The sequence below is a fragment of the Neopelma chrysocephalum genome, unplaced genomic scaffold, assembly GCF_003984885.1.
Source record: "Neopelma chrysocephalum unplaced genomic scaffold, ASM398488v2 Primary Assembly neopelma1_76, whole genome shotgun sequence".
Lineage (NCBI taxonomy): Eukaryota > Metazoa > Chordata > Aves > Passeriformes > Pipridae > Neopelma > Neopelma chrysocephalum.
Window position 1 is genome coordinate 12,545,839 of NW_020897737.1, and position 63,305 is coordinate 12,609,143.

Genomic DNA, 63,305 nt, shown 5'->3' on the forward strand with positions numbered 1-63,305 from the left:
CCATAACTGGATCAGATGGAGATGGGAAGAATCAGGACAGTGAAGCTTGGAGAAACTAGCACCAGGTTCAAGAGCATCTCTAATACATTGGTTGTGGTATGAAGTCAGTATAGCAGCAGAGCATCCTATGCACTCAGACCCCTTCCTTCCCCTTCCCCACCCATCCCTACTCCCAAATCGGCACTGTCCTTCTGCTTAGCAAGTGGATGCTCTCAAACAGTTCTGTCTTTTGGCTTGGGGCCTCCTTTGCATTTCAATTTAAAGCAAAAAGCCTCTTTGCCATTATAGCTTTGTGCTATATATGGCAGCCTCCTGCTTTGAACTGTGTCAGCACAACTGTCCTAACGTTTCACCCAGGTTTCATTGTTTCAGGCAAAGATGGCTTTTTTGTAACCACGATGAAAGCGATGCTGGATGTATTTATAAGCCTTGCCTTTCTGTCAGAGGAGACAAACATTGGACTAAGTGTTATGAGAATTTCATATTGAATTTATTACGACAGCCCAGTAAGGGGCTGTGCCTTTTGGTTCATTTCCAGGTGCTGCAGAAAATGTGTGTTTAGTTATTTCATGTATTGTTAGCATGCTAAGTTGTGATCTTTTGAGTTAAGGCCTCAAGGTTCAGCAGTAGAGGCTGGTGAGAGTGTGGGACCGTGTCCTCTGAATTTAATTCTCTTCATTAGTCCTACAGAGCCTGAGATGGTTGAACTGCTAGGAGGTCACTGTCATTATAGTTTGTGGAATACTGCAATTTCAAAGTGATGATCTGTTATAGAAAAGCATATAAATAAACACCTGTTCTCAGACACTTCATCCAGTTGAGTGGAAATGGGGAATAATGTTTGTGTGTGGGAGAAGAGAGGGGGAGGGAGGAGCATTTTGTTGTCTGTGTTTATAACACTATATAGGTAACAGCAATGATGATGTCCCTAGAACAAGGGTTCTCAACCTGTGAGTAGCTCCTTCCCCTACCAAAGCCTGAGGCTGCGGCCCTGGAGGACAGTAGTGATTGTTCTCATGTGAAATTGGTGGGCTCATTTTAAAGGGAATACAGTCTCAGTTGGGAAGAGTCATAGCCTAAAAGTGACATCTCTCAGATGCAGGAGGAGAGTTAAGGTTTGTTGAAAGAATAATCTCAGAGAGCAGAGGTACAATAGGCCAGAGAGACTCTTTGGGATAAAGTACACGGAGCAAACGTGGGATAAGCCAGTGTTAGTGTTTCATAAGTGGGTACTGTGATGTGATCTGGAGTGTCTTTAGAGACTATGAGCAGCTTCTTGAAGGGATTCCACTGAGGAGTAGGAAAAGGGGAAAAAACGCCATCAGACTCAGTATTTTGGTGGAAAGCCATGAAGTGTAGTACTGGGGAGCAGAAAGGTATCTTCTAGATCTCGTCTCCTGAAAGCAGGCAGGAAGACACGTGGCTTCACTCTTGAGGCACTTTGTCCCCATGTCAAAGAATCTGAGACCCTTTCCACCAATACCCTCACTTCAGGGGTGTATGTTATTGTTCAGGTGGAAGAGGGGAAAAAAATGAAGGCATTTGGAGAGCCACAAATGGACCATCCATCTCCCCACTGGTAAACAGGTTGAGAATCCCTGTTTTAGAATATATAAAGTTATATCTATACTGAGCCCATGTGGAACTCTTTGCTGCCACAATGGGACTTGTTTTGGCAGCTCACATCATATTAACACAGATATCCCCACGGGACACTCCAGTCCACAGCATAGACAAAATCCTGATGCAAAGTATTCATAAAATACATGTTGTATTTGAGTAAGTTGGAAAAAAATGTCATTATCTATCTACTTGAAAGAGTTTTGAAGTGTAAAAAGAGTAGTGTGTGTGACTTTAAACTCTCATGGTTGCAGTTTGTGCAGGTCTTGGTTAAACACGGAGTTTTGCACCCTTGTAGAAAAGGTAATTTAATGTTTTCTCTTTCAGGCTCCTCCATTGCCATCCTCCTCATCTTGACATTTTTTCATGGACATTAAATGAAAACTTTTCTGATATTCAGGAAGTGACCCAGTTCTGCACCACTGATTTTTGTAGCTATCCCGTAAGGCTGCTGGCTGAAAGCTGTGTCTATGCAACCTTCCAAGTGCGGAGTGTCAACCAACTGGACAGGAGAGAGCACTGCCTCCTACTCCAGAACTCAAAACAAATAAAGCTCATCCAGCTGTACTTCAAAAAAAAATAATTCCATGTTTTGTATATATCTGACAAAACTGGCAACATTATACAGACTACTGACTTGAAGACCACCTCTTTTGTATTTCTCTGTTTCTGGGCTGATGAGTTGGTTTCATCCATTTTTCCCCCTTCAGAATTTCCCTTGGAAAAAGTACTAGCTTAGCTGGTCATTTCTTTGTAAGGTAGTTAGAAATTTTAAGTCTTTCTTTGGGCAACTTTTTTTTTTTTTTTTAATGTGAAGAGTTAGGTGATATAAATTTTTTACTGCTTTTATGTTTTTCTGTCTTGTTTTGAAACCATGACGGTTACACTTTTGGTTCCTAAATAAAATTTAAAACAATTAACAGCCAAGTCACAAAGATAAATGGGTTGCACATAGACTAAGGAATAAACTTCAGATTTGTGATTTTTGTTTCTAATCTTGATGTAAATTTACACTATTTATAAATACATATTTATTGCTTGAAAATATTTGTGAATGGAATGCTGTTATTTTTTCCAGATTACCTGCCATTGAAATTTTAAGGAGTTCTGTAATTTCAAACACTACTCCTATTACATTTTCTATATGTAAATAAAACTGCTTAGCATTGTACAGAAACTTTTATTAAAATTGTTTAATGTTTAAAGTTTTTCTATTGTTTGAGTTTTAAAAAGATTTTATGTACAGTGCCCAGTTTTTGTTCTTTTTTGAATCTGATTATATATATTTTATATATACTCTTGTGCTTGTGTATATATATAATATATATAGAAACTCGAATATAAATATGTGTATAAAGATTTAGAGACTAAATTTTTCTCGTTTTAAGTTTTACATCTATGGTAGATTTGAGGTGTCTACTGTAAAGTATTGCTTACAAAAGTATGATTATTTTTAAAGAAATATATGGTATGTATCCTCAAGACATAGAATGACCTTCAGACTGGTTTATTGTTAAATTGCACTTTTTGCAATAACAGACCAATAAATAGTTGCTGCCAAAATGTAGTAGTAGAAAGTAAGTAACAGCTAAATTTTAAAGCTCTTCAAGAAAATACCGGCTTTGACAGGAAGTTTGGCACTAGTTTTAGAGGAGGAATGAAGAAGATGAATTGGTGGGGATGTTCTCTAGATTTCAACCAAATTGCAACTTATATATTACAATATGTTCTATTAACGATTTTAAAAGTGAAGACTGAATCATCTTGGCGTCATGGTTGACCCCAAAAAAAGGACGTTGTTTTGTGGTATTCTATTGTATTTTCACATATTTTGTAATACGAATTCACTGGTAAATTTTTGAAGCACTAGGTTTATTTAGGACAAGTTTATAATATATCATTGTAACAGTTTGCAGTTTTAATGATGGTATTTATTTTAAGTTGCTCCTTTCTCATTAGCTTCTTGGAAATGCATTAAATCTAAATTTCAAAATTGATAGCTTTCTTATCGATCAGAGTTGACTGATGCAGAGGGTTCTGCATCGAGCAGTATCTCATAATTTCTCATTAGTGGGGTATGTTAGTGATTGCATTGTTAAATTTTTTGTAATCAATGTGAAGTGTTAAAGGCACAGAGCATGTGAGTAGTTTCTTTTGAACAAAAAGAATCGCCTCTTACGTTGTAGCTTCAAACGAAGGGTGTTTTAATGAAGAATCAGTACAGCTTATCTAACGCTGTTACAGCAGTTGAACCATAGTTCTTACTGACTTTCTTGCTAGTTCTTACAACAGTTGGACAAAAGGGTGTAGAGATTAAAGAAAAGAGTTAACAAATGCTCTTGCCAGAGAAATTATCAACTAGCAGTTAGGAAGCCAGTATTTGCAGTTCTGTAAAGATGTAAGTCTCAGCTCTTGATAACAAACTCTACAAATCATAATTTTTTTTTACTTATGTATTTTATGCAGTCATAAATATTGTAATCTTGACAAACCATGCTGCAACTGAAAAGCTACTCCTTTTACAGTAGTCTTAAACCCAAATAAAAGCAAGATACACTTACCTCAACTAATGGTAAACAAAAAGTCCTCATTTCTCAGTGCTGTAAAAGAACATTGCTAATTAGGGAAAGAGCTACTGTGCACTAATCAAAAGGGCTTTGTACCTTTCCTCCCCTTTGGAAAAGAGGATATGGTGTTTCTACCAAGGAAGAAACTCCATATTTTGCCCATGAACAAAGTAGACCAAACCAGTAGAGCATCAGGCAGCATTGCTTGTTCTGCGGGAAGGTGGTGTCACGAATTTGAATTGCTGCAGGGCTTTAATATTTTGCAGTTTTCATACTTCTTAATCACACTATGCTCCCAAGCCATGGACAGTTTGGATCTATAAGCTGCTATGATTTAGATTGCTTTTGTTTCATTTTATTAAAAAAGCACAAGTTAATATTTTATCAGTTGTACTTATTGAGAAGCACTTCTGCTTCTTCAGTGACGAAGCTCAAGATGCAAGTGAAACATTTGTAATCTCTGGGTGTTTCCAAGCGTTAGGAGTTGGGCAGGGCGGGGGGAGGCTGGAGTCCGAGGCTGAATGGAGGGGACTGGCTTGTTTTCCAAGGAATCTGAGTCTTGGGGCCCTTGAGCTCCACAGTTGAGCTGCAGTCACTGCAAGTGGTTCTGATTTGCTTGTGGCTACAAATTATAGTAGCGGGCAAATGAAAGATCAAAATGTAAAAGGATGAAAATGGCCAAAGTTGTGACATTTGTTGCAAGAATTTTCAAGAGGTTACAGGTTAATTAAAAAATTATATTATTAGGGATGGATAAAACCAGAGACAAATGGGTGTTTAAAAAAAAAAAAAACAAAAAAAACCAACAAAATCCACATTAAAAAGTTGAATTGAAGATAAGAAGGAATTAGAAATAAATAGCAACATTTGCTACTGAACTGTGGATCTGAGAACTGTCCTGGAGGATCTTGACAACAAAGGGATTCCATAAAAATGGAGAAGGAATAATCATGTGCTGCTGAGCTTAATTAAGTTCTTCCATAAATGTATTCAACATACTGTTTGATTTTAAAGCTTTCCTTCAGGTACATAACTTGGGAGCAGTAGATCTGCTTTTTTGGGGGAAATCCTACCAGTGGTTACAGTTTAGAAGTAGTGATATTGGTATCTATGCAAGAAGTATTTAGATAAAAGTCACTAGAAAGTGAGAAGTATCTACTTACAGAAAATTCCCAAAGCTTCCTGAATTTGTATGTCAGATAACTTGTTGATCCTAAAGACAAAGTGTCCTGAATCCCCTCCTCTCTAGTTGGAAGGACTTTCCAAGTAGCATTACAATGATGATGCTTTGCTTAAATGAAACCAGCTTGGCAGAGTATTTTTGGATCAAAGATGGGCAGGGCCCAGGTGTACTCCACAGCTGGTGATATCCTGGCCACAAATACATTTATTGATTAGGAGAAGGGATTTGCAAGGACTCAGCCAAGGTGATAAGGAAGAGGGTGCTCATCCTTGGTTGCTGCACTGATCCTAGAAGGGGGCTCAAGTAAACATGTTACTTGGTGTAGGGGATTAGGAGGAGAGTGTTTAAGCCTGAGCTTCCCTAGGTCAGAGCCTGGGTCTGTAGCAGAGAGCCACAGTGGGGCCAGAAGACAGGGATAGTAGGGAAGCTTCATGTCCATAAGAAGGACATGGAACTGTTGGAGCAGGTCCAGAGGAAGCCCCAAAGTTGGTAAGAGAACTGGAGTACCTCCCCTATGAAGACAGGCTGAGAAAGTTGGTGGTGCTCAGCCTGGAGGAGGGCAGGTTGTGTGGAGACCTCACAGCACCTTCCAGTATCTGAAGGGGCCTGCAAGGAAGCTGGAGACGGACTCATTGTCAGGAACTGGAGTGACAGGATGAGGGAATGTGTACAAATTGAATGGGGGAAAATTTAGATTAGATTAGATTAGATTGGGATTTAGATTAGGAAGAAATTTTTTACTGTGAGGGTAATGAGACACGGGAACAAGTTGCCCAGGGAGGTTGTGGATGCCCCAGCCCTGACAGTGTTCAAAGCCAGGTTGGATGGGGCTTGGAGCAGCCTGGTCTAGTGGGAGATATCCCTGCCCACGGGACCCACCTGGTCCCAGGACAGCTTAATTCCAGGAAAGCAATGGCATTCCTCCAGAAAGAGGGAACAGCAGGACATTTGGGGGAGGTGGAACATGACTTTTCCTTGTTGGTGCCAGAAACTCCTTGCAAAGCTGAAGGTCATCCAGAGGAGGAGAGGGAGAGGAGCCTCTGGGCAGAGCCCCCGTGGTGACAGGTTGTGTGGGGTGGGGGTGCAGCACAGCTGCGTGTCTGGGCTGGGAACAGGGACAATCCCTGAGCCCCACAGGAGCTGTCACCCTGTCACCACAGGTGGGAAGAGCTGGAGAGTCTCCCACTGCTTCCAGCAGCAGTGCTGGGCATGAGGGAGCAGGGCTGGGTTGTGGAGGTGAGCACTCATTAAAAGATTCAAAAGATAGGTATGGGGTGAGGTGCATTTATCCTTATTTAGTGCAGGAAGCCATAGAAACACATGGAAGGGATGGAAGAAAAGAGGCTTCTCACAGTGGCAGGGAGGGCTCAGCTTCCAGCCTCGCCCCTGGGGCAGCAGTGTCAGGGTTTTACAGGTCACAGTCAGCCCCTGCTGCCACGGGCCTTGTTACAGCATTAAAAACCAAAAATACACTTGCTGCTGCCCCTGCCTGGGGAACAGTGGGGCAGTGGATATATGCAGCAGTTAGGACACACATGTGGAACTGAGATGGAAATGGATTTATCATTAGAGCCCACTGCCTCCCTCCCGTCCTGCCCCTGAGCTCCTGACAAGCAGTGGTTCGTCTCTTGCAGAGGGCAGCGTTCTCCAGTTTCTAGCAGGACGGAGCACCACTCAAATGACATATCCTTTCTGATAGAAGGTATTTTCAGGCCTTGTTTAAATATGTGCTGCTACGCAGGGTACAGGGAGTAACACATGGTTTGGGACTGAAGCTGGTAAAAAGGGAAACCAAGCCAGAACGGTTGTAGGAGAGAGCAATTTAAAAGTAGCAAAGCCCAGGAAACGATTAACGGTGGGCTAATGGTTAAACAAATGGGCTAAAGCACTGACTCTTTTAGTTCATGGAGCTGGGAGATTCTTGAAGGAGTCACACTTGAAGCCAGGGTGTAAAACTCAGCCATTGCCAGAGTCCGTAGGAGCATTGAAATGTGGTCTGAGAGAGCTGGCTGTGAAGTACCTGCAAAAGCTTAAAGTCTTTGGAAGGGTCAGGAAGGAACACCACAAGAGGAGTTTGAGAGAAGTAGTGTAAGATGTGTCCAGTGACATGTGGCTGGGCTATCATTTATATCAGCTTTCTGGGCACAGGGAAAGATGAACAGGAATAAAGAATGTTTTCATCCCTTTCCTCCTCTGTGCTTTTCAGCACCAAACCAGGGGGAAACTGAGTAGTCCTTTGAGGAAAACTGGGCTTTTCTTGTGGCAGTGGTCAGTCATCTGTGGCTGTCAATGCCATATGCTGAGTGCAGTTCATGTCATGGAGCTTTAATCTGTTCAGTTCTAAGATATGTAAAATGAAGGGGCTTGAGGTGTTTTTTTCCCCCCAGAACATCGTTGCCAGTGGGCTGTCCCATGCTGGCTGACCTTCACAGCAGGAACTTGAGGGAGTTTTCCAGCACCTGGAGAAGGATGAGAGTTGGGCAATGGGTGCAGACCGGGTTTGGTCACTCAAAAGTCAGGTGGGTGGAAAAATTACCTGTTTTAAGAACCAAAGAGGACCTCATATGGGAGCAGACATTGGCTGCTGGAGGATAAGTGAGCCACCAGGAATAGGTTCATTTGGGCTGGGAAGAAAAATCTGAGGAGAATAACTAGCAGATAGTCACAGTTGCCACGGGATTGTTTTTTTTTTGGGGGGGGGGGGGGGGAAGGAGGTGTGGAGGGGGTTTTGAGGGTAGTAGCACTGGGCAGGGTGTGCAATGCAATGTAATAAGAGCATCTGCTGTGCTTCGGGTTCAGTACTCAAAGGCCTCCTCAAAGGGCAAATGTCTTCATGAGGGAAGATCTGAAAACGTATTCCAGGGGCTCAGGAACTGCTGGCAAGCTCATGACAGACTTATGGCTCTGTATTTATGTGCAGGGCCTTGTCTTGCCTGAGGTGCCAGTGTTATCTCTGGTGTCCTGGATTAAATGCTAATGATTTAGGGACGTATTCATTGCAAACAGGGCGGCTCTGCCAGCTCCTGTGCTGGGCATCAGGAGGAAGGGAGAGCAGCGGGGAGCTGGCTCTGCTGGGCAGGAGACAGCAAATTACACCAGTCCTGCCACAGCACAGCAGCTCCTCCTGTTCCCTGGCGCTTAGGAGCCTTTTAGTAGCACAACAGCTACTCAAAGCTTTCCTGGAGTCCTGTTGGGGGAGAGCCCAGGGCAGGGCTGGGTGCTCACCCACATCCCCTGGGGATAGATCTGCCTGGGCAGACAGTGGGAGGTGGCTGGAAATGTGTTGGAGGGGATTTAGGACTGCTGCTCCTTAATATTCTGCCCAGCCTCTTGCCTGCTAATGTTTCCAAGGCTGTGCAACCCTGAGAGCCTTGTGAGAGCCCCCGGGAAGGTCTGATTTTAGGTGGCAAAAGTGGTGGTAGTTACACTTGAGGCAGAAGTGCTTGGGCAGCTTAGGGATGCTGATATGCAGCCATCAGATAAGGGTGAGGACACCGGATACCTGGCTGGGAGATTTAAAAATAAAAACTGGGTTTCAGTGACAGCTTGGCTGAGTATAAAGTTACTGAGAAATAGCAGTATGGGCTCAGCCCATTGGTGCCCCATGGGGAGCTGTCCCAAGGACTCATGTGGCATGATGCTGAGATGTTTTGCAGCAAAACTGGACTCAATGATCTCAGAGGTCTTTTCCAACCTGACTGATTCTGTGACAATACTGTCCTTTCACCAGGAACTAGCCTACAGCTGATTATGGGCAGGTGGACATCTTAGGAGAAAAAGGCCTCATCTCCATATGGGTTAGGTTTCCTTCATCATTAACCATCACTGCACCCAGAGACAACAAGAGATTTTGGTATTACTAACCATGGATGAGGGAAATTGCTGTGTCTGTGTGCACTGAACTGTGTGTTGTAACCGTGTGATTCTAAGTAAAGTTGCAGCCTCACATTAAAGTCTTACATCAGCATCTTCATTCTCAGGAAGAATTTCTTCACTGAAGGGGTTGTCAAGAATTGGAATGGGCTGCCCAGGGAGGTGGTGGGGTCACCATACCTGTAATTGTTCAAGAAATGACTGGACATAGCACTTAGTGCTATGGTTTAGTTGACGAGGTGGTGATCAGTCAAAGGTTGGAGTCAACTATCTTGGAGGTCTTTTCCAACCTAAATCATTCAATGATTCTATGATCCTTCAGCTTTCACCTGTGTGCTCCAATCAGAAGTTCCACAGGGTTATCTCTGAGATGGATACAGCAGAAAACATTCCCCTTGTAAAAGAAAAATTGAAAGATCAGTGGGAAAAAAAGTCACAGTTTTCATGAGAAGTGTTTTAGAGGTGCAAGCGTACGATTCTTTAAAGGGAGCAAATGAAGACAAAAAGGAGCAAAGACTGGCAAGGCAAAAGTCTGGGCAGGCAAAAAACGGTTTAACCAAGTGCTTAGTGATCCACCCTCAGTTCTGGTTAACAGAGGAAAAATACGTGTGTTGATGATACCTTTGAAAAGCCACTTCAGCAGCTACAAAGTAAAAAGCAAGGGTGGAATGAGTTTTCCAGCGCTGAACAAAATGAGTTGGCAATTACCATAAGTGCAACTTCAGTTCCTAATTTTCAAAATCAGTGCAAAATGGTGTTTACAGAGCTCGATGGAGCCTTTAGCAATTATGGCTGTGTTGTGAAGAATACCATGGCTAATGCTCTCTATGGCTTATTTACACAACTGCAAGATGGGAGAGCATAAGACAGGGTGTGAGTGAAGTGCTGCTGTGTTTGAATAGGTATTTGATTGCCCTGTGTGTGCCAGGAGTTGGCTTTTTCAGCTCTGTCTGATGTTTCTCCAGCCGCTGGCCCCGCTGGCACCTGCTGGGTAAGAGCTTGAGGACCTGCCAGCACAACCCGTGGCTTCCTTCCCTCCAGGTCATAGCCATGAGATGTTTGAGGTGTGATTCTGGACAGTACTGAGCTGTGCATTAATGTAGAAACTCCACTAGAAAAATCAGTTTGGCCTTCAGCTCGGAAACTTTCCCAGTCCCTGAGCTCTCAGGAAGGTTGGTCCCCTCCCCACCACCCACCTCCCCTCCCTCAGGAATTTATCCTGGGGGTGCTGGGGGTACCAGGGGCAGGCACAGCAGAGGTGCTGCCTGCTGAAGGAAGGTGCTGGGGCAGCTCAGCACCTTCTCCTCTTGCTGCTCACCACGTTGATGGGTGCTGCCAGGCAAATGAGGAACACAGCGTTTTCCTTCACAGGTCTCCAAGTTCTGCTGGGAAAGGGTCTTGGGAAAGAATGAGGAGGTTTGTGCTGGCAGGTTTTGGTACCTGGAGAGGGGATCGAGGGGTGGAGCATCTTGCTTCAGTGTTTCCTTTCCTCCCTGCCAGTGATTACCCACATTTGGCATTTCTGCCTTAGAGCAAAACGCCGGGGAGCTCCCGCACTGCAGGGGTGGTGGATGCAGGGCAGCCGTGGATATGCTGTAAAGAAAGTGGGTTTTTCTGCAGCCGAGGAGAAGGGACGTGCGTTTCTTCTCATCTTCCAGAAGCTGGGTGTTGTGTCTGCTTTCAAAAACTTGAAAACACAGAAAAAAATCTCACATAGGGAGGAAGAGCTGCTCGCTGCTCTGTGTCTTTTTTTTTTTTTTTGCACTTCCTTCCTCTTCAAATTACTTTGGCAAGCTATCTTGCTTGAGATCTGCCAGAGAAGAAACACTCTTTCTCTCTATTCTGGCAAATCTCTTCACTTCTCTAATGTCTTGTATGCTTTATGTGCTCATTTTGGTGCTTTTCAGTGGTTGCGCTCATCTCTCCCCCTCAAAATACCTTCACTTTCTCTTAACATTTATCTCCATGCTGTCACTGCCAAGCATCCTTAATGTAGCCTTCCTGTGCATTGACACACTCCTTGTGTCTCAGCCATGCTTATCACCTTCTCTTGATGTATTTAATGCTCAAAGGGGAGGAAGAATTTGGCTTTAAAGAGCAGGTTGGCATTAGGAGAAACTTCCAGACCAGAGGATATCACAAAGCAGTTAGCTCAATATTGTACATAGACCTGTGCCTGTCACTGATAATGGCAAATCCACCAGGATAAAAGAGAAAACAGTTGTTTTTAAAATAGGCTTTTATTTGTCTAGTTGCAAGGTGATTCATTTGTTTGGGCTGCTTGAGAAAACATTAAATGTCTTCAAAACTTTTAAAAACTATGAAGGCGTAATGCCCCTCCAACGCTTCTCCACCTTCGTCCCCATCACTGAAATGTTGTTTTAAACGTTGGTTGAATTTGAATTACTTTGTGGTTCTTGATTTGTTTGTTTGGGTTTTTTTCACATTTGCCTCTTGCCATGCTAAAATGCCCTGACTGGAGTCATTGCTTTCCTGCCACAGGGGTCATACTTTTGCCCAGTTAATAGGAAATGAACTACAAAGAGTTGTATTTACATTTTTTGCTCTGAAACCTCCCCCACTGTTTCTGCTTTCCTTAATGTATTTATGTACCTGTTTGGATGGCAGGTTCCTCCAAGCAGAATTCATCCCCTCCGACGTGGGGCAGAAGCACAGAACCTCGTGCCATGGGATCCTCTGCCATGCTCCCTTAATTAAGTTTAATTGGAGGACCCGGTGGGGGTTTGGGTGATAACGACCTTTCCTTAATTATTGTCTTTGCAATCAACTTTTGCCTTCCCTGGCATGCACCAAGAGGAAGTTTTTACCCTGGTGCCCCTCCAGCTGTGGTAACTTCTAGGAAATAGTTTCTCTTCCCTCTCCCAGGCAGCCAAAGCACCACTGGGTGCTCACCAAAGCCCTCCTTCATTTCAGTTCAGGAAACACAACACTCTCCACTTCTGAAATGAGTAATTGCCTCTCAGGAAGGAGTCTGGAGTCTCTTCAGTCCTCTGGGAGAAATGGCTAAACTTCAGCAAACATAAAGGAGTGAGGATGATTAGAAGGAAAAACAGCCTTGCAGGCACAGATGAAGCTATTTTGAGTAAGGTATCAAAAGAGCTTCAGCAGGGAGTTAATCTCTCAAAAAAAACCAAGAACATGAGGAGATGGGAGGAGGGACAGGTTCCTGAGCTACCAGTTTTCACTTGAGAGGAAAGCAAATTCTCTGAGCCCAAGGTTTCCAGACTCTAAAAAGCAAACGAAGAGCAGATCAACTCTTTTGGACCATTTTGACTCTATGAAAGGAGAGAAACTTGTATTAATCCATGTACAGCCACTGAAAGTTGTTTCAGATGTTGAAATAAAAAGTCTCTTGAGGGTACCTGCCCTCAAAAATTAAACCAGGTATATTTTTGCCTGATAACTCGTTTTGATTATGACAAAGGTTTGTTCTGAGTGAACATTTCCACATGTGCAAAGTGGCTAATCTGGCAAACCAGAGCTTTAATAGGTCTGGGATCTCAAAGCTCCCGTGTGCCGTTACACAGCTCTCTCTCCCTCCCACTCACAACTCTGATGTCAAGATGGTTTCTCTGGATCAGGATAAGCTTATTTCCTTCAAGTTGGGTTTGTTTTTTGGGGTTTTTTTTCTGAAAAAGGAGTTATTAGTGGAAAATTAGGGTGTTTCCTTGAGAAGACAGTGAGTCATTAGTGGCTATGTTGCAATAGCTTTATTCATAAATATTGTAAAATTATTCACATCTTTCATTTCATAGACATTGCAAAGCTAAGAACTCCTTTTCGACTAAGGCAGACGTTTCCTTGGTCATCAGAAGTGGGCACCGACCGAAGTGGGAGGTCACTCCGGGAGCCCCAGCCCTTGTTCCGGCCATTCCTGTGACATTTGCAAATCACTTGGGCTGGCACATTGGGCCAAATCTGTGATTTTTTCTTTGGGGAGGAATGTAAGAAACAAGACAAAAAAGGATCCCTGTCCTGTTGTGCCCTCCCGCTACCCTACAACCCCTGACGAGCGGATTTCCTCCGCAGTCACCTCTCTCCAGGCTCGTGACATCTCTCCAGGCTGACCTCCCCTGGGAAAACCCTCCCACGCCTGTGCCTGTCTGGTTATCCTGTTTTCCTCTGTGCTGCACTGAAACCCCAACTCTTTCCAGGCGCCCTTGGCAGGCTGAGCTCCCAGGAGTCCCTTCTCTGCTCCTGGTTTTCTCCCCATGATGAGCATCTTTAACAGAGTCACACACACCCTGAGCAGGATTCCTCACTTGCACCCACTGGCTCCTATTTCCACCAGACCCATTATTCCCCAACTGTCCTACAGAGCAGCATCAAAGTCTTAGTGGAGATGAGGTGCACAACCCCCACCCTCCCTCATGTGCTCCTTGCCCTGACAGACGGGGAGGTTGGGGTGGGTTTTACCTGATTTTGGTCTTGCCAGAGTCACTTAAGCTATTACTCCTATTTCTTCTTTGAGACACTGCCTGTGAGTATCACTGCAAAACACTGATTTCTTCATTCCTTGGGCTGCCTTGCACCGAGATTTCATGCTGGCCACAGCAGCTCTCCTGGCAGGCTTTCTGCCTCTGATGTGCCTGAGAAAGGGTTTATTGTTGGCCTCCACACTGTTAGCAAGTAGCTCCTTGGATTTCTCTTCTGGGGCTGCCTTATTGTAGTCTTGCATCTGATTTGCCTAATTCCTGCATCTGATTTCTCCTTTTTGAAGGGTGCCTGTTTGGTTTGAATCGCTCCCTTGTGCTGCTGTTTAGCCACCTGGGGTGTATGTGTGTGTGTATTTTGTATTTATTGTCAGTACACATTTACTCTGAACTCTAATGTGGTGCCTTTAAAGAGATCCCACTGTTGCAGGGCTCTTCAAGAAAAACTTGGGCAGACATCACAGCAGATCCCACTTTCCTGTTGGGCTCCATATATGGCTTAAGACAGTCACGAAGCAGCTCACAAGTGTCCCTGCAACCTGCAAATCCAGCCTTTAAAAGTTTCTCTCTGGATGAGTTCACTCCTCTGCCACGTAGCATCCCTCCATCCTTTTCCAGCAGCAGGAGGTGATTTAGGGAACTGCACTGAGGGCCTTTGCTCCCACCTGCTCCAGAAGTTGACCCATGTCTCAGAGCAGGAATGGGTATGCTCACAGATCTGGGTCTGCAGCAGGGAAAAGAGGGACTTTGTAGTCACAGCTTTTCCACTAATTCTTAATTTTTACCTCTGTAGTACTGAGAGTCCTCTGTCCTTCAGTTCAGTCTGTGTTTCTGTCAAATTTATGAACAACCCCTCTCATAAAATCCCACAGAGACAGACATCCCTGGGAATGACAGTCTTTTGAAGACTCTGGTCTGGTTAGAAAAGTCGTGGTTGTTTCCACAATTTGTAGCCTTTTATACTTCCTCTCTGATCTGCCAGTGCTGAGGGGTTAGACTTTTTTTTGATAAATGCATATAGCTTTTGATGGAACCTCAAGGTCATTATTTTACTCATGTCCTCCATTCAGAAGCTACTCTCTTCTGCCTTTCTTCCCTGGTAACTTTATATTGCTGTACATGCAGTCCTTCAGTCATGCAAAAGCTGTATTTTTAGAAAGCTCTGCTTGGCTCCTACCTAGGGACGTGCAACCATAAAGTTCACCACTGCTTGGCCAGCCCTTCCCTGCTCTCCCTGCAGCCAGATGGATGTTCCCTCTCATTAAGTGAAATACTCAGAGGGTTGGTAACCCCAGAACTACTGCTGGAATAAAAGTCAAACAGCTTAACTTTGGAGAGCCTGTCCCTGAGCACGTTGATAAAACAAGTCAATAGCTGTTTGTTTGATTTTTTTTTTCTGGCCATTTTGCTCACGGAATTCAACAAAACCACTTCCTATACAGCTTTTTTTCTTTCACACCCTTGTAGACACAAAGAGTCAATATTTGTCCCCAGGCAACACAGCCATTAGATGGAAACCCCCTTGGCAGTAGGTATAACCCCTGGCCTTGCTCATCAGGTGATTGCTGTGGTCCTTTGGCATCTGGGAGGTTTGATCCTGTCCAGCCTTCACGAAGCAAAGGGACCCTGTGGGGTCCTCTCTCTGGTGGAAGGGGACAGGCAGAGCAAGCAGTGCCATGAGTGGAAATGGGAAGGGATAAATAATTAATTTCCTGAAATCTGGACAACTGTTCCCATCCCTTGTCCACTTGCTGAAGGGATTTCCATTTTGAAACACCAGCACTGATACAGTGGCTCCCTTCAGGGACATCTGAAATGGTGACAAGTGCCCTGACTGGGAACAGAGGTGTTTAATCCCAGCACTTGTCCCCAGCAGCACCGTTGTTCCAGCACCTTTCTCCTCTTGTCCTTCAGCAGTATCTGAACTGTAACACAAATCCCTGCTTTGTTTTGCTTGTAGAAATAATGCAAACACATAAAGGCTCCTTCTTTTCTCCATCTTCATCTTGAGGTGATGGGGAAAAAAATGAGTAAATGTTTACAGCTGCTCCAGCCAGAGCACAGCAAAAACCCAGAGGCGATCTTCTCTCTTACTCTTCCTGTACCAAGAATATGAATAGAGGGAGGTTTCAATCCCTGTGAAAAGTCTCTGATTATTCCTAGTGCCTTGATTATTTTTTTTTGAAGCAAGAAAAACCACTATTTTAAGGCATCACTAGAGGAATGAATTTGACAAGCCTTTATCCAAATGAATGTTTAAATTCGGAAAGGGGAAAGAAATCCAGCATGACTGACAAGGTCCTTTTCAAGTACATAATATGCTGAACCTTACATGACATTTCTGTGGGTGTTAGTCTAAAGAGCTATCTTTACATGCAATATAGCAAATGAACTGTGTAAGGCGAGGGCTGGAGCTATATGCATCCTTGCTGAGTAGTACTATAGGATTGTAAAACCTGACAGACTTGTTCTTTTAAAGCTCCATGTCCCCAGGGAAAGGGCTGTGTGTTCTTGTTCTTCAAACACCTGAAAAGTTTGTTCTAGACTAACTATTGCCATTTATAGTCTAAGTTGCAAGGAATAGATCTTGGGGCTTTTTTAAAAAAAAAAAAAAGCTAAACCCAGGTAGTTGATCCCTAAAAAAGTGAGGGGCTCAGGGTGGAAGAGGTGCTGTGGGAGAAGTTGATAGATGTGAAGGAAATGCTGCTCAGGCTCTCACCAGATCTCATTGTCCTGAGGAAATGTTTTCCTGCTCTTTCCCCTCAAAGGTTAGGAAAGGGCTTGGGGTCCTGTAGCCAGTCCCATCCCAGCCTCCTGGTAGAGAGAGATGAGAAACTCGGTGGTGGGCTTTGCAGGGCCCTTTGGTCAGGAATGAGGAATGTCAACAGCAGCTGGAGATACTTTATAATGCAGGCAGCACCCTCCAGCTCCAACCGGAGACTTGTGGAAAAAGGGACATTTCCTGTTGCTCCAGAAGAGCAAAAAGGTTGAATGCTGCAAGAAAAGTTATGGCAGAAACACAGGATTGTTTGTTTTTTCAATGAGAAACTTACCTTATTGCTGCTGCCTCATTTCCTTCTGGTGGTCTCTGTACAGGTGGGTGATTTCACCTTATCCCCATCCTTTAATTGCCTTTTTTTTTTTTAATTGTTTGAAGATCTTTATCATGTGTCCCTCCCTAGTTTTCTATCTATCTTTTCTTCTCTTTTCACTGTTTTTATGGACTTTTGGGTCACCCTCACTCTTCCCTGGGGTTCTCTTGTCAGTTGTTCAGGTGATCCTTGAGGGGTAGTGCTGAAACCCCACCGATCCCCCTCTGGCTGAGACCATCCCCCCGAGGAGAAGAGAGATAAATCTGGCCAGATTTTCTAATTTGCAAGGTAAAAAATCCCCCAACCCCCCAGTGGCCTTACCACGAGTAGCTGTTTGCATTTAATTTTCCTTTCCCTGAATTTCATATTTGTTTCTTTTTACTTTCAGGATGGCTACCAAGCTCCTTTCCGCGCTGAATTAGGGAAACAGAGGATACAGTAGCAGCTAAGCTCACCTATTAATCAAATTAATATGTCTTGGTGAGCCAATTCAGAGCACCATGGTGCTGGCTACGGTGATTTCATAACGTCTCATGACATTCAATATTTTTGTTAAAGCTCTGCTTCTCAGATTCATGTGATGATGGGAGAAGCTGAGGAGGAATTAGCAATAAAGTATCCAGAGCACCTGGCTGTAGAGAGTAATTGGCAAATGGGACCCAAGTGCACCCTAAAGCCTCAGAAAACCAGAAGGCAAATAAAAAGCACCTGCAAACAACTGTTGTTGGCTGAGCTTGCTGAAAGATGCATGAAATGTGCTTGACTGGCTGCTCCTGCGGACAGGAGCTGTTGAGTGTTGATCCCAAGTTCTCCAAAATGCCACATTGTTTTTCTGGGTAGCCCCTTGTGGAAAGCTGGGAGCCGGCAAGGGGTGGAGGTGTGGGGGTGGGTGCAAAGTGGGGCGAGAAATTATCCCAGAATCACAGAACATGCTGAGTTGGAAGAGACCCACAAGGATCATTGAGTCCAGCCCTTAGCCCTGCACAGGACCATCCCCAAGAGTCACACCATGTGCCCAAGAGCATTGTCCAAGTGCTTCTTGAACTCTGTCAGGCACCCACAAAAGCTGTGGAGTGGGAAATCTGGATCTCTAACCCCCCAGGACGTGTTGTAACGAAACCTGATAGAATTATATACCCCTGATAGAGGATTTTGAGGTGCTCTACATGTTACCAGGCACTTTGACTTCAAATACCCTTGTGGGTTTTCCCAGCAATACAGAGCACACACTCCCCTTTCTCTTTGGACATGCAGGAGCTGGGAGGTGCCAAGAGGAGTCAGAACAGCTCAGACTCGGGGGGCACGAACATTCCTGTGAAGTTTGGGAGCACGAGGCCACTTCAGAGGCTCTGTCTTGGTGCCGTTTCCCCCGTGCATCAGCCACATGTGAGTAAGTGGGTGGCTGAACACACACAAGGGTGCAGTGAATAGGCACTGGGTGCATTGCTCATGGAAGGGAACCAGATTTTACCAATCTTCCACTTTCTGTGGTGAGGACCTGTTTCAGCCAAAGCTGCTTTGGTGGGAGGAGTGCATGAAAAATCTCAGAATCATAGGAAGGCATAGGTTGGAAGGGACCTTGAAGATACCTAGTTCCAGTCCCCTTCCATGGGCAGGGATGCCACCCACTAGATAAACCACTGGCTGCCATTCCTTCCCAAGGGGTTGTGCTGGGCAGAGGCAGCAGTGTGAGCACCACAGATATGTGAAGGTGCTGACAGAGGAGCAGTGAATTTGTGCTGGCTGAAACTGGGACTGTCATTTGCCATGGGCTGCCCACCCCCTGAGAAATTACAGTGTTAAAACATGCTGCTGGTCAAAATATGGCAGAAAATACAGTTTTACAAACCCCTTGACATGAAAACTTCAAAAATATGTGGGATATGGGGCAGTAAGACAGATGCCTGATAAACAGCTGGTCATAAAGGCAAACTACCCACAGACAAAGGAGGTGACTGAGACTGGTGGGAGACCTCTCCTGCCGTTCCTGTTCTGCTGTGGAAATGGTTTAAGCTGTTACCAGGAACAGTTTGCAAAGGCTCACACAAAGCCACTGTCAGAAATAACTTGAATGCGGAGAGGAAAAAATTGCTCGAGAGTTCTTTTGGGAAGGATTAGGTTTTAAATAATTGCCATTTATAAGTTAATTTCACATCCTTTTGGAGCTTGGCCTACTAGGATTTGAAGGCTTGACTGGAGCTGGCAGACAGGGTGGGCACTGATTCCAGGGCCTGACTGCCAAGAAAGAGGAAAATATTAAGAGTAAAAATTGGCGATGCAAAAAGAAAAAAAAAAAGGCCAGAGAAATATAGGGAAATGAGATTTAGTTTAGGAAAATTATTGTTCTCTGAACCATGGACTGATTTTATGGTTGGCATATTAGTCACAGCCTTACATGAGCTTGGCCCCTGTAATCAATGTCTGAAGGGAAACTGGTGGTGAACACAACTCCCAACCCTTTAATAATTTGCAAATCCATGATTTCGTTATTTTTAATCATGGATTTTTTTTTAATTTAAATTCGTATCAAGGTCTATTTAAAGCAGTGGGGAGACTCCTCTCAGCTTTAACAACTTTGAATCAAGCCCTGTAAAAATAGATGCTACGTGCCTCAAGGCTTCTGCTGCAGCCTTGCCAGCTGAGTCCAAGCAGCAAAGCAAAAACCACGACTCTTCTATTTCTTAATCCCAACTCTTTTGGATCATGAGTTACTTGGGCCCAGCAAAGCCCATGTGACACCTCTCAGTCTATTTTCCCAGTGCTGGACTAGGCCTGAGGGATCTGAGCTTGCTCCTGCCATTCTCCAAGATGCTGAGCACACACATCCCCTCTGTTTGCCTGGGCTGGTTTGGTAGCAGAGAGGTGTTCTCCTGCCCAGGAGACACTTTGCACAGAGCCATACAGCAGATGAAGAGCTCATTCCCAACAGGAAAATGTGTGTGGTGAAAAGAAAAATACCCAGGACACATGGGAGAGCAGTGAACCCAAAGTGGAGCCCTGTTGCAAGGGCTTCTCCTCCTTGCAGGGCAAGTCAAGCCATTGCTAAACCAGGGAGCACTGAACCAGAGGACAGCCTGAGCCATGGAGCAGCTGCAAAGACATCTCTGCAGCCCCATGACTTGCAAATCACCTCTGCTGGAACATGGGTGGACCAGGCCAGATCTTCACCTGGTCACCAGCTATCAGGTAAAACCACACACCAAGAGATTGGAGATCCAGACAGATTCAAGAAAAACTGATGAAAACAGATTGTTAGACAGCCTTATGGATCTCAGTGAAGGACATGTTTTTCTTTCTGGAAGAGAGCCATGATGTAGAAATAGACTGAAATCAAGAAAGAGGGCTGCAGCCGTAGCTGAGGCTGTATATTTAAACATTTTTGCTGTCTGACCATCTGGGCCTGCAGCTAAATTTACCTACAAATTATTTTCAATGTTTCTACATCTTGAGAGGTAAAAGGTGCACTTGATACTTTATGCCAGGAGGAAAAGCAAAATAAATGTCCTGGGCCAGATTTCCCCAGTATCAGGCCTATGCACGTGGTTTAGAATGTCCAACATGTCTTGTCAGCCTTCAGCCACCCCTGACTTGAACCCCAGGCTGGATGCTTTGGATCCACAGCCAACACATAATCTTGACTTGCATTCTTGCTCTGTATAACACAGCTCAGTACAACAACTGGCAGTGCAAATGACTCACATCTTTTCCTGCCTTTATGCTGTTGCTGATTTTTCTCTCAAACCACAGCTAGAGGAGGGCTCTTTCCATGATGAAAATACTTATGGGTGATCCAGAAAGCCCAGTTTCTTACCCAGCTCAGTCAAATTTCCTTGGCGACTCCTGCGCACCTGGATCCCAGGAGGAAGCCCCAAAACCAGATGAGGTCTGGCAGACCCCTTGACATCAGGGAAGGTTTTGTGTGGGCCTCAGACACCCCACAGGGAGCTCAGGTGAGGGGGAATGGCAGATTCTGGATGAGAATATTGTGTTTTGCCACTTTTGCAACCTTCTACCACAAAACGAGGCACCTGTATCTAGCCCTGGGTTGGCCACTGCTGTGAAAGAAGTCCACCACTCCAAATTTTAAGTGCCTGAGTCACTCCTTTGGGGACTGGCTTACTGGTTTCTCCTTTAAAAGGCAAATGAATGAGGATGGCTGTACTTACTGGTCAGAATTTAGACCCCCGAGCTCTTGAGGGGTCCCCAGTCATGTACACTGGAGTACTGAGTGTTCAGCAAGTCTTGTTGGACTCCATGTAAACCAATGTCTCATCCTCTGCCTGTGTTGTTCCTCCTCTTACGGCAATTTTCCCATCTGAATGGTTTTGTGCAAATGGTGCCTCCACTTCTCTTTAGGGAGAATAATGTGAAAGTATCTGCTGAACAATCATATTCCAGAGCTGATTTTTTTTCAGATCTTAAACCAAAACCCCTTGTTAGTCTCCAGTACCCATCAACTTGGGAAAGACTAGAAATAATTATGTTTGGGGATTAGAGAAATTAAATCTCAAGAGACATGGGAGGACCTTTCAGCTTTTTAATGCTGTTGATTGCATCTTTCTGTTCTGTGTGCCATAAAAGAAATAAAATTTAAATATTTTATGAAAGTAATCTGTGACGGGTAATGGTACAGAACTGATCCCGTGGTTCAGTTTATCTATGATTTTTAGCAAATTAAAAATAGCCATAGGGAAAGTCTTAAATGCTTCCATCCATCCCACATTACGTATAAAGCATTTCAATCAGAAAGGCTTCCTTGGTAATAGAGCTCCTCTATCTAGATAGTTGTGAGCATCCTGCCTTCAGAGGGATGGAAAACTCTTCCAAGGCCAAAATACGTGAATGAGATTTATTAATCCCATAGCCCCTGTCACTCATGATAATGCTAATAATCCATAAGCCATACATCATGCCTAATATCCCACGTTAACAAATGCATCTCTGGGAGATGAACAACAAATCCTGTGCACTCTGCTCCCTCCTCCTCCGTCTGGATGAGAAAGCCCCAGATTTGGTGCAGGTCTTTGCATCTCCCCTGGTTCCTTCTCGCTTCCCTCGCTGGCGGGGGGCTGACACTGCCCCAAGTCCTTCCCGGGGGCTCCCACTCCGTCAGTACTTGTCGCTGTACTTGCAGTCAGGGTAGCGGTAGGCGAAGCGGGAATCGCAGGACCGCAGAGGTTTCAGGATCTCTGCCAGCTTGGCAATGGCCTCGTTGACACCCTGGTCATCGGTGAGGCCGCTGGCACAGTGCTGGAGGAAGCTGTCTATCTTCTCCTGCACGGGCTGCAGGAATTTCCCCTTCAGGAGCTTGGGCAAAAGCTCTTGACACACCATGACGAGGCTGTGCTTCTCCCTGATGGAGTCACAGGACACAGACGCAGACTGGCAGTCCACAGTCAAACAGCTAAATATATCTTTGTGCTCCTGCTGGCCATCGATCAGCTGGCTCCCTGCTGGAGACAATTAAACCAGTTGTTAGAAACGTGGTAGTGAGCTCCTAGATAATCACAGATGTTCGCTCCTCTGTACTAACACAGGGTTTGTTATTATCTGAAGGATGTGGGCACCTTTCACCACAAATTACTCTGTGCTGTAGCTGTATATGGGCCAACTTTCTCACTCCTGAAATATGTATATTTTTCTGAATGACAGAGCTCTGCAGAACTGCCTGACAGAGGAGTTGGAGAGGAGTCTGTCAAGTCAAACTGATGCAGAAAAAATGAGAACTGGAGTACAAACCTGAAATGTGGAGTTCCTACAAAAACTGCCACAAATAAGCAGACCCATAATTTTTTCCATGTTATCCAAATCATTAGCTTGCAACAACACCTCATCCAGCTGGAATCGAGTTAACAGTAATAGCTGTTGGGACAAGAATAGGAAACCCAGTGGAAAATTTTCTGACAGCTGCTTCTGAATATTTGAGACCAGCTCAGCTGAATGTGTGAGCTGAGGAAAGGCCTTTTGAAAATTTGAACATTCAAAATTAAACTGTTAAATTATTGGAAGAATTGTCTTTGATTAGCTCTACTTTGTGGTTTAGACCAACATAACCTGTGAACAGTGAATAGTAATGCTTCGTAACCCTTGATTTTATGTAAAAATGACAAAAGGGGGATTTTACTGTTATAATAATAATAATAATAACCATTATTAATGTGATAAATGCACATAAAATGGGTCCAGTTGGACCTAATACTTAAAACAAATGAAATTATGAAATTTCTACTCGCAAATACTGACATTTGTGTGGCAAAAGTTTGAAAAAGGGTGATTTAGGAAAAATTCAAATGAAAGTGTTGAGCACTGCGTGCACTGAAAGCTGCTGCCAGCTATGGGGGGGGCCGGTCACCAAATCACTGACTGCACAAACGAAATACCTGTCGCCTTCCCGACTCAGAGCCAGGATGGCAGGATCTGCTGTTGGTAAACTTTTCATTATTTAAGTTATTAAAAAAAAACCCCAACCCAGCAGCAGAGTTGAACGTAGCAGGTGACAGATTTGCTCGCTAAGCCCTCCGGCGACAGACGCGCGGCCGTAGCGCCTGCTGAGTACCTTCCTCCTTGTCGATGATCCCCAGCGTGCTGGCATCCCGGATGAACAGATGCCCGTTGCTGAACACGCCGAAGGTGCCAGCATCCACGTGGGTGAAGTAGAAGAAGTAGTTGAGGTCGTTGGTGCCCATGGAGCGGAGCACGGCCAGGAGCTGCAGGGCCAGGTCGGCGGCCACCTCGGGGGCCGCGCTGTAGAAGTCGCGCAGGGGTTGGGTGCTGGCGCTGACCACCAGCCTCCCGCAGGAGCCCAGGTACCGTGGGAAGGGCCACCCCTCCACGTCGGGGAAGATCTGCCAGGGAGAGAAGGAATGCAGGGATTATCCCTGCCTTCCGGCCGCTGTTCTCTGCCCATGGACCCACCTCCCTGCAGCGCTGTGCTTTGGCCTCTAAACCAGCCTGAAACCCTTCGTCACCCCATCCTGCCCCAGCATCTGGGAAAGGTGCTGCTCCGTCCTGGAGTAGCTATGATGCCTTTATTTCCCTTTTTTTTTTTTGGTCCTTTTTCGTAATGAAGGAAGAATCTGACATTTCAAGACTTATTCTACAAGGGAAACTAACCGGAAAGTCCAAGATAATAATGGGTTTCAAAATCATTAAAATTTTAGCCACAGAACATCTAATTTTAGGTGTCTTTTATGGGTCCCTCATGAACACTGTGTAGCTGAAGTCATGGCTCGGAGGTGAGGTGGGGCTAAAGCGGTTTTTGCTAATTTGTAAGAACTGCCTGGCTCTTTTGCAGGAGACTTTGCAGTCTCAGGAACAGAAATGCTGGATGTTTGCTATGGTGGGGACACCTGGGCTGGGCTCCCTGCATCCCTGCAGCTCATGCAGTTATCCTTGGTGGAAACTAAACCATATGACTGCTGAGCTGTGCCAAGACAAAGCTTTCTGTCATTTACATTATGACTTATCCATCTACCCAGTGCCCTGGGCTCTGCCAAGGCATTATGAACTTGTCCAGTTCCATGTTTAAGGTTGCTTCTCCCTTCTGCTGTGAAGGCATTTTGGGCACCCATGTAAAATCAAGCCATTCTTTGGCGCATTTTTTTCCCCTCTTTAAGCTGCATTCCTGTATCTTTAGAGTGCTAAGAGCCACAGCCTCAGGTCCCAGTGAGCCATGGCTGGGGTGGCTGAATGATCCCCAGGAGCCTCCTGGAACATGAGAACCATTTCCCCTCCCTGGGACAGGGTAGAACCCCATGTGCTGCTGAGGGCAGTGGTGACCTGGGGCCAGAGACAGATGATGCTGCCACTGCCTCTGCTCTTCATGGAATTGTAAAGGGTTGCACGAAACAACAATGAGGACGAAAGGTTTTCTGGTGTGGGGAAAGGTGAGGATACTCCCTTGGAGATATAAGGAAAGAGAGGAGCCACTTGCCAGGCACGTCAGCCAGGGAACAGGGGAGGGGTGTGAGACATCCCAGACCACTGCCCTCACATCCAGAGTTCAGTTGTATTTGGGATTCCACCCAACACTTCTGCAAAGCTGCACTTTGCCATGGAGCTAGTCACCAGGGGCATGCAAATGGAAAACACAGCACTGGCACACGGAACATGGGAAGTCAGTGCTCCCCAAGTCCATGTTCAACATCCATGCTGCATCTTGATCCTCCCCCTCTAAAGCATGCTCTTTCCCTTTCATAAACAGACTGTAATTTTAAGTCATACATTAGCAATGCAAACTTAACACTGTGAAGTATCAGGGATGTGTAAAACCCTGGCTTTCACGGTCGCTACTGCAATACCTGCCTGGGTTCTGATTTATTTAAGGACTTGGGCATTCCCATCTCTCCACAGCTTCATGGGCTGATGCAAGGAACACTGCAGGAGTCTGCTTGGCTTCAGCCATCCAACCTCATAGAAGAAACACACTTTGTGGAGGCCAGAGAGTGGTTCAAAGGCTAGGGCTGGGACTCCTCTGCAGCTGGGGGCTGGCGCACATCTCATGGGAGGATTTACCTGTGAGGGCTTGTGGGGTGGTGTTCCAAGCTGGTGCAGGGTGGTACATACCTGTAACAATATGGGGTGTGAATTCACTGCCAGGGTGTACAACAGGCGTAGCTTGTCCCGGTCAGTGAGATGGTCCATGTAGATGCTGCCAGCGTCCGGCACCTCGGCGTAGCGCCGCACTATCCTGTCCAGGAGTCGCTGGGATGGGCAGCGCAGCATTGGGCTGGACAGGCCCTGGTGAGAGGGGAAAACATGGCAAAGATGTCTATTTTCCAGCCTGAGATGTTGCAATGTGCTTGGACCTTGCTGAGGGTACAGGCATCTCTGTGCTCTGCCCGCTGCGGCACAGCTCCGAAGGGTGTGGGCACACGGGGGGATCTCAACAGCAAACCCCTTCTGGGAAAAGACCCGTGCCATCCAAAAATGCCTGTTCACAACTCAGGTTTCCAGAATGGCTCCCAGTCTTCATGGCACAGCCACGGACACTGCAAACCTCGTATTCCTCCAGCTGAAAGCACCACGTGTGTCCACACCGCGGGCCTCCTCCCTCCTCCTGGGTTTCCAGCCCTGGCATCCCAGCTCCCTGGTGGAGGCCCTCCTGTTGTTAAAACAGTGAGTCACTTCCCTCATTAAATAATCTTCAGATCGCTTCACTATTTGCTTAACCTGTGAGCAGCTTTCTTGGAAATACTATTTGCTAAGGTCAGTAAACATGCTTTAAAAGTGTAAATAAACACTCTGTGAGTACAAGCACAGGATATATTCTCTCTCTGATAAACTCACACATTAACTAACAAAACCAAATTTGAATAGCCTGCGTGTATTTTTTGTAAATACCAGCAACTAATAGAGAACCATTGGGCTAATGGAGTCAATTATCACTGTATTTCACTGTTCAGATTTGGAGGTTTGGCTTGTAAAACTGCACAAGCAATCAATGGCTGGGATAAATGGCATGGAAATTCATACTTTCATAGTAAAAAATTATTATTTTTTTTTTGGCTGGTCTTCTGTAATGACCAAGTGGAATGGATGTATGGAGGGTTGCCCACAGTGGCACAGAAGCACTGCCCTGCCATGCCTCTGCTAGGGAAGGGAAAGGTTTTTTTAAGTCCTTTTATTAAAAATTATCCCAGTAGCCAAATATACTCTTTTGGATTTTCCTTATGATTTGATGACTGGGAGATGTTTTTCAGACGAAAGGGCACTGGAGCTCACGTTGCTCCCTGCCATCCTTCATGCTGAGAGCAAAGATTCGACTCAGCATCTCCCCGAGTCATTTGGTATCTCTGAGGTAGGTCCCTCTCAGCCCTTCCTGTGCGAGCTGTTCATTTGGCATAAAGCACTTTATTATCCAGCCATGACAAAAGAATAAAGAAACATGGAAAGAAGGACCGTGACGTTTTCCCAGTTGGAGGTGGAAAGGGGGACTGGATGCCCTGTGTCTTCTCCTCTGTATCCCTGCTGGCCTCAGTGAGGTCCCAGTCATGCCTTCCTTGGCCATCAATTGCACAGAACAAGCCCTGAATGCCAATAGCTGGTCAAAACTACCTGAGAAACTCAACCCCAACTGAAGTGTGGTTGTTTCACATCAACCAAAGAACCCTTTTTCCCCCAAAAAGAATAAAACATTCATCAAAAATAATTTTCCCCAGTTCTAGTTACACCCCTCTCCTCTGGTGTGGCCTTATCAAGGAAATACTTTCTCAATTAATTGTCTAAAACCACAGAAGGGGGAGTGGGTTGGTTATGGGTTTCTGTCTTGCAGCACTTGCAGGAAGATTGTGGCTGACTCTGTCTCTTTCCCTTTGGAGGAGAAGTGAGAAAAAATGAGCAGAACAGAACTGTGTTAAGTAAGAGATAAATGGTGGAGAAAGCCTCTTGCAGCTCGGCGTGTATGCAAATATTTGCAGCCAAAGTTAGAAAGCCTTGCTGCCTCCAAGAGTTTGTAACGCAAAAGCTGAGACCCTGAAGATTACACAGTAGGAACAGAAATCACAGTGACAGGGAAGGCATGAAAGGTGTAATTAGGATTTTTCCAGGGTCAGACCTCATCCTCTTAACAGAGATGTGGACGCACGCTGCACACAGTGCTCATGGCTGCTGGTTTCCTGAGGAATTATTTCGGGCACACCAGTGGCAGTGTGGGAGCAGAAGAGCAGGGCTGGGTGCTGCCACCTTTGTATCAACCCTTGGTGCATCTTTCTATAGTTTAACGAAGTCCTGACTCACAAAAACTGGACAATGGGGCCTTTTGATTTCAGCTGAGACAGTCAGCAGTGAAAGCTCAGCACCTCCTCAATTGCTTCAGTGGAGAGGGGTCTCCCTTTCCTGCAGACTGATGGAAACATCCCCACAGCAGAAAAGGAGCTGGAGTTGTAAAATTGTCAGACAAACATTGTAAGTGGAAGAAAAATATGAAGAACACGTACTGGAAGCACTGGAGATACGGATTTATCTGAGAATATCTTCAGTCCTTTGCAGTGTCTTATCACGCCAGAGAATAAGACCTGACAGACAGCCTGATGTATTGTTTGTGATTGATTTAGAAAGTGTCTTATTTACTTTGACTAAATACCTACATTTCTATATCTGATAATGAGCAGTTTCTGCAAAGCCTATCTGCAGTCAGCTGTGATTTTCTTCCCCCTACTGCACAGTACATGATGCAATTTAAACTCAATGTGTGCATACATATGCATATGTGGGGCAGACGCACCCAGAATTCACTCTGACATAAAGACAGCCTCTGGAAGACAACATCTCCTGGCTCTGTTTTCTCTTCAGCCAGCCCAAGGAGGGATGGCACAGACCAGGAGCACAGCTGCCTCCTGCCCCGTGTGCCACCGCTTGGGTGCAGCTTCACCAAATGACCATCTTTAGGGTGGGCTCCAGAAGGGAACACTTGGAGGTAGGAGTTAAAGCACTTGGAGATCCTGGCCCTGTGAATCCAAGGGTTTCCTTCACTCCCAAAAGAAAGAAAGTAAGGATGCCCTGAGAAGCTATGGGGCTCATCCCCACTGCCAGCAGGTTTAACAAAACATGTCTGATGATGAGGTACCAGGTCAAAGAGGGCGGCAGGTCTGGGAGGCAGCTCTGGGAGCCCCATAGAGCCCATCCTTCCCCAGGATGGACCAGCTGACAGAGGAGTGAGCTGCTGCCCATGTGCAGCAAGCAAAGCAACATGTACTGCACTCAGAGGCCAAATAACCAGAGTGTTGGCACATCTGCTGAGGACAGGCAGAGATGCTGGTCAGTAGTTTCAGTCTGGAGAGAGGGATTCCAAACGATGGCTTTTCACCCCAATACTGCTTTCCTCTGTCTGCCTTTAGCGTTTTCCAGGCTGTGCTTTGTAGACAGGGTTGTAAATTTGCCCGGTGGGCGATCTGTGCTGAAACTAACCTGCTTTGTTGCTGCTCTTCCCCTCCAACAGGAAAAGCATGCAGCACAGTTTGAGGTGATGAGCTCCTGGGCAAAGCAGTGGGTGGCTGGGGTTGCCGTGCAGGCTGAGCCCCAGATAAATCCTGCTCACCTCTGAAGCAGGCTGGATTTTAAGACTGAAGACTTTGCTGCATCCAACAAAGATTTTCCTTGTGGTGGGTGAAATAATCGCCGTGGCAGGCAGCTCAGCTGATGACTGGGTCAGGCAGGGCAGGCAGTGTAAAATGGGGAAACATTACTTCATGGTCTGTCATTTTGATTCAAGCACGTTATGGCCTGTCACAATTCTGTGTCTGTAAGACAAAATCACCTGAGCCCATTAGCTTTCCTCAGTGACTGTTATATAAGATAAACTGCAGGGAGGGGAGTGCAGACACCACTGGGTGACTGCAGCTTTGTGAAACAGAGTGGGCATCGTGTCAGGCACCGAGATCCACGCGCTGTTAACATCTCTGAAAAGAGGGAGGGGAGGAAATAAAGCCATAAGAGCGAGTCTGAAGGTAAGTACTTGCAGTGACACATGGCACATCCCAAGAAACACCCCTCTGATGGCTCATGCTGGGTTACCAGCACGGGTCTGCCCAGCAAACACTGCAGAGGGGCAGTGGCACTGGACTGGGGTGCAGGCAGAGGTGCTCCTGCAGTTTTTGGATGGGAGGAGGACAGGAGGGGTGGCCAGAGAGGAAGGGAATCCCCATCTCTATGGGGCCAGACAGACTGGGGAGGTCATACTGCAACGTGTGGTGGCTGGGGGGTGTCTTGGATACAAACTCACTCAGGCAGTGTGACTGCAATTTTGTTGCTGCTGGCTGCTTTTCAATTTAGACCACTGTGAGACCTGAAGCCATTTTGCAGAGTGCATGCCTGATCTTAAAAAGTGATTTGCTGCTGAAATTTGGAGGTGGGGGAGAAGGTCCCAGGTCCTCTGGATCACAGTGTTTCTCCATGTATTCTAACCTGCACTCTGTTAGAAGGGATTTATGTTCTAATTTAGGTTTCTCTGGCTGATTAACAGAAACAAAGGACCATGAAAACATGAGCAGAGCAATCCTGAGGCTGATGTGCAAAGGTCTAGTCTTCCCTGCAGCCTCCCATGCCCTCTCCAACTAAAAAGCTGCAGGGGTTGCCGAAATGTCCCAGGGGAGTTTGTCCCTGGGCACGTCCCCAGTGGCTGGCCCCGAGCTCACTTCAGAGGGACCCCGGAGCCAGCTCAGCTTCCCACTGCTGCTGCACAGGGAAATTCAAGCTCCTGGGAGAAACTGGATAAGTACAAGGCCAGGGCTCCCCAGCCAGAGCCTCCATGTGTGCATATATGTGTGTGTTCATGTGTGTATGGACACATTCATCCGTGTGTGTGTGTGTGTGTTTGTGTGCAGTCCAGCCAGCTCAGCTGGGAGTTCAGACTCGGAGAGGACGGGGTAGGGAAAACTGTATAGCACATGAAGAGCCTTTTAAGGAGAAGGATTTGGCCTCAGCTAATGATTTAACTTTGCAGCAGATCTGAGATACCACAGAGCCACATTTCTCCAGTTACCTTTTCACCCAGCTCAGCAAATGGAAGTTTTAATCTCTTCTTCCCTTTCATACAGCGCTGCTGGGGGAGGCAGAACAGTTTCGCACAAACACATTGGACACTCCAGCAAGGCTGGAGGACCTGGCAGCCCAACTTGCCCTCCTGCAGCCCCCTGTAGTGCTACCTGGGGGGACAGTGATGGCCAGCAGGTGCCTGGAAAGTTGTTGCCTGCCTCCCCAGGGAGTTGTCCCTTCCCATGACCCAGAAGCTCAAGTGAGGGATGTTCTGAGTGGGAGTGATAGGAATCTGTCCACTACTGATTACCTGAGTTTACCTCAGCATGTTCATTCTCTCCCCTAGAGATTAAAACAGATTTTACCCCCAATTTTCCCTACCTGTGCACTACTGATTGCCTCAGTTTACCTCATGATTTTCATTCCCTCTGCTACAGATCACCTCAGATTTTACCCCACAAATTTTCCCAGCATTTCCACTAAATTAACTAATTTTTACCTCAAAATGTTCATTCTCTGCCCTATAGATTACCTCAAGTTTACTCCCAAAATTTTCTTGCCTATCCACTACTTATTACCTCAAATTGTTCTTGTTTTCCCCTTTGCAGATTACCTCAGATTTTACCCCCCCAACCTTCCCTTCTTGTCCACTACTGATTACCTAATTTTTACCTCAAAATGTTCTTTTCTTTCCTGTACAGATTACCTCAGATTTTACCACAAAATCTTCCCTACCTGTCCACTACTGATTACCACAGTTTGCCCCAAAATGCTCATTCACTCTGCTAGAGATTATCACAGATTTTTACCAAGATTTTCTCCGTAGTGCCTCTCCTGAGGTTACTAGACAAAGTACAGTGTAGCTTTTACCCAAAGAGAGGTTTCCCTGTCAGGCATGTGCCACTCAGGATGGTACTGGCTTCAGGGGGACCTGCTGTGCCTGACTGTCAGTGATTTCGGTGAGTCCATCTCTGTGCAGCCCAGGCACCATCCCTGGCTGCTGAATGGGGTCTCTCACTCTCCCTTCTCAAGTGTGGTGCTCCACAGGGCAACAGAAGAGGAAAAACTAAAGCAGCAACTACAACTAAAATCAAGTCCCTTTTTCACAGCCACTTTTCTCTTGGAAGGGGAAGAAGTACTGGAATAATCCTTCTTTGCCTCTCAGGGTCTTGTTCAGTGTATATCAAACCTCCTCCCTGGCCCTCTCCAGTGGTTATTGAAATGTTTTGCTGTTGTTTTGATGGGGTGAGGGGGATGCCCTGTGCCACAGCTGCCCATCTACCTGGTGGCAGCAGCCCCCCAAACACAGTGTGCCTGTCCTGGCTTCACCTGTGACACCCCAGGACTGTGACAGAAAGGGCAGTGTGCTTCTTTGTGCCTGAGGTCATTTGCTATGGATGGCAGGAGGATGAGTAATCGAGGCTCTGGCTCTGACTGCCTGTGCTGCTCTGAGGGGCCCACGCTGGTTTGGTGTCCAGCCCAAAGCAAAATCACTTTCAAGGCATGGGCTGCCCTTTTGGGTGCAACTTTATGACCAAAAAAGAAAAAACCCAAACAAAAATGCTGAGACATCGTTGAAAACCAGAAAATAAAAAAAAAAGTGGCAGGAATTTCCCCACCAGAGCCATGTTTGTGTGCACGGCCTTATATTATCCCTGTGCCCGAAGCCAGTGGGTGCTATGGCTTTCCATGGGCCTTCAGCCTCAGCCTGCACAAGGAAGCTGATGCTCTCCTTGCTGGGTCCAAGCCCACCCAAGCCCTGGCCAGGCAGTGCCATGGCTTTACCTGTGCCTGGGTGTGGTTTCCCCAGGCTGTGACACTTTTCTTCCCATCAGGGCCTCATTTTGCTTCTTCCCTGTGGCGTGGGGAACACAGGGCTGCCCCATCCCCACCAACTCAGCAGGAAGGAGAGTGCCAGCCATAACCCAAACTTGCCCTCCACCCAACAAGTTTCAGCCAGGCCTCCTTCAGACCCTTTTTCACAGCATGGCAACCCCTGCTCCCCCCAGCTGGTGTGGGGGGAAGCAGGATCCGTGGGGCACAGACCTGGACCAGGTCGGGGGTGAGGCGCTTGGCCCGCAGCCACTTCTGGAAGCGCTGTGTGCGGCGCAGGGCGCGCTCCAGGCTGCAGGTCTTGGTCTTGAGCAGGGAGGTGCAGATGCGCTTGTCGGCCCGGTCGTGCTGGTACTTGGAGGTCAGCCGGGTGATGTCGACCAGCCGCCAGCTCTTGGCATCGTCGGTGTAGTTGCCCGAGTAGCTGAGCAGGTAGCTGGGGGGCAGCTTTAAATGAGAAGAAAGCCAGGTGTCAAACCTGCCAAACCAAAACGAGAGCCCCACGGAGAGCGGGTTAACAAGCCACACGGACACCCGCGCAGCACCCGCCCCGCTGAGTTTCTCCACCTTGTGCCGACCCCAGGGGCTTTCTGCCATCATAGAATCAGAGAATATTCCTAGTTGGAGGGACCCACAAGGATGATTGAGTCCAACTCCTAGAGAGAATAGCCCATACAGGGATTGAACCCATGAACTTGGTGTTTTTAGCACCAATTTCCAACTGAGCTAATCTCATGTGACCCAGGCTGAGTGACCCTGGGTGAGTGGTCCCAGACACCAGGGTGAGGCAAGCAGGATGAAACCATCAGCTCAGGAAACACATTTTGGAAAAGATATACTTCTTTGCTTCCCACATAAACCATGTAATGAACACCATCCCTTGTCAGGAGCGGTGCCAATGGGTCAAGGGGTGAAACACCCAAATGGGGTTTTTTAGGCCATGTAGAGAGAGAGAGGAAAGGGATAGGGTCATAGGGTTTTGGTTCGTGAAGAATCCTCAGTGTTTTTAAATTTTCTTAATCCTAGAGATAGACTCCCAAAAAAAGGAGTACTCAACAGTTAAAGTGACCTTCCTGACAATAAAATCTCCTGACAATAAATGTGTTTGGGAATATCGAAATGAACTTTTGATTTTAGGTGGTGGCTTTACTCAGTGCTGGGGTCAACATGTCTCCCCCAACACCGCTGATTGTATTTTAGCAGGAGGGATGAGTGACCTCCCCAGCAGCAGCAGAGTTTGGGGTGCGCTGGGGGGATGGAGTACGTGTGCCCTGGGTGTGCAGCACCACTGTAGCCATGGAGATCTTGCACTAATTTTCTCCCCCTACACAGGCACAGGAGGGGAGCATATGGGCTGGGTAATTAGGTAATTTTTTTTTGTTGTTTCAGCAGCCCCCTCAGCCCTGCCCACACACGCATCGCACATGCCAGAGCTGAGGAGTGTGGTGCCTTCTCTGTAAGTGTGTCTGTAACCTGCTCTTGGAAAGAGGCTGAACTCTGACCTTTGGTTTGGCCAACGTCCTGCATTCGCTGTCCCTGAAACCTCCTGTCCCAAGCTCCTTGCCCAAGTGCGTAAGAGAGCACGTCCTAATTTATTCTCACCGTAAATTACAGCTGGTAGCTCAGAAGGGACACAGGAGAGGCAAGAGGTTCCCTGCAGGATTAGCGAGCTGGAGTTAGATGAAAAGACGTTAACAAATCTGAAAGCTGAAGCTGGTCTGTTGTTTCAACTTCCAGATGGGAAATTGGCACTAAGAAATTTTTGGGGGGATTAATTTCCTCTGATTTCAGGCAAACGACTGACTCAGCGATGCAAACCAGCATCAGAGGCTGATCTACCTCCTCCCCAAGATCCCTCTTGAAGGCAGCACCTCACTCCCCTTCCCTACCACAGACCCTGTGCAGCTCAGCTCTGGGGCAAACATGGGTGCCCAGGAGGGGGAAAACCCTGGTGCTTGCCCTCCTTTAACATTCAACTCTATCCATGTGCCTCCTTCCAAAAATTTGCCATGGAGATGCAGGTTGACCAGAAGTGAGGAAGCTCGGCCCCTTCTGTGAACAGGTTGGTGGGTTCCAGTATTTCGGTCCTTTGGGTGTTTTGCCTGATATAAAATTGAAGCTTCCCTAAGATTATGGCACCTGACATGAAGAAAAAAGCTTTATTTGGGTTTGGGTGGGTTTTTCTGGTCTAGTTTTGAGCTAGGACTAAAGAGCAGAGAATAATTGCTGTGCGCCTCACTGTGATTTGCTGTGCATCAGGACCCCTCCCAGTGCCTAATCTGCAAAGCGGGCTCAGTGTGCCAGGCGCTCCAGGGAGGAGATGGCAACGGGCTGGGTTTCTCTTTCTTTCTTTCCTTTTTTTATTTTTAAGTTAAGCATAAATATGCCCTGTAATTTGGCTCAAACCTGTGTGTTCAGGGCAGCTCACGTCAGGCAGATAGCAGGAAAGTGCCGCCTCCCGTGTGCGAGCAGCGCATGGATGTGTGAAATCCAGGGCTGAGCATTAATTTGCGGGCGGATGGAGCGACTTCCTCTGCAGAGCTCTTGGGGGAGAGCCACACAGGCCTGGGAACCCGGCATGGGCTGCAGCAAGTCTGTATTTGGCATCATTTCTGGGCAGCACAGCGTTGGCCTGGCACACTTGTTAGATACTTTCAAGATTCATCATCAAGTTGTGCTGTAACAACTCACTTCTCGTATGAAGCCTTTTAGCTGAGGGCCTGAATGTGCTTTAATTAAGACTTTCAGTAAGATCTGTGTGAATATGTGAGTCACAGATTACAGGTTTTAGATCAACCCAGAATTAAATTCTGAAGAAATTCAAACTTGTTTTTCCTTTTTTTTTTTCTTGGATGGAGTAAAGTATTTTGTTTCAGCCAAAATAATTTGCTTGCATTTGGAACTTTATATTTTTTAAAAAGTAAGTTAAGTCTTAAAACAAAAAAATTAAGAAATGCCATATAAACCCCCATCAAATCCAAGCATTCCAGCTTTTTCAGACTTCTTTCCCATTATTTAACTCTTGAAGTAAAAAAATAAAGTAATGCTGTATAAAACCCCATCAAATCTAAGCATTCCAGCTTTTCCAGACTTCTTTCCCATTATTTTTGGCCAAAGCTCACCACCAGCATCGGCACAAGTCTGCAAATAGTTTTGGTCAGCTCAGTTTCGCAGTGTTTTGAAAGTCTAATATTTTACAAAAACTTTCACTGTTCTCTGCTCTTGGTACAGTTGGTAGGCAGGCTTGGTGTTCTCATTTACAGATGGATAAAGTTGGGCAAAGACAAGGGAAGTAAAGAACATTAGAGCACAAGATGAGTCACCAGCCGTTCTGGGAACAAAACCCACATCTTCTTACTGTGAAAGCATGTCACAGCTCCCAAAAATGATGGAGAATTAATGAAGCATGTTCTAATGTGAATTAACAGAGAGAAGCACCAAGTGCCCTTCACCTTTGTGAACATGTGAAAAGGCACATGAAGGTGGATCAAAGAGTGCAAGTGCCACTGAAATTTCCCATTTAACTTCCCACTTGCCAAAAAAAATCCTGTTTTTTTCAAGAAATCAAATGGGACAACAAGTTTTACCCCTGCAAAGGAAAGCCTGAAGCTGAGTGACTGCTCAGGAGAACATTGCTAAGTTTCCAAAGTGCTCAGAGCAGAACTGCACGTTATCACTTATTTGCGTTCTGCACGGCTGGTGGGGAGCCAACCGCGGGCTGGCTGGAGAGGAAAAGGAGTCTTTGGCTTAGGAAGCCCCTCTACCTTCCCTGAGGCAGAAGCATCGTGCTCCCACGTTTGTGGCTCTGCAATCCTGGCCCCAGTGGGACTCTCTGCACAACTGCACCCCTTTCCCGCCGTCCCCCCAGAGGAAAGCCAGCACAGCGGCCTCCTGCCTTCGCTCACGTAGCACCTTTTTCCCCACACCCCGGTGCACATGCAGCTGGCCAGCAGCCAGCCAGAGGCAGTTGCTCCCTGCAGAAGGCTCCTGCTATTTTTGGAGGGCTGAAGGAAGCTGCACGGCCCCAGCCTCCCCAGTGACTGGGCGGGAGTAACCGAACGGGTGCACCTGCGATGAGCTGCACGTGTGGAAGCTGCTTTGTGCCCGGCAGCAGGTCCCTGAAAACCCTGCACAGGTGAGTGGAAAAGGGATCCACAGCAGGTTGGGGGACGTGGCAGGAGCCAGCTCCTGTGCCATCCTGCTGCAGGGAATGAAATACAGAGCAGCCCATACCCCGAAATCACCCCCAGCCCCTGCAGACCCGTGCCAGCCCCTGTCAGCCAGCTGAGCATGCTGATTGCAAATCTCTCCTGCATTTTGGGACAGCAGTCCAGGCTGGGCTGGGAGAAATCCAGCACTGCTGGCCCAGGCCTTCTTGGTGCCTCTGTGCCTCACTTAGTACTCACTCTGTCACGGAAAGCCAAAGGGTTTTCCCAGCCATCCAGGGCTGAGTCCTCTGATGTGCCATGGCAAAGGGGTGCTCTGGCTTAGCAAGACCACAAGCTGCCTTTTCCCAGCGGCAGTAATGAAAGGATGGATGTTCAGTATTACAAGTCCATCCCAGACAAACCATTATAGTTTTACTATGCTACATTTTATAGAATAGTTTAAGATAAAAATGGTGATTTGTCTAATACTATACTACTTACATTATAGCATTAAAAATACAATTTTACTATAATAATTTCTTCTCCCTCGGGCTTTTATATCTATAAAAGAAAGTGCATATGGCTCTATAAATCATATCAGACCCAATAAACCCTTCCTCTGCCAAGCACTGCCTTTAACTTTCTCCTCAAATACAACTGGCAACATTTTCTTCGCTGTGATCAGACACACTCTGTTTTTGAGCCTAAAACTGATTGGATTGGTCTGATGACCACTTGGACAGTGTTATGTCTCACCATCATCGAGGCAGATGCAATTTCTGTCTCTGCCTTCAAGTTCTCACAGAAACCTTCCCAAAGTTCACCAATAATTTAGCCACATCTATTTTTGAGCATGTGGGTAGCTTGATGTGCAGAAGTCCTCAAGCCTCAGGCAGGTTTAGATTGCTTTTGATCTTAGTTAATACGCACGTGAAATTCTGCACATTCATGTTGTTGCACCTGGTCCAAAACTATATAGCATGTTTATATGTTTGTAGTTAACATACTCAATTTGGAGCATACAAAGCTAAACCCCCTTTACCTTTAGTCAGTTGCTGCTAATAAAATATTTCCAGTAAATCTAAACAAGCTGATTTCTTCCCCCCCTTCCCTTCCCCCATCGCTGCCTTGAATTGTTTTAGAGCCACTCTCTAGGCAGAAATTTTTACCTTTTACTCCTGCTTTCAAATTATAATTCAGGCCTGAAGTATGATCATGTTTGCTTTGCTTTAAAAGAAAAGAGCAGTTTATACACATTAATTAAAATACTAAACGCTGTAAAGGCAACTGGGTGCTAAGTTGCTCTTTGCATTGTCATTCATGAAAGTATTTGGAAATTCTAACAGGCAACTTTCAAATTACTATGCAGAATGCCTTAAAAATTACTGTGCTGAGTTTCTGACCTTATTTCTTCTTTAAAGAACTTCTTGCATATGGATGTCCCAATGCAGGCGTTGCATTTATCAAGTCCCAGGAAAGTCCGGCCAAAACTGTAGCTGGGTTTGACGTGGGGCACAGATGGAGAAGTTGTTGCTGCTGTGAAAGGGCTACAGCTCAGAGCCAAAACCAGGAGCAGCATCAATGGATCTGCAACTCTGGAGCAAAGGCAACATATCCAGCGCCCCATCTACGGGAGTGAAGAGCTCTGGCTTTTGCAAGTTATCCCTCTCTATGCTTTCAGTCTCTTTTTGATGACTTCAGCCTGCAGTGGCGAGCCCCGAGACACGGCAAGACACTCTGGGTGCAGGAGACCCCTCTGCAGTCCCCATCCTGCCAGCTGGTCACCGGCTCTATTGGCTTGAGGTTTGGGTGGGAAAGATATTATGTAGGGTGGGGAGAAGGAAATACATGGAGGATGCAGATAACTTGGGTTGCCATGGTTACCTTTCCTTTACTTGGTGCAGCTGCTTTGGCCCCTGCTGACCCCTCCCATCAGCCGACTTGGAAAACAACATGAAGGAGTGCTCATCTGCACTTGCTGCAGACAAATGAAGGATATCCTGTTGCTGGAGCAAAGGGCATGTGCCGGACACATAGTAAAAACTGATCTGGAAGGAGTCAGAGCATGGCAGAAATGCACATTTTACCAGAAGCCAGACCCTTGATGTTGCTTTATTCCTGGAGATTTGTGATGGGGCACGGCTTGACTTCTTGGATGCTTTCTTGGCTCAGTTTGCCCTTCTCTCAGAAGGCCTGAAAAGGCTGTCAGGTGGAATCATCGCTGTTCTCTTTCTTGAGAATACCATTGTTTAGCAGCAACTGCGCCACTGTTTCATGCCACAGAAAGCAGGATAGCCTGAAGCTTTCCAAAACTCCCAGCTGACTTAACAGCCTGGCCTCTAAGCCCCTTTTGGAAAATGGAGCTTTTCAGTGTACTTTGAATGCCTTTTCCTGATGGTAGTGGCACCGGAAAGAAGCTAGAGAAGGGGATGGGGGCTAACTCAGGAGCATGTCAGAGGTTTCAAACACACTTAGAAATTACTGTGATCACACCTAAAAGCTGTTCTCGTTAGGTCACAGACTTGGAAGTTACTGAAACTGCTGGATACCCATCCTGGCCTGGGTGCTGGGTGTAGGACTATGTCTTTCCTGGGACAGGAGCTCTGGGATGCAGGCATGGACCCTGGCAGGTTGCTGCTCAAGGCCAGGAAAGCACACCTTGAAGGAGCAAGTGGTCTCCTGGCCCCAGGCAGCACATGTGTTGCTGTGGTGGCACCAGGCTTAGGTCCTCTCCATCATGTTTTGATTGACACAGGAGGCTCTCCTGGGCCATATCTCACCATGGGAGCAGACTGAGGCTTTGGAGACTTCTCATCCCCAGCTGGACTACTCCCACCATGTGGATAAGCCATTTCCTAGCACATTTTTAATGGAAAAAAGAGGTGCACTGTAGCCTTTATTATCCTCTCTAGTGTTTAACCACAGCCTGATGGGACTAAGGGGCATAAGAGCCCCAGGGGTGCACGTTGGACTCTGTCATTGTCCCTTGCTTTCTGGAGGGGCTGCTGGAGGAGGGTGATCTAACAGGGTAAGGTAGCTCTTTAAAGCACTGATGCTCATTAGTTGTGGCACTTGGGAGATCAGGGGTCTCTCCTTGGCTCTGTACCCTTGTGGGAGGTTGTTTCGTCTCCTGTTTTGTCCCTATGCACAAAATGGAGATAGTGACATTTAGGGTTTGTCTACAGTGCACAGCACAGACAGAGGTGGATAATGAGCCCGCTGAGAGGGAAGAGGGATGTGATGGCCCTGGGGAAGCAGCAAAGGAGAGGGGCTGGGCAGTGCTGATATGCCAGCAAGTGCATTCAGCTCACAGCTCTGCATTGTGCCATGGTCACATTTGGCCTTGTATTCCAGCACAAAGCTCTTTGAAATATGTTGATGGAAGGAGACACACCAGAACTAAACACTAGGATTAGCTGTTTCCCACTTCCAGAAGTTTATCCCTGTCCTTTCCTATTTCCGGTACATCGTTCCTCTTCCCACTGCAGGAATCAGCCCTGCCCATGGTTTCCTGCCAGTAGCTCTGTCCATGTTCACATTGCTCCCTGCCCAGCTCTTCCCCCGGGCAGTACCCAGGATAGTACCAAAAATTCCACACCAGCAATCTGTCTTTATCTTCATTACATAACACATGAAATATATATCCTTCAGTTTCTTTACTAATTTAATTGCCTTCTGTCCTCGGTTCTCTGTTGTAATTTTAGGAGCAGAGACCCAAGCTCCCATCTCCCACTACCTCATCCTCCATTGCCCCATGGAAAGAGAAGGGCTTCAGCCCTTGGGGCAGGTAACTGGGCCTTTCTCATGGCAAACCCCATGCTCTGGCACAAAAAACTACTACATGGGTAGCAGGGTTTCTGTGCTGTTAATGGTGCCTCAATGGCTATGTTGCTTTTGCACTTCTGTGTAGTTTGGGCATGTGTGAAGTAATGTTTCTCTCTCTCTGGGAACAGCATGTGTAATTAAGTTTTCTTACAGTTTATCACACCTGCATCACCTTGAAGCATTATAAAAGCAACTTTTTATTCAAAGAGTGGGAGGTCCTCCATCATATCCACCTCAAGCTTACTGTTGGCATTTGCACTTGCCCCCAGGGTCTGAGCCCCCTCCTTCCCTCAAACATTTTTGTCAGGCTGGGCAGTCCCCGAGCACAGATGATGTGTGTAGGAAACACCCATTCATGCTCACAGCACTGAAAACCAAAGCTTAAAAATAAGTACACATAGGTCTGAACTAGCCCAAAGTGGCAGGAAAGAAACCCCAGCTTGATTTATGTTGTGAGAGGAGCTGCACCTCTGAAAGCAACCTCTCTTTGAAGGATGTTGTTCAGTAGGTAATGTCAAAGCTGTATTTGTTTTCCTTTCCTTCTGGTGGTACTGTGGCCAGGTGGTGAACAACCAGGTCTGTAGAAGCCTTGTAGATCTTCTCCTTGTGCCGGGTGGGTTTTTCAGGGCAGTGGTCACGGTGGTGTCTGCTGGAGCTGCCCTTGGGTTGGCCCTAATGACCCAATGGGATCCTCACAAACCTTGTAACAAGACACTTCTATGTGACACCATTAACAATGAGAGAACATGGAGCCAGTGGCCCTTACAGAAAAGCCTAGTTGGTTTTCTAGAAGTTATAATTTCTAAAAATTTCTGATATGGATCAATATGCATGTTCTGCCCTATCAAAGAGTTCTGCCCATGGGAGCTTCTGGGTCCCAAAAATGCCTGGTCTCTGCAGAGCCCAATGGCTGTGGGTTTGGATGGGTATAGCTGTGATCTTCGACTGCTCATTGAGGTGGGAGAGAACCTGCCCTCCTGTGCTGCTGGCTCTGGAGATGAGGGGAGCACAGGCTGATTTTTCTGGAGTATTCATGGGATGAAATACACCTTTTACTTAATGCACCTCCCAGTTTCCATCCAATCCATTAGCGTAATCCAGCTATTCCCCCAATCCCTTGCACCTGTTCTTTCCACCTCAGTCCCTTGCCCACCTCCCCTGAACAACGCCAGCTGCCCCCAGGGGTGGTTTTCATGTTGGCAGAGCCGTACAGATGCCCTCTGCCCATCTCATCAGTGCTGCTGGCTGGCTCACCCCGAGCAAAATGTGGTGCTAGTTCCATGCTCTGGGTCTAACTGGGACGGTGGAAATGGCTGTGCAGGCCAGGAGACCTTTTTAATCTGTTAAATTTAATTTAGTTGATTAATTTTGGATAATCACCAGTAAATATTTCGGAACAGCCCAGATGCAGAGGAGCAGAAGGTGCAAGTGCTGCTGGTCCTCAGCTGACATTGCCACCAGGGTCCTCGCTGCTACTCACCTGCTTCTGCTCACAGGGATCTTGCTGCTTGGCCAACCTAAACAGCAGGTTTTCGGTGTCACATCATCTCATCTTCCTCTTCAGCCCAGGTTTGCTGCTGCAAAAGAGCCTTCTCAGCAAGCATGAGGTTGCTGAGCAACAGGGCATTGCCAGACGGGTTGAGGGAGGGCTGCATCCCACTGCCACGCACAGAAAGGAAACAATAGACAGGAAAAATCAAAGTTTTACTGGAAGAGGAGAGGCTCCTGCTCTTCCTGAGGTCCTCGGTAAGCCCTGCCTGGGTCTCGCTGCCTGCAGGGCCCGGATAAGACCTTGGCTGCCACACAGAGCGGCTTCGCAGGACAGGGTGGAAGTCAGCTCAGGGTGTGGTGCAACATGATTATTCTTCATAGTATTTTTCATTAATCACATCCAAGATAATCATTAAGCTATTGCCAAGTAACCAGTACGGACTTGATATCAAACTGCTTGCCACGTCAATCCCACTTCAGGCTGGATGTGTGGATTAATAGCTGGAGCTGCTTGACACATTTTCAATTCTTTCAAAACGAAAAATGTGTCTTTTTGGATGCGACAAAACTCACAGCACTTGGGAGGATGTGATCACTTCCTTTTTCTCTGTTTGCCTCCCGATTGCATGATTATGAAAGAAACATCTGTTTTGAAGTGATCTGCAAGAGAAAATTTTTGTTCCAGTTGGATTTGTGATGGACAACTTCTGTTACAGACTCTTATTCTCCCCACCCTGTTTCATTCCCTTTTTCTCTTGCTGGAAGATGACAGAGAAAGGAAGAGGAGGAGGAAAAACACCAAGCAAACAAACCCCACTGCCCAGACTACAAATACAGACAGAAAATGGGGGCACTGAGGTGTGGGTGGTGTGAAACACCACAGCTGAGCTGGCAGAGCATGTTTGCACTTCAATTCACTTAGAGAAGGTTTGACGTTGCGTGTGTATGGATTTTTCTGCATCTTGAATCAATGAAAATACTAAAACATCAATAAAAATGTGGCACTTGTTTTTGTCTCACCAGGAAATAATTCCTATTGTTTGATGAGCTTGGATGTAATTAATCTGAAGCACTAATAATGTAATATATTAATTATATAAAAGTAGGTATTGTTCTGTATCTGCAGTATTTTTTGATTCTCCCTGACTCCATTCTTCTGCTGCAGAAGAGGAAACCCGTTGTTCCTTTGGAAATCTCTGCCTTTGCATACTGGTAGGCAGCTGGAAGAAAAAGCCAGTGAGAAGAAAAGCCTCAGGCACTGTGGCCAACAGATAAGGCCAGTTCTAGTTTGTGAGAGGCTGAAATGTCAGTACAAAAGGCCACCCAATGCTATCAGCTACTGTGGTGTTCGCAGCATTTACAGGAGACAGTGCCAAGCAGCAAAAAGTGTGGAAGAGGATCCAGGATTTTGGTACATCAGTATCCACAGGCAGAAAATGAGATACAGGAATTTGAGCCTAAGGGAAAAACGACAGGAAAAAGAAAATTGGCTGCACACCATCACGGGGTGTGCTGGTCACTCCCTGCACAAAGAGGCAAAGAAGAGCTGCTTGGAAAGGGAACAAAGCTCCTTGTCAAGGAGATTTGACACCACCCCTTGGTGGTGGCCTTGCATGTGCTCCTGGACCACTCATACAACCCAGCAGCTCCTTAGGTCAAGTCCAAGTCCACGTGACTGCAACTGAAACATCAGCACCCGTGTGGTGCAAATATTGGGAAGGATATTGAGGTGCTGGAGCAGGTCCAGAGAAGAGCAATGAGGCTGGGGAATGGACTCGAGCACAAGTCCTACGAGGAGAGGCTGAGGGAGCTGAGGTTTTTTAGCCTGGAGAAGAGGAAGCTCAGGGGAGACCTCATCACCCTGTACAGCTCCCTGACAAGAAGTTGTAGGCAGGTGGGTGTCGGTCTCTTCTCCCAGGAACCAGCAGTAGGACAAGAGGGCATAGTCTTAAGCCATGCCAGGGGAAGTTTAGGTTGGATATTAGGAAAAAATTTTTTACAGAGAGAGTAATCAGGCATTGGAATGGGCTGCCCAGGGAGGGGGTGGATTCACCATCCCTGGAGGTTTTTAAGATGAGACTGGATGTGGCATCAGTGCCATGGCCTGGTAACCACGGTGGGGTTGGATCAAGGGTTGGACTTGATGATCTCAGGGGTCTTTTCCAACCTGGTCGATTCTATGATTCTATGATTTTGGTGCCTATCCTAGAAAATCTGGATCCAGACATGTAAACCCAATTGTAATAAAGAATTAAATCATCTACCTGAGTCCTCCACAAGCCCAAACAAATATAAATTATGTATATGCCCTACTGCTTCACACTGTTGGACCAAGGCTTACATGTAGAAAAGGTTTTCCAGACTGTAAGTCTGCTTAGACCTGGGGGACTTTGGAGGACTGTCCTTCAATTGATCGTTATTTTTTATAAAATGTGAGGAGGAAGGTGATGAGAGAACATGGGTAAAGAGGAGAGAGGTGGCCAAGTCACATATTTAGTTACCAAAATACCTAAATACTAGATTTATAGCCAGAAGAGAATAGACACTGGGGTTTTAAGAGAGAGATAAAAAAAAAATGAAGAAAATCAATGCATTTCCTGTCTTGTTTAATTTTTCCTTCCAATTAATACACTTCTGGATTAGCCCAGTTTTTAAGAACCTGTTCATGTTTGCACTGGATACAGCAGAACCTGGTCTGTATCAGCTCTGCTCCCATCTGAAGAGGAATTGATACCTGAATATCAAAAATTGCATGTGGAAAATTGTCACCTGCAAATGTCAGTTGCACGATAACAAGAACATTTAAGACTACAGGGCACATGTTCCCTTTGGTATGTGGGAAAAAACAAAGGTCACTGCCTAAAGTGCACTTGGACTGTTAAAATTCATACTTAAATCCCCAAGTCCTAGCACTGGGTATTGGTTAAAACCACTCCCAAGGTTAATCAAAGCAGTCTTCACATCTTTCTCACAAACTACCTTTCTTCCCATCTAGACAGCTGGAATGATATAGCTGATTAAAAATATTAACCAGAGATTCCAATCCGAGGGACAGAAAACATATGGGACCAAAAAACAAGTACCTAGAAAGAAATTTGTGGTTTGACAAAGTTAGCAGTCTGCCCCTGGATCAAATATCTGTCATGTTTTATTCTTTAAGGGCATATTTTTTTAAAAGATTTTTCCTTTACCATGTACTAGTTCAGAAGGAATCTTCACACCCATATTTTCAATGTGTTTCACTTTGGTCTTGGAAACCAGGATGCTATTTTGAACAACTCCAGTTCATTAGCCAACCCATTCCAAGGGTGTCTCCCTGCCGTGACACTCTTATTGTAGATGACCACGTTTTGTCCTGCTTCTGCTAACAAAGCAGGGTAAGTGAATCAATTCCCTAAACATGACTTAATCTTGGTTCAGGTTGAGTCATGAACTCAGGGAAAAGCTGCATATCTCATGCTCCATGAGCAGTGGTCAACCCCAGCCTGTATGAACTCTGCAACACGGTCTGTAATGCTTTGGCTCCACATTAAATTGCCTGTGTTACCTGGCACCTCTAAAGGCTTGTGGCATGTACTCCAGCACACTGCCAGAACAGGAGAGGGAAAAAAAGAAGAAAAAATAAAAATAAAGAAGAAAACAGAAAAAAGAAAAAGGTATGCCGAAATCTGAGTTTCAATGGGTTTATAACCAAAAAAGAGACCATACATAGCTTTAGAGAAATACTCTAGAAGACTCCTGGAAAGCAATGGGCAAGGAAGTGCCATTTCTTGTCATCAAACTGCTTCCCTCCATTGTCAGTTTATCACTTCTGCCTTTGACCTCCACGGAGGGCAATTGTGCATGTCAGCCTCCCTTATATCATGCACTTCTTTTTCCTTCCCCTTCTGTGGAGGAGACAACAAACCTGCAGCAGAAAGGTGTCCTGCCAACGTGGGGACATAACCAGCTGCTCTTTCTCACTCTTTCTTAACTCTCCTGTACATTAGTTATCTTCTTGTGATTTTTAGCATCCATGAAGTAAATTGGTGACTACTTTGAAGATCTATGTTAGAAAACCAAGTGCACACACACATACACACATGCAAACACCTGCACAGATTCGTGAAGGTATCTGGGCTGCTGCTCTTCCCCGCGTTTCCAGTGGCTTTGTGTCTGCAGTTCTGGCAACAAATTAATCTGGAAGTGGAAAATCAAGAAAGAGTTAATTAAAAAAAAAAAAGAAAAAGAAAACTTTGCCTTGTTTGCACTGATTTTGCATCAGTTTCCATGGAAATGGAAGTAGAACAAGCCAAGAGCAGTGGTGTAGCCAACTTCAGCTGCTGGCTTCTAGTTCTTGCTTCTGTTTCCATGGAAATAGATGCCAAATCAGCAAAAAATAAGGTAACTTGTTTAAAGATACTAGAGTTTTAAAGGCTTGTCCTTATTTAACCTCAGTCAGGAAGATAGCTGGTGAGGGGAGGGAGCCAGCAGCAAAGTGAAAACTTTCAGAGGCTCTTTTAGCAGCTGACTCCTGTTGAACTCTGTAGAGAGTGAATTCACGGGGCAGCCACCAATCTTCAGAAACATTTTGCAACTTTGCCGCATGTTCTAAATAAAATACATTTTTCTTTTGGCATGGATAGTCACAGCAGCCTGTAACATCCCAAGCCAACACCTCTTTGCAATGCAACCATGCAAGTGCCTCCTTAGGCTGTCTTTGCCTCCAAGAGTTCAGAAAGAGACGTGCTTTTCTCAGTTACAATATGCAAACTACTTCCATTCCAAAAGCAAAATTTTGTGCCTCAACGTAGGGAAAGAGAAGCAAAGAAATATTAGCTGGGGGAATTCCTGACAGTGTTTTACAACAAACATCCCACTTTCTTTTTTTTCTTAATCTCTGAAGGCAAAATTTCACTGAGATAAAAGAAGTTGACCATAACCAATTACTTATAGCAAAATGTGGATGGGGAATCAGGGAAATACGAACTGAATCCAATAAAAAAGAAAAATCCGTAATTTCAAGAACTGAAATTTCATCCAAAACTCAGTTTTTTAAAACCAACTTTAGTAGAAAGTTATTTCAAGGTTGGCTTTTGATCCTTAGCTGTTGCTGTGGTGGAACTATCTGTAGGGAAGAGTATTCCTTGGTGGGAAGTTGTGTCAAGACAGATATGAGAGTCCCATCCTCATCCCCATTGTTCTTTGAGTTGCTCATAAATTGGGATAATTTCCAGCTATCCTCCACCTCTCTCTTCCTGCACAACCCCTTTGCTTACACACTCCTCAGGCATCTCTTTAATGGGCTGCAAAGACACCCTAAGACAATGGATCATATCACAGGTCACTTGTGGCCCCTTTTGTAGCAGCAGAATATGTCTGGAAGCCATAGTGTAGGTATATGCTTAAAAAAAATTCTTGGCTGGCATTTGTGATGAAGTAAATGCAATTCTAATGAGACATTCCTTCATTTGCAGTATTACATTTCTCTTTTTAACGACATAAAACCTACTCTTGCAAGGGCACGTGCTCTGCTTCGTGCACTAAGAATATTCCCTTGGGCTGCTGAGTGAGTAAATAGATGAAGAGTGCAGGCCAACCTAATTTTAAAGAAGTGGATCAGGCCTAGACTGGGGCCTCATGGTCGTTAATTTTAGGCATTATAAGGAGTGTGCTCATTTTCTGACTGGTTTCTGTGGATCTTCTTTGAAGGAAACCCAAGAAACATCAAGACCTTCAAGAAATTGCAAAAAAAAAAAAAAAAAGATGGAATTTTTTTGCATAAGGAACATTTTAAAATGTGGGAGATTTTTTTCTTTTTCCACTGCACACATTATCTAAAATTCATGGAACTTGTTCCAATTACTTTGTCAGACACTTATTGCTGCTGTTGCAGCAGTGATGTGATTTCTTTGAAGATGTATTTGAGCTGTTAGGGTCCTACTTGAGAGGGGGAATGCAGTGCCATGTTACCTGTAATTCTCCATGGCATTTCAGTAATATTTCCCCTGGAAAAGCTTTAGCCTCTTCTGTAATGGAAAAAAAGAAAAATCAGGGAAGCAATGGAAAGCCAATTCATACATTTTAAGGAGAGATGTGGGGGTGGAGCTGAGAGCACCACTGCTCCCCAGGTGTTTGTAATTCAGCTTTCACTGTCCCTTTTTGACTCTCCATTACACAGCAGTTCATCATCTTTCAGGCTTGCAGGCCTCCAGGTCACTAACCTGCATAAATGTCCTGCCCCTCGGCTTGCAATGGTTAAATCACACTGGGAGTGAAATGGGAGCTTTTTGCCAACTCTTCTGCAAGCAGCTCCAAGCACCACAGCGTGACTCAAGGGATCCTGAGAACTACGAGACCAGCACGTTGTGGAGTCAAAACCAAGGGAAAACCCCCCCCCCCAAAAAATAAAAAAAGAGCAAGGTCTGGCATGAGGTACATGCAGCAAAAAATTACATTCATACGCTTTTCTGTGAGTTTCATAAAGTTGGCAAGTCAACCTTCCTCCAGCACTCTGGAACATGCTGACATCCCTGTCCTGGGAATCCAGGTCTGCCAGCCCACCCAAACGTGCTGCTGGCCCTGCCATCCCCAGGATGCCATGGTGGGTGGGCACAGAGCACAGTGTGGCAGGAGGGATGGAAACATTCCAAGCAAGGGCAGGCTTATGAACAGAAGAGCACCAGGGAGCTTCCAACTTCGAGATTAATTACAGGAATAAAACCTTCTCTGCCTTTTTTGTCCTCTGCTTTTCCTGCAAAGTGACTGCTCCTAGAGCAGACATCACTCCTATCAGGAGGCAGCATCTCATCAATGCAGTGGAGCAGCAACAGCCACCAGGTGCTTGCCAGGAGTGCAGGGAGACACCACGCTGGGAAACTCCCTGCCTAGGGCTCTGACCAGAAGTTACTGTAGGTAAAAACCTCCTCCCAGAGATACCTGGCAAGGCTGGATTGTGATTGAATAATGCATGGAAACACAATCACACACATCCCTGCTGGTACCCTGTGATGGGCAGGGGAAAGTGGACAGGGAGAATGTGGACAAGGGGGAAAGTGGGCAGGAGCCTCTGGTGCCTGCTGGCACCTGAGGATGCTCCTGTCCTAATCCCTGGGGCTGGGAAGACATGATTTCTTCCTGGCTCTGGTCTCAGGTCATCATCTATCTCAATTCAAGCTCCATACCCTCTCTGATCCTCCTTGCTCTGCCACCTTTTTGGTGCAAGCCAGAGTGGATGTGTGTGACACCTTGACCCATGACAGCCCCTTCTGCAACTGAGGCAAGGGTTAGCAAAGGGCAAATGTGACCAGTGAAGCAGCACAATTGCTTTGCTCCAAAGCTTAGACTTGCCTGGGACATGACCTTCATCCAGCCATCTCACCAATGGACTCTTAAGGCCTGTCAGTTTTCTTGGTGTCTGCAAAATTTTTTAGGTTAATTTAAAGTCTAATTTGTTCCTCAGTCACAAAGTAAAAGGCATGTCACTTTTTTTTCCCCTCCTTCACCCATGACTAGATAAGGCTGCCTTGTGTATATGCCTTACATCATGTACCTGTACAGTTTTTTTTTTATTTTTTATTGTTTGTACTAATGATTTTAATTCTGAAGGTTTTTGCATTGGAAATGGAAGGCCTGTAGCTTTCACAGCACAGATGGGAGATAAAAGCACCATAATCACAGAGTGGGATCAATGAGACTTTTTTTTCCAGGAAGATGCTAAAGGCATTATTTGGCATTAACAAAGAAAGGCATAATTAGAAAATAGGCAGAGAAGGCTTTATTCCTGTAATTAATTTCAAAGTTGGAAGTTCCCTAGTGTTCTTCTGTTCAAAAGTGACAGCATATGAGCCATTGCAAAGGAGATGTGTCTTAATCATAAATCAGAAACAGGGAGGAAATTGAAACCTGTGTTTCCACTGACTTTAAAAAAAAAGCTGTAATCTGGAGTTAATGTGTATTCTGACTGTATGTGAAGAAAAAACAATTATAAATAGTTATTGACACATTACATGAAAGGCAAGAGGAGGATGTAGCCAAACTTGGTTTCCTGGGAGACTGGGCATTCCTCTCCAGAGAAAAAATAATGCTCAGAAGTCACTTTGATAGCTTGAGGCTGTGCCTGTGTTTGCAGCTGCTTTCTTTTTTTTTGCACTATTTTCCTACAATTACCATGAGCTCCGCTGATGGTCACAATGCTGGAAGAAGTGTTCAGCAAACTTCCCCTGCCTCCCATCATTTTAACACTGTCAAAACTGTTTCTGAACAAGAACAAATGGATCTGCTTCAGGAATGCCAGCAGTCTTGGTTACAGCCTTGATCCCATCTGGATCTTCAGCTTTTTAATAGGCAATCTGAACATCTCCCCGTGTGGTAAGATCAAAAATTATCAAGGGAAAAAGACATGAACAGCTTTCTATATATTATTTTTTCCTCCTGTCCCCTAGTCCATGGCTGTTGTCCCCATGTCCACAGCTCAGATATGATTTGGTGCAAAGCTCCTGGCTTGTGAAGGAATCAGCCTTGCTGCAAGGGGTGAGGTTGGAAAGCTCTAGCACTGATGTTTTAACTTAGAAACACTGGATCCCCTCAAGGCAGCTGATGTTGCACACAGAACCACACATTTAATATTTATTTTGTTTTATTTTTTTTTTAATATTGACAGCTTTACAGTTAGGCTTTTTAGTTTAATCTGGGTTGAACTGATATAGTTAGCTTTGTATCATGGGTAGTGCTGTCTGATGGCTGGGGTAGGTGAACATAAATCTCACGGTGCCTTCTCACACCATGAGGAATTCACAACCTGCACACACTTGCAAGTTCCCATTTGTGTACATACTTTTGGGACTGACTGCAGAACAATCATGCCTTCAGCTGCAAGGTAGCATATGTGTATTTATATACACCACCATTCATGTGGCAAAGTTTTGCATGTGTGCACACACTCACACGCTCTCTTTGTAAGGATTTTCACACTCATTGGCTTATGAGGTTGGTTAGGTCTCTTTGCTCACATTCCAATCCAGCTTTCTCTACCTCTAGACTCTTGGTTTGTTGGAGGGTGAATTTGGCATCTCACTTTGCAATTGGATCAAAAAATGCATAAAGATAAGAAGATTACATACAGATTCTATACGGTTTTATTTTTTTCAGAGTTCATTCGAGGACAATCCTTCTTTTGGGTCCCATTCCTAAGGTTTCTTGCTCAATGCAAAGAAATATGTGCATGAGCTTATCACAGAGCTCTACCCAGCATTTCATATGCAGTTAGCATTTGCTGGTGGAATGCTGTGTGTTTCCTAATGCACAGATAGAGTGTTTCAAACAGCAGTTTCCTTTTCTATTACTTGTTAATTCCTAGATTCTGTTTCAACACTTTGCTCTCAAGCAAGTGATGCTATTTAAATTCTCCTGGAAATATTTCTTGCAGGAATTAAAAAAATAATTTGTGTGTCTCTGGCAGAAATATCTTCTGGAACCACTAATGGTTTTCTTACCTCACAACTATATCCAGGGAGCATTCCCGTATTTACCATTCCAGATCACTACAGTGATGGCTTAACTCAAGACAGACTAGCTGCTTTTCTCCTTCCAACAAAGTGATTTTCTCCTGACGTGTTATTCAGTCTCATTCTTGAACACAAGCTGGGAAAGTCACCCCATTCACTATCAGTAGTTAGTCTTTGGCCAGTGTTTGTACTGCAAGTCTTCTTTTTGTTTTATTCATTTACTTCACCAAATAAAGTTTATTAACTTTGCAGAAAAAAGGTTTTAAATTTTAACAGTATGATTCCTTTTAGAAGGTAGCAGTAATTACTTTTGAGTTACAATGATAAATCAAGTTTGCAGAAAGGCATAAATGTGAATGTCAAGTACCTAAAACATCTTGAAAAAATACAGAATAAGACGAAGGAAACAGGCTCCAAAGTCACAGTTTTCCAGAACATTTGGGTTTTAAACTAACACAGTCAAAAATACTTGCTTAGAATACAACTTGAAGATGTGACAGGACATAATGTCATAGGACACAATGTCATTTTTTTACAGCCCATGTAAGATATGTTATGAGACACTGCAGTTCTGCAAAATAAAAAAACTTCAAAGACGACTTAGTAATACCTTAATTAATGTAAATTTCATGAAACATTCAAAAGGATATTAACATATTAATTCAAAGAATAAAATGTAATGTTTTTTGAAAGATGTACTCAAATGTCAACCCTTGTTGGTAAATGAAAATGTAACATTTGGCTAAATAATTGTCCAAACTTCCACATTCAGAACCTTTCAGTAATTGATCAGACTTCAGAATTAGCTTTAGTATAAAACCTCTCGAACATTTTGACTGGCTTCCCAATTGTCACTTGGAATTGATCACAAAAATTACAGTAGCAAGCTTAAAATTGTTTGAACATCCCTAGAGCTAAGAGGCAACTAAATTGAAATTTCTTTTTAGTTATTGTGCTGTTCCTGCTCTTTGCTCCCCCACAAGAAAAAGTAATGTTTTGGCTTGTCCTAGAAAGGAGTCCGACTTGACTGCAGGCAACTCCAGCCTATGAGGGGACCCAAAATAGACACCTGGCTCATTCCCAAGCAATAGTTTCCACGTGAACCAGCTCACAGCTCAGCCTCAGCGATCTCTCACTCACACAGAGACAGACTCTGCCACCTCCTTCATGCTCAGCAGTGTGTTAGTCCCCAATTAATTACAAAGGCTACACCCTGGATAAAGCATCATTCTCTGTGAATAGGTTTAACACAGGCTAGATCTCAAAAATGGCCTTTCTTTGTGGAGATAGGTCTCATTTGCTCCGACCCCCCAGCTGTGATTGTCCTATTCAGCCACTGCTGGACCACTGAAAAATCCTCTCTTTCAGCCCAAGCCATCCCGTGGTGGGCAGCAGAAGGCAGGGCTGTGTGGGATGCACAGTCCATAGACTGTCCTGAGCTGCTCCCAACCCCCTCAGAAGATCTGACACACCATTGTTGTTTGTTGGCAAGGTATTTTGGACTTCAGAGCAAGAAAAGAAAAATTGAAATCCATGATTTTTCTTTGCTGTGAAAGGGAAATTAGTTTCTTACCCACTCCTCCTTCCAGATTGGGATATGACTCAGTCCCTCAGAGTTTAAAGATGATCAGAGCCGATACTGGATTTCTTTTGTGAGGTGTGTTTATGTAGCTGTACCAAACACTGAGGATAAAATTACCTTCTGATGCAGTCTGCCACTGCTGGAAAACAAACAGGACTTCTTCCTGCAGAATCCTGGAGGTAGATCACTTTTCATCCAGTCAAATTCACAGTTTTAGGACTTCCCACCTAATGCAATCTGAAATTCTTGTAGAAAAAAATCAAAACATACTTGTGCAAATTGGGTAGAGCTGATAACTGGGGAATATACATCACGGGCCATGGTATGAGAAAGGTTTACTCTTTTGCTTGGCTTCAAAATGAAAAATATCGCGAGGAAATGGGGGTTATTTGTGGTGCTAACAATGCATATTTTTGAGGGTCTCTGGTTTCCTGAGGCGCCTCATCCTTGAGGCACTTTATTGTGAACGTGTTGGCACACATCCTTTTCCCAAGCCAAAAGCCACCTGGCAGCTAGAGCAGGAAGAATGAAAAGCAACATCCCACATTCAATGGTAAATTCTCAACCTATGCATGATTTGTTGTAACAATCTACCCATTTGCTCCCCTGCAGTGATAAATTGCCGGTGCCTGGACTGTGCTGCAGAAGGAAAATGATTTCATAACACTCCCTAAACTTGTGTTCCAAAGCATGAAGGTTTCTCCTTGATTTTAAAATAGAGGAATATCTAAAGCAATATACTTCCCATGTAGACATAAAGCAGGTTTGAAAGCCATAGTTTTATTTTTGCCTCTGACATTGCCTTTAACTTAAATTAAACATACAACCAAGCAAAAGAAATTAAAAAAAATAGTAAAAATCATAATTATTCATTTTGGGTGCCTGGCTTAAAATATTTGCAAGTTCACTGATTTTCAGATGGCTGGATCTGAGCAGGGTCTGAACACCTCCCCTAAGACATTTTGAGTAGTATATCCCAAAGCAGAGCACTCACTTGTATTACTTGCTTTTGCAAATCTTCTCTGGGAGTGACATTTGTGTTAGCTAGATCCCTTAACACCGGGTAATACTTGGCAGAAATGAACTGCCCCTCTGTACATATGCTCATGTCTTTTTAAAATTATACTTTAAATGTAAGGTGCTTGAGCTCACTAATAATAATTCCCTGAATTTTTGACGTGCAATCAGCACGCTGGTCCTTATATATAGGAAGCCTCAAGATGGCACTCTTGAACTGCAGAGTTTTTCAGGGAGGCTGATTATGAATTTTTTTTCAAGGGAAAAAAGAAAAAAAAAGAAATTCAGTGGTGAGTGTGAACCTGTGCAGGAATAACCAAAGCAAATATCAAGTAAAACAGCAATATCAGACTAGGGCATCAAAACCTACCAGAGTTCACATGGCAAAATTTACTTCAAAGCAATAAAAATTAGTGTTGATAAAACCCCCACATTTTGTGAACAAATCCATGTTTTTTGAAAGTTTCTTCCAGTTTTTCTCTTGCACATCATCCCTTATTAACTATCCCCCTTTTCTCTCACAGAGGATGTTTTCCTGTTACCTCATGAGGATCCTGGAGTTGGCTCAGGTGTTGCTTGGGTTTGGTTCTCTGTTCCTCCTTCCATCGTCTCCCTGCGTGCAGTGGAGGGTGCTGTGCTGGTGTCCGTGACAAAAGGCACTGGTGGCTTCTCCCTGGTTATTCCTGCTTTTTCCTCATGCAGCATGGGGACAGAAAGAGGAAGCCTTGATGTCCCCAAGAACAGAGAGGGGGGAAAGACACCTATCTGCCCCTAATTTGGGTGCTGTAGAGCTCACCTGCTCCTCACCAGCCTCACTTGAGCTCCTTGCTTTTTACTTTTTTTACTTTACACATGCTGTAGCATCATTTCCTTGCATCTCCACCAGGCTCCTGGGAGGAAATTCTGCCTGGGGCTGTGTCAGCACTGCCTGGGGGTTGGACACGGATGCTGTGCCATGGCTCCTGGGCACTTATGGAGCAGCTGGCTCCAACCCAGGCACTGTGGCAGGTGGAGAAATGCTGGCACCAGCCCTGACCAGCAGTCAGCCCTATTCTGTGGGGTAAAGGAGACCCTCCTAACCCAGAGGACAAACCTCTCTGGGCCAGGTTTGGGACCAGCACTGTGATGTTGCTCAGTTACTATGTCTAGATCAGAGACGTTATTTACTTGAACCCTATTTTACAGAGCCAGTGTCACGAGATGAATCTTTGTCCAAGCCAGGCTCTGGCACAACAGGCAGTTTAACCACCCAAACTTCTGTGAAAAAGGAGCTGGAAAGGAGAGCATTATCTCCCCGCTCTCACAGAGCCTTTTCCCCTCTCTTCCTCTTCATCATTCTCCTACATAAGAGGAAGTTTTGTGGAAGTCAGAGAGATGCAATAGGAAGCAGCCACTGGAGGGAAGAGGAAGACCTCCAGGGAAGGTGGACCTACCCTGGCCTGCAAAGCCTTCTTGGTGTTTTTTCGCCCATGGCGTTTACCTTCCCTCCCTCAGCAGTTTTCCTCAGCTGTTGCTTCTCTCCATGTTGACTTTGGTGACTCGTGGCCTTGGCTGTGTCCTGTGTGAGGTCAGAGTCAGGGCTGGCACCCTCCCAGCCCACCAACCAGCCCTCCTTGCCCGCCGCCCTCGGAGCCACCACGCCGGAGCTGGAGCCAGCTGCGGAGCGCTCTTATGAAACCGTCTGCTGACTCACCCTTGCCTCGCCTGCCTCAGTGAAATCGTGCCTACCTTTTTAAAAAAATCACACTGCAGCATTACATGACGTATTTGTGCACCTCTTTCACTGTCAAGAACTGCTTCAGATAAGCAGCTGTGAGGTTGCTGGAAAAGATAGTGGGTATTTTCCTTTGCTCTAGGGCCACTGAAAAAAAAGGGTTTTTTTCTGCCTCTGCTTGCTGGTGTAAATCTGAATCTGTTGAATCATTGAGGCCATTCCTGGAGAAACTGGGAACTGCCTTCTCCAGAGCTGGCACAGGTGTGTCCCAAGGTGGGCAGCCCCGTTTTTTTAATGGTATCTGTGTCTCCCACGTGCTGTTTCTCTCAGGTATGTTGTGTGAGCATGGTGTTCTGACCACTTAGGGCAACAGATTAATGCCTCTGGGGGTGTCATATCATGTCAGTGTCCTTTCCTATCATCAGTCTCCATTGAAACATGGACTCAGACAAATGTCTCTGGGCCAGGTTTGGGTTTGGGACCAGCACAATGAGCTTTCTCAGTTACCATGTCTAGATCAGGCATTATCTACTTGCACCCTATTTTGCAGAGCCAGTGTCATGAGCTGAATTTTTGTCCAAGACAGGCTCTGGCACAACAGGGAGATTAGCTATCCAAAGCAAAGGCCTGGTGAGTGATGGTCTTTGGAGATGGACAGACAGACAAAAAATGAGTGGGATTTTGCTTATATTGAGCCAAAACACAATTTATTTTTTTTTCTACATTTTGATCAATCCGAGTTTTGGGTTTGTTTCTGATTTCATTACTATTTGATTCAATGTTGGTTTTGATTCTGATTCATCTGACACTTTAAAAATTTGTTTGCTTTATTAAACAGTAGCTTAATTTTTAATTAGGAAAAAACAAATCAAAAATTGAAGGTTCTGATGTTTCAAAAGTTTAGCAAAAAGAAAGTCGCTTTTTCAGAAGTAAAGCATTTCAGTCTGACTTTAAGAAAAATATCACCTAATTTTTTTCTTCAGGAAAAACTGTTTGCCAATTATGACAGATCTTATTTCTTTCATTTTGTGATGATTATTGAAACAGTAAAGAAAGCATGCTTTGGTAAGTGATATACTACTACATCTGTTTTTTTCCATGCTACAGAGCTGAGTACAGCAGAGACATGGATAGATACCGGTTGTCTCAAAGGTGCTGAGAACACCTTTAAAGCACAACTGTCAAGGAGGTACTTTCAGTCCCAGAAGTCTATGTTCTACCATTAGAGAACCTACTAGATAACTTGGGCAGGTTTTTGATGTGTCTGGCAGTCTATCAGCCTCCAGAAAGATCTGTGCTCCAGCCTCTGCCTTCCCAGGTCAACTCTATCAAGTGAAAAGCATCAATTTTGTATCAGTCCTGTTGCGCTGGTCATTTCCAGATCTCAAGTATTTGCATACTCCCGTATTCCTATCTGATGTGAATAAATTCTGGGGTTTTTTACATGTATAACATCCCCCAAAACTTCAAGCAATCTTTGAGCTTTGTACTAGAATTTTTTACTTTCACTAGCTGCGAGGTGAAAACTAATGCTCCCCTCTGTCTTAGGCTGGAATACTGATTTGCAGAACTTCTCACTAGAGGACATGGTAGATATTTTTAAATCATGCTTCCTTTTTAATGTGGAGAGCCATCTCTGGGAAAGTTTGCAAGATCAGGCCCACGGTCATCATTTAGTCAAGCTGCATAATTCTTAGGCCTTTTAATCTTTTCTCATAAATCAATCCTCCAATCCCCTTAGTCGTACTTGTTGCTCGTCTCTGAATTCCTTCCAATTTTGCAATTTACATTATAATTAAGGCTTAGTGAAACTGATGAGAAAGTGATTTTTGGGGCCAATTTTTATGCTGCTTGTAAATATTCAAGACCTTGCTTTCCACAGGATCATGAGGGCCCCCCGAACTTCATGTCGATGGCAGGGACCTAAGGAACTCCCATTCCTGGGGCAAGGACAGATGTTTTCCCAAGTTCTCCCACTGTAGCTTGCCACTAATTAGTATGCATTATCCCATTGATTTCTGTGGGACTGTGACTGCCTACAGCACAATTCACAGTGAATAAGGACAGGAGGATCTGCCCCAGCCTGTGCCTGGTATCACTAAATCACTACCTGATTTTACTCAAGGTGAGCAGTGTCGGGCGGCAGGGAATGGGATCTAATTGGGCTGTTTGGGGGAACAAAAGGCATCAGGCAGAGATGTTCTCTGAAAAAATAGCTGTGCTGGGCAAAGCACCTTCCCTGGGTGTTTTTGGGTTGGCTGCCAACATGCTCTGTGGGCAGCTGGGATAAATGGTGAAGTTAGAGCTTGTACTCTGCGATTGCTGTCCCGTGCCCCTCCTGGATCTCAGCTCTGCTGGGGCTCCACTCATCCACGCTCCATGTAACCACTGTCTGGAAGAGTGTATGCAAAAATCCAGTGGGACCAGAGGTGGTTTGCTGATGGGAAGCCTGAAGAAGATGTACAACTGCCCGAGGAGTATCTGCTGCCACCACAACCACCTCCCCTGCTGCTGCTGCCTTGCTGCGGGGACATCTGCCCACGGCCAAAGCTCGCCCCAGCACTGCACATGGAGAGGATGAGAGACCACACATGATCCTTCGTGCTGGGGAGACAATGTGGGCGTCATAAAGACCTCATGGATTGAGCCCTGCTCATCCAGCACAGCCGACTGGGGTGTGTGCTTGTCCATGGGTGGAGAAGTGGCTCAGGATAAAGCCATCTGTGAGCCTTTGTAGAGGAAGCCTGAGCAGAGAGTCCTTGCTGTCCCTCTCAGATCAGCTGCCATTTATGCCTCTCAAGGACTCAGAACTGGTTTCTGATCCTGTTTTTCAACCCTAAGTTTTTCTTTTCTTATGTGATAGCTGCAGTGGATTGGAAATCTGCCCCACTGGCAACAGGTTGAATACTCCTGTGAGAGTCTTAGCTCAAATTCAAGCTAGAAAACAACCATTAGAAAATAAATAGCTGAATCCCTGCCTGCCTGTTTTATGCCCATAGCCATACCAGCCATGCTGACATTTTGGTTCTGCTTCCTCTGGGTGCACATATGAGAAAGATACCTGTGCATGTTGCTAATCTCAGTCCCACAGGTCAATGAAAATTAAGATTTTTGTGTGCCTTCCTCTCACTTTTCTTCAAAATTTTGAAGCTTCTGATGGGAAATACTTCTTATTGCTCCTATAATATTACTTTGTAATAATTATTATTCTGTTACATGAAAATAATATTATCTTTACAAGTGCTAGAAATAAAAGCAGAATGAATTCAGAAAATAGAAGACAGTGAACCCTTCAATAAGCACACAATGCCAGCGAGGGAGAGCTATTATCTTCATTCTACAAACAGGAACATAGAGAGGTGAAACTCATCCAGCTGATGCTGCACAGGAACTGGGTTTGGGCAGTCTCTGGAACCGAGCCAGTCCCAGATCCTTGACCACAACCCAAACGAGCCGTTTTATAGATACTTTATGGCACATCATGTGCATTTCAACCTCTCAACCTTCTCAAGGAAAAGAGTCCCCACATTTGCTGAATGATGTCTCAGATAAGTACTGTGTGGTTCTCTCTGTGCCACCCTGCCAGGAAGAGAGACCAACAAGTATATTTGCTGTCCAAATGTATCACCATGGCAACTAAAAACTGTAGTCAGGAATACTGTAGTTACTTGATTTTATCATGATTTTCAGGTTCTATGATTTCCAAAGGTTCCTTCTTCCTCAGCAGTTCTATGTCTCTGGGACAGGAGATAATGCTCTTACAAACTGCAGTGCTCCTTTAAAGTAATTTCCTTTATCCAACAGATTAACTGTTTTCACTGTGTTATGGGGTTTGCTTTGTTAGTTTATTGATATTATTACATTAAATCATTGTCACCATTTATTGGTGAAAGCAGAGGTAGGCCAGGAAGACAACAGTTGGAGAGGATTCCCCAGAAATCAGTGGTTATTTGGATTCAGATCATGTTTCCAGTTTGCTGGGTATCTGGCCCATAATACTGCAGAAGTGAAGCTCATACTTGAGCCCAGGCTCACCAGTTACAGCTGGGGTTGTGATGGACCACGTTTTCAATCTTCTTCATCACTATTGAGATGCTTCTTGAAAGTGATGTCTTCTCTGCACCATGACAGAGTCAAAACTGATACAGGGTGAGCAAACAGCTCTGTTCACATCCAGAAGTGACTCATCATGGGTCTCCTCCAGCTGCTTTTTACTATCCTGTCTGCCAGGAGAGCTGTTTCTCTCACCTGCTTCAGGCAAAACACACTGGAGTTATAAAACCCAGTGGTTTAGGCACTCCCAGTTTGGGCACTCCCTCCTTCAATAGAGGAGAGTAAGAGAGGGCTCAGACAACCAGCTCTGCTGGCAGGTCAAGGATGCTGGACCCTTTAGCAGGAAGTGGTGACAAGCAACTGTGGAGTGGGGGAGGAATAGTTATCTCTTCCAGCACCCTTAAATGGAGAATATTCAGACCTTCAGAACAAATTCCTCCTATGTGCATCTTTGTAGCATCTTCCACCACAAGAGAGTTTAATTTCTTCTTCTCTACACAAGATGCAGAATCTACAAAGATCTTCTCTCAACAGGGTAAGCATATGGAAAATGGCAGTCAAAATAATGACTGCAAAGTTGAAATTTCAAGTTTTTAAGTCCTATATCAATTTTATCTGACCTTCAGTAGAAAGGCTTGAATTCACAAAGGTGCTGGCTGGTGCTCTGATGAATTTAAAATGGTGATTTAGGATGAAGAAAATATAAACTGGCAAATAACTCATCTCTTTGTTATTTTTTCCCAAGGACAAGCATTAGTACTGGTACTTTCTGGACTGGACCAAGGTGTCGTGTTAACAGCTGCAAAATTACTGGAAGCAACTTTGGAAATAGCCCATATGTGCCAATTTGCTGAAGTTGTGCCTTTCTCCTGAGTTACTGTCTTAGTCTCTGGAAATTCTATTTTCATTTAACAACACAGGCAGGGTTGGAGGTGCTGTGAGAAGGAAGGAAAACCTCAAAAATAAGAAATGAAGGTAAGCAAGGCAGATATGAGTGTGCAGGCAGTCTGGGACCACAGCTCCATGACATATAAAGTGACTCACTCACCTCATTGATGTATTCCTTCATCATATTCCTGGGGCTGATACTGAAAACTCAGTGTTAATCACTGTGATGTTTCTGTATGAGAGGAAGAGGTTAATGCCAGATATTCCCATTTCAATACCAGGCACATCTTTTCTGGTGCCACAGCTCAGTAACATTTAGGAAGAGCCATGATGTAGGTAGGAGCCCTCTTTTACCTCTTTCGAGGTCAGGAAGAGACTGAGTCTGAGAAGCCTGAGATGCACCTTGACATTCAAGAAGAGGAGATCTATTGGTCAGAGCTGGGTCTTTCACAGGATGTTATGGCTAAATATGTCTGAATCTTACACCTCTCCAGGTAGAACTGTCCCTCTCAAATCAGCCAGTCAGTAGATCAGCGTAACTATAACATCAAACCAAAAAGGGGAGATCAGGGTGGCTCAAACAATGACATGGCAATATTTTTATTAGAGGAACAGTCTACTGCAAATGATGTGCCACATCAGCACCCCCAGCTGGAAGCTGATATGCAGTGTTCGAACACATCAGCCTTTGAAATTGTGAAATGGTCTTGAGAAGACCCTGGCCAGATGCTCAAACTGCAGACTCACAGAATGGTTGAGGTTGGAAGGAACATATGGAGGTCATCTGATCCAAATCCTCAGCTCAACCAGGGTCACCCAGAGACAGTTGCCCAGGACCATGTCCAGGCAGCTTTTGGATATCTTCAAGGATAGAGATATCACAACCTCACTGGGCGAGCTGTGCCAGTGCACCATCGACCCCACAGTAAAAAACTGTTTCCCGGTGTCCAGGCAGAACCTTCTGTGTTTCAGTTTGTGCCCACTGCCTCTGGTCCTGCCACTGGGCCTCACTGAGAAGAGCCTGGCTCTGTCCTCTTTTCACCCTCCCTCTGGATATTTACGTACACTGACGAGATCCCTGCTGAGCCTTCTTGTCTCCAGGCTGAACATTCCCATCTCTCTCAGCCTTTCCCCCACAGAAGAAATGCTCTAGTTCCTTAAACATCTTTGTTGTGGCTTTTTGCTGAAGTCCCTCTGATTTGTCCAGTGCCGAGGAGAGGGGAAGGATCACCTCCCTCCACCTGGATCTTTCCTGTAGTGGTGCATGGGGTTGTTCCCCACCCAGTGCAGAATTTTGCACTTCTACTTGCTGAACTTTGCAATTTCACTGCCAGTCCATTTCTCCAGCCTGGAGAGGTCCCTCTGGACGGTAGCACGACCCTCTGGCATATCAACCACTCCTCCCAGTTTGGTGTCATCAGCAAACTTGCTGAGGGTCCAGACTGTTTAGTCATCCAGATGATTAATGAAGACGCTGAAGAGGGCTGGACCGAGTACTGACCCCTGGAGTGCACCACCAATTACTGTCCACTACTTTGATTTCGTGCCACCATGATCACCACCCTTCAGGCCACCATGATCACCACCCTTCAGGCCAGACTGTCCAGCCAGATATTAGTTCACCTCACTTGTCTGCTTGTCCAGCCCATACTTTATCACCTTGACTATGAGGATCTCATGTGGTAGAGTGTCAAATGCCTTTTTGAAGTCTAGGCAGACAATGTCCACTGCTCTCCCCTCCCCTATCAGGACAGTCATTTCATCCTAGAAGTTCAACCATGGCTTCCCCTTGGTGAAGCCACTCCTGAGGACTTTCTTGTCCTTCACGTGCCTGGAAATGGTGTACAGGATTAGCTGCCTTACCAAGGATGGAGGTGAGGTTGGTTGACCTGGAGTTCCCTGGGTCCTCCTTCTTGTACAGGCAAATAGTTGCTCATATTTGTGGACAATGAACTTCACCCAAATACCAGTCTTTCTAATGGTATTCACTGAGAACAGGAATTAGACTGAGCCATGTTGATCAAACCAGTCCTGCGGTGTGTCTGTAGCCTCTCCCCACAGCATAAGGCTGTTAAATAGGTACATACATTCAGCACCTTGCTACCTGATGGACCTCACAGTCCTAACGCAGAGCATGGGGAGTGGAGGCAAAGAGCAGTGAAGTGGTTTCCATGAGGTCATGTCAGAGGGTCAGAGGAAAAGTTGCAATGGGAACTCAGAGATAGAGCTAAAAATGCTGGAAACAAAAGCTTTTGTCACTGAGCAGGGACCTCATCACTGTATTTTTTTTTTTGCCCTTTGTGGTATGAAGACACCAATGCTGACAGAGTTGTCTCAAATACAGCTTTTTAAATGTGGGAGACAGGTCCTTTAACTGTGCTTGTAGTGTTCTTGGCAGGTACTGCACTGTGCCCTCTGTGTCTTGCCCAAGTATCCATTTGGACAAACTAAAAGAATGGCAGAGAGATTAAGAGTTGCAAGGTGAGGTTTGAAAAATTTCATTGCTGTGGACACAGGAAATGTTGGAAGGGCAACTCCCCTGGCACAGATCACGGATAGAGATTCGATGTTGAAAGTTCTTCCATACCCTGTGAGTTATCAGAGTTCTGTCCAGGGGATGCCCAGTTCTTTGGTTTGGGGAATCAGCTACCAGAGCAGGGACATCCTTCACCTTTTTCTGACCAGTTCCTACAAGCTGAGCTTGACTGGTAACAGCATTAAGAGTGGAGGGCCCAAGAGATCAAAAACTTCTTGCAAATTTTCCATGCAAATATAAAAGTGAAAGATCACCCTTGATGTACCAACCCTTTTCCCTTAAACTGAGTTATTCCCAGGTATTTCACCACTTCTCCTCGCTTTTTTTTTCCTAACAGCTATTTCTGATGGCAGATTGGTCTCCTCTGCCCTTCAGATGGAGAATTTATCACAGATGTGCTTACCACGTCTCCTGGAGTGTTTCCACCTGAGATGTGCTTGTTACAAACACCATCGCAGTTTTGAAAAAAAA

The 63,305-nt window shown here is 45.4% G+C and overlaps 2 protein-coding genes across 21 annotated transcripts in view; one reads left to right on the forward strand and one right to left on the reverse strand.

Moving 5' to 3' along the window:
- KDM6A (lysine demethylase 6A) overlaps positions 1 to 4,186 on the forward strand; it is a 150,986-nt gene extending 146,800 nt beyond the window's left edge. For 13 of the 19 annotated variants that reach the window (XR_003535132.1, XR_003535135.1, XR_003535134.1 and 10 more), the window contains 2 exons: positions 1 to 65; positions 1,948 to 4,186. The exon at positions 1 to 65 is cut by the window's left edge. Coding sequence is in view for 8 of the 19 variants with exons in the window: in XM_027689155.1 (XP_027544956.1) it covers positions 1 to 43 (43 nt within the window). In the remaining 11 variants the exon portion in view is untranslated. The remainder of the gene's footprint in view (positions 66 to 1,947) is intronic. The other 6 variants (XM_027689156.1, XM_027689162.1, XM_027689158.1 and 3 more) reach the window with 1 other exon arrangement.
- A 17,438-nt stretch (positions 4,187 to 21,624) lies between these two features.
- On the reverse strand, positions 21,625 to 38,025 carry DIPK2B (divergent protein kinase domain 2B). 2 transcript variants are annotated; one of them, XM_027689181.1, is made up of 5 exons: positions 37,647 to 38,025; positions 32,309 to 32,573; positions 25,355 to 25,528; positions 23,346 to 23,634; positions 21,625 to 22,239 (listed from the first exon to the last, which is right to left on the reverse strand). In XM_027689181.1, the coding sequence occupies exons 1-5, from the start codon at positions 37,868 to 37,870 to the stop codon at positions 21,899 to 21,901; spliced, it is 1,293 nt and encodes a 430-aa protein (XP_027544982.1). In that variant the 5' UTR covers positions 37,871 to 38,025; the 3' UTR covers positions 21,625 to 21,898. The 2 variants fall into 2 exon arrangements, with proteins under 2 accessions (XP_027544982.1, XP_027544981.1); XM_027689180.1 differs by having other exon boundaries at positions 21,625 to 22,242.
- Positions 38,026 to 63,305: the final 25,280 nt, after the last annotated feature.

Bases quoted from the DNA above. Each gene is read 5' to 3' on its own strand.
- DIPK2B (XM_027689180.1), bottom strand. From the start codon at position 37,870: ATGGGGCGCTGGATATGTTGCCTTTGCTCCAGAGTTGCAGATCCATTG. The intron at 32,574-37,646 runs GTCAGAAACTCA...TTGGTTTGGCAG, and splicing joins TTCTTTAAAGAAGAAATAAG to GTTTGACACCTGGCTTTCTT. The intron at 25,529-32,308 runs GTCTGTGCCCCA...CCCTCTCACCAG, and splicing joins TCACCCCCGACCTGGTCCAG to GGCCTGTCCAGCCCAATGCT.